General features: G+C 36.7%; 5 protein-coding genes across 9 annotated transcripts; 3 read left to right on the top strand and 2 right to left on the bottom strand.

Annotated features, from left to right (window-relative positions):
* Positions 1-621: 621 nt before the first annotated feature.
* Positions 622-7538, bottom strand: LOC109185015 (glycine dehydrogenase (decarboxylating), mitochondrial). Of its 2 annotated transcripts, none has more exons than XM_019335010.1 (15): positions 5909-7538; positions 4210-4478; positions 4010-4145; positions 3714-3814; positions 3408-3603; positions 3172-3297; positions 2846-3031; positions 2646-2759; positions 2312-2464; positions 1997-2185; positions 1733-1810; positions 1525-1650; positions 1303-1401; positions 1077-1194; positions 622-938 (listed from the first exon to the last, which is right to left on the bottom strand). In XM_019335010.1, the coding sequence occupies exons 1-15, from the start codon at positions 7136-7138 to the stop codon at positions 844-846; spliced, it is 3216 nt and encodes a 1071-aa protein (XP_019190555.1). In that variant the 5' UTR covers positions 7139-7538; the 3' UTR covers positions 622-843. The 2 variants fall into 2 exon arrangements, with proteins under 2 accessions (XP_019190555.1, XP_019190556.1); XM_019335011.1 differs by having other exon boundaries at positions 638-938; positions 4010-4087; positions 4233-4478; positions 5909-7138.
* Positions 7539-27760: 20222 nt separating this feature from the next.
* Positions 27761-30772, top strand: LOC109185023. Its single transcript, XM_019335022.1, has 3 exons — positions 27761-28033; positions 29801-29848; positions 30426-30772. The coding sequence occupies exons 1-3, from the start codon at positions 28013-28015 to the stop codon at positions 30693-30695; spliced, it is 339 nt and encodes a 112-aa protein (XP_019190567.1). The 5' UTR covers positions 27761-28012; the 3' UTR covers positions 30696-30772.
* Positions 30773-34203: 3431 nt separating this feature from the next.
* Positions 34204-37819, top strand: LOC109185022 (uncharacterized protein ycf36). Its single transcript, XM_019335021.1, has 4 exons — positions 34204-34806; positions 34914-34942; positions 36906-36962; positions 37263-37819. The coding sequence occupies exons 1-4, from the start codon at positions 34329-34331 to the stop codon at positions 37479-37481; spliced, it is 783 nt and encodes a 260-aa protein (XP_019190566.1). The 5' UTR covers positions 34204-34328; the 3' UTR covers positions 37482-37819.
* An 8089-nt stretch (positions 37820-45908) lies between these two features.
* On the top strand, positions 45909-48418 carry LOC109184982 (protein REVERSION-TO-ETHYLENE SENSITIVITY1-like). Of its 2 annotated transcripts, XM_019334976.1 has the most exons (3): positions 45909-46103; positions 46946-47312; positions 47757-48418. In XM_019334976.1, the coding sequence occupies exons 2-3, from the start codon at positions 47028-47030 to the stop codon at positions 48177-48179; spliced, it is 708 nt and encodes a 235-aa protein (XP_019190521.1). In that variant the 5' UTR covers positions 45909-46103; positions 46946-47027; the 3' UTR covers positions 48180-48418. The 2 variants fall into 2 exon arrangements, with proteins under 2 accessions (XP_019190521.1, XP_019190522.1); XM_019334977.1 differs by lacking the exon at positions 45909-46103 and having other exon boundaries at positions 46928-47312.
* An 11636-nt stretch (positions 48419-60054) lies between these two features.
* Positions 60055-65224, bottom strand: LOC109185016 (casein kinase 1-like protein HD16). 3 transcript variants are annotated; one of them, XM_019335013.1, is made up of 17 exons: positions 65174-65215; positions 64558-65049; positions 64025-64156; positions 63656-63729; positions 63497-63566; positions 63356-63411; positions 63180-63251; positions 62694-62788; positions 62522-62588; positions 62283-62412; positions 61991-62209; positions 61731-61873; positions 61455-61629; positions 61221-61311; positions 60986-61143; positions 60711-60899; positions 60055-60573 (listed from the first exon to the last, which is right to left on the bottom strand). In XM_019335013.1, the coding sequence occupies exons 2-17, from the start codon at positions 64642-64644 to the stop codon at positions 60514-60516; spliced, it is 1818 nt and encodes a 605-aa protein (XP_019190558.1). In that variant the 5' UTR covers positions 64645-65049; positions 65174-65215; the 3' UTR covers positions 60055-60513. The 3 variants fall into 3 exon arrangements, with proteins under 3 accessions (XP_019190558.1, XP_019190559.1, XP_019190557.1); XM_019335014.1 differs by having other exon boundaries at positions 60717-60899; positions 64558-65224; XM_019335012.1 differs by having other exon boundaries at positions 64558-65222.
* Positions 65225-72089: the final 6865 nt, after the last annotated feature.

The following is a 72089-nucleotide window of genomic DNA, read 5'->3' as shown; positions in this document are numbered from 1 at the left end:
TTTCGTACCTATTTTGGTTGGGATTAATATTTTTATAAATTTGAATCTCGTTGTTTATTTATATATAAATTTGTTATCAATTTATTCTCCCTTACACAATCATCTTGGTAACTACAAGATTTTAAGTTCAACTCATTGACTTTCTTGGTCCATCAACTATAGACAATCTAAACAAGTTTACTTCCTTGTGGTATACTTTACAAACTAAGGTTACAAAGCTAAATTTACCAAATGCACACGTAATAGTTGCAATTATATTGTATAATGTACATTTAATACAAAAATAATGTACATTTAGTTTATTAAAAATGTACATTTTATTATGGTCCACGTAACATTGTGTGGACCTTTGCCCCCCACGTAATAGTTGCAAGTATACTTATGATATGATTGACTTTAACACAAATTTATCTAATAAATCTACATCAACTTGTACAAAATGTCACTAAAAATTTGATACAGATATAGCATTACCCATTTCAAAGTGGCTTATCTGGTTGAAAAAATTTTGTTTGTGGACTCAAAAATGGTCTCCTTTGTTTACTTGATTGGGTAAGATGTGTAAATTATGTACCATGTAACCATATCCTTTCAGACAAAAAAAAAAAAAAAAAAAAAAAAAAAAAAAGTGTAGGGGTTATAAATACAACAACTGAAAGCTGCAATTATCAACAAATAGTTAACAGAGCAGCTGTTCATCAGGAATAGGAATATTGAAAACATCAGCCAAAGCTCACTAGGGAGTATTTCAGATGTAATTTGTATATACAAGAAAAGAAGTGACAAATTTTTTTTTTCTTTTTCTTTCTTTGAAGGAAAACCTTTGCTTCATCATGGAGGAGTTTAAGCAGAAGCTGCAGCCTCATCTTCCACCATCTGTGATACCGGAAGAAGGGTGCAAATAAGGTTTCGGTCTCCATACACGTTGTCCACACGCCCTGATACAACACTTATTTTTGTTAGTTATTCGCCTCATTCGAGAAAAATAGAATTGCAGAATGTAACCAACGGAACCACAGGATATGGTTTTAAGAAGGATATGACAACCAAATAGCCAAAGAACTCTGAAAATATACCTGTAGTTGGCCAGAATTTGGCAGTCTTGAGCCATTGAGCAGGGAAGGCAGCATACTCCCTAGAGTACGGTTTTGTCCATGCATCCGCCATAAGTAGCGAGGGAGGATGAGGGGCATTCTGCAACGTACAGCTCGTTAGTTTCTTCTATTTTCGTCTGACAAGGCTCGGGGAGAACGAAAACAAGCAAAGAAACATGCCCAGAATCCATAAGATCGAGATTTTTACCTTAAGAACATTGTTGTTAATATCGAACTTGCCTTTCTCGATCTGTGCAATTTCTTCTCTGATGGAGATAAGTGTGTCACAGAACCTATCTAACTCTGCCTGCAAAACATATACCCCCAGCATACACAAATACTTTAATAACTTCTAAATGAATATAATGAAGCACTTCACTACTGGTTAGTATGAATATGTATAGGGCTCCTCAGCTCAGCTCGTTCGTACCTTGCTCTCACTTTCGGTTGGCTCAATCATTAGCGTGCCAGGGACAGGCCACGACATGGTCGGTCCGTGAAATCCATAGTCCATAAGACGTTTAGCAACATCTTCGGCCTCTATTCCAGCAGTGTTCTGAAGCAGTAGTGGTGTCCCGGTTATGGTTATGGAGAGGCAGAAGAAGTAAAATATATATAGTTTATAGAAGTATAGCTACCTTAAAGCCCCTCAAGTCGATAATGAATTCATGAGCAACGGTTCCATTGACACCACGGAATAGAACGGGGTAGTGCTTCTGTTAGTTGAGCAAACCACAGAAAGAATATAAGAGAGAACATATGGATTTATAAGGTCATGAGTTAGACTAGCTAATTGATTAGATTGACTCAATCTTAGATTATAACACAGGCCAAATAATCTCGATCTTGAATGATACAGAACCAATCACGGAAACAAATAGTACAATAAGAAGAAAACGGACCTCTAAACGCTTAGCCATGTAGTTAGCATTCAATATAGCTATCTTTGATGCATCAGTAAGTCCCTGGGAGCCCATCATGGCAATGTAGGTATATGATATCGGCAAGATAAGAGCAGAACCCCAAGGTGCAGCTGAGATAGCACCAAGAGGCTGGCTCTTGTCTGGGGATGGGATGCCTCCAGTTGGTACCTTCACGAGAGGCGAGCATTAGAGATGTTGCAAGTCGAAAAAATAAGAGAGAATATATAGGTTTATAAGGCCATGAGTTAGACTAGCTAATTGATTGGATTCAGTCGTTTAAAGTTAAGGGCATACCACAGGATGTGAGGGTAAAAATGGTGCCAAATGCTTCTTCACACCAATAGGACCCATGCCAGGACCGCCTCCACCGTGAGGAATGCAGAATGTCTTGTGGAGATTTAGATGGCAAACATCGGCACCAATAAAACCCGGGCTTGTCAAACCAACCTATGAAGACAAATAAAAAGCCAAAGACAGAAAGAGGATCAAATTTTGCATCATATATGGTTATATACCAAACAACTAGGAAAAAAAATTCAGGATAAGGAATAGGCCTATTCCCGGGAATGCTACTCCATTCCAGGCCTACTCCGCGAACCAAACATGCTGCAAAAGAAATAATACCTACCTGAGCATTCATATTGGCTCCATCCATGTAAACTTGGCCACCGTTGTCATGAATTATCTTGCATATCTCATCGATGCCTTCCTCATAGACTCCATGCGTGGAAGGATACGTAACCTAGTATTCAAATTTCGAATTCTCAAATTCACAAAACACAGTTTATAAACCTCACTAAAACCATGAAGTATACTATATATACATACCATCAGAGCAGCCAGGTTATCCTTATTTTTCTCAGCAGCCTTCCTTAATTCCTCAATGTTAATGTTCCCTTTCGCATCAGTCCCAACAGCAACGATTTTCATCCCACACATGGCAGCACTCGCGGGATTTGTTCCATGTGCTGATACCGGTATGATGCATACATCGCGGTGATGGTCACCTCTTGCCTACCGTAAAAAGGATATATGAAGCTAAGTCAGAGGTTCAAAACTAGAAATGCTCATACTACAACTATCCAAAATGGATACGAGGTGAACACGGGAAGTAACAGTTTATAACAGGGGTGTTTGGTAAATTAACAATATACCTGATGATATGCACGAATAACCATCAGTCCAGCATACTCTCCAGAAGCACCAGCATTTGGTTGCAGGGAGAAGGAATCAAATCCTGTAATTGTACACAATAGGGCACCCAAATCGTCGAACATTTCCTGGATGAAAAAAAAGTCGGTCCAATTATTAGTTCAACACGAACAGATCAAAGTAAACCAAATACGTACTATATATGGGCCGGTTTTTCAGATTATTGCAGGTAACGAACCTGATATCCTTCGGCCTGTTCAACGGGAACAAACGGGTGAATATCTGTAAAGCCAGGCCATGTGACAGGCATCATCTCTGTGGTAGCATTCAACTTCATAGTACAGGATCCAAGAGGAATCATGCTATGGCACAGAGATAAGTCCTTTGCTTGCAGTCTATGAAGGTACCTAAGCAACTCGTGCTCGGTGTGGTACCTAAACAAAGGAAAGAATTATATACGCCAATACACACACACACACACACATATATATATATATATATATCAGAACAAAGATGAGTAACATCCAATAAGAAAAAGCCATACATGTTGAATATTGAGTGAGTTAAGAATGGACTCTCCCTTACTAGCCCAGTAGGGATCTTGTTTTGAACTTCTGCTGCAATGGATTCAGCACTGAATGGCACCTGCAAATTCACAATAACACAAGAGTTAACAAGGAAAACAAAATCAATACTACAATGGCACTGGGCTATAACGCACATGGGTCAAACCACACTAAAAGACTGAATCCAATCAATTAGATATAGTCTAACCATGACCTTATGAACCCATATGTTCTCTCTGGAACTCTTAACAAAAGCAAAAGGAGCAGTACTTACTGGCTTTCCACCAGCAAAAACTTTGAATAGTTTGTCTACATCTTCTAAGGTGGTTGTCTCATCAAACGATACGGTGATCTGAAAGGAAAATGCAGGTCTAATTACTTCACAATATAAGTAGCAGGAGGCACCTTTTCTGGTATAAAAGCTTATGCATGGAATCAATAAGATATTGAGTTTTTTTTCGTTAAATACTTTACAAAGTACACCTAACCAGACTTACAGTATTGCTGTCCACAACCCGCAAGTTAATCTCATGTTTGTATGCAGCTTCAGCAATTGCTTTTGCATCAGTGCACTTAACCTTCACAGTGTCAAAGAAGGGAAGTTCCTGTACTTGTACTGTCCCCAGCTTTTTCAGCCCAGATGCCAAAGTTCCAGCAAGACCATGAACACGTTGTGCAATTGTTTTAAGCCCTTCAGGTCCATGATAAACAGCATACATGGCAGCCATATTGGCAAGCAATGCCTGCAGTGCAGCAAAACAAAATTTATATTAAATAAGCAACTTGTTGGGCGGAGGCTGGTAAAGGGTCAAATCCATCAATTGGTGACTAAATTTATTGTTGGGTGGAGATAAGTAAAAGGCCAAGTCCAGCATCTTCTTGAAAATGTGATGACGGTCTATAAGAAAATAAAATTGAGCTTTCGCTATAAACATTTGATCTTAGCAAGTGGGATTGTTAGGCAAAGTCCATCAATTGGTGGCTAGAGAATTTTAACCACCAAGTCTGCCTAGGGGTATAATTCAGATTATCCGAACTAATACCCGAAACCCAAACCAAATCTTTAATTTCAGGTGAACTCGAATAAGTATTGGTTCTGATATATTTAATTATGGTATATCTGATTATAAATTCGATTCTGATATCAGGTGTTACAATTTTATATATTTATATACAACCTGAAATCCGAACTAACCAAAAATTTTATTATAGATATAAAAATATAAATCATATATTGACTACTAAATGTAATTTATAGTTAATATTATATTACACTTTTAATTTATTATTAGTATTTTGTCTTATTTTAAGGATGATAGTATACGGACAACTATAAATACACCAATACTCAAATTATTTTGAAACTCAAAATTGATAAAAATAAAATTTTAGGTATATCCAAACTAACCCAAATTAATTTCACCTGAACAAAACATATACAAATTAAATTTGGTTTGGATATCAATGTCAAAAATATCACCAGAAATTTTTCGGAAATTCACCCAAACCGACCGAACCGACACCTACCCAACCCTAACCCTTAAAAATGTGATGGCCGTTTATAAATTAATAAAGTTGTGCCTTCGCAAAGCATAATGGTAAGCGCTTGATTCTAAGAAAAGAATTAATGGGCGAAAGCCAGTAAAGGAAGGGCCAAATCCATGGCCACATAAATTGTTGGGCAAAGGCCGATAAGGGCCAAGCCCAGTACCTTAGAGTTAATAAAGTTGTGTATCCGGCCAAGTCTAGCACCTTAGAGTCTAAGGTTAATAAAGTTGTGCCCGGCCAAGTCCATCCATCACCTTAACTTATCTCCCAAAGAGTCTAAAGTTAATAAAGTTATGCCCGGCCAAGTCCAGCACCTTAGCTTATCTCCCAAACAGTCTAAAGTTAATAAAGTTGTGCCCGACCAAGTCCAGTACCTTAGCTTATCTCTCAAACAATCTAAAGTTAATAAAGTTATACATGACCAAGTCCAACACCTTAGCTTATCTCTCAAAGAGTCTAAAATTAATAAAGTTGCACCCTTCACTACAAACCACAGTTTTTGGGATAGTAAGTGCTTCATCCTAACCCAACTTCACTAACAAGCCATAATTTTCAAAATAGCATAACTAATAAGCAATGACAAGAATGTTTCATATGAATAGAAATATTAAGCATTGAATAATACCTGGGCAGTGCAAATGTTGCTGGTAGCTTTGTCCCTACGAATATGCTGCTCCCTAGTCTGCATTGCCATACGCAGAGCAGGCTTCCCAGAGGAATCAACACTAACCCCAATAATCCTTCCCGGCATCATTCTCTTATACTCTTGTGATGTAGCCAAGAAGGCAGCATGGGGTCCTCCATACCCCATGGGAACCCCAAACCTCTGAGCTGACCCAACCACAATATCCGCCCCCAATTCCCCCGGAGGCTTCAGCATTGTCAAAGCCAACAAATCAGACGCCATCACCACCTTCACCCCATGGGCATGCGCGTTCTTGATGAACTCCCCATAGTCCAAAACCTCGCCCTCCGTCCCGGGGTACTGAACCAGCACCCCGCAAACATCCCCACTCTTGTAATCAATGTCTTTCAGATCAGCCGTCACCACTTTCAGCTCGAACCCATCGGCCCGGGTTTTGCAGATATCAATGGTCTGGGGGTGACAGTTGCTGGCTATGATGAAAGTTTTCTTCTTCCCTTTGAATATATTGTTGCACATGGCCATTGCCTCAGCTGCGGCGGTGCCTTCGTCTAATAGAGAGGCGTTGGACATGGGGAGACCTGTGAGGTCTGTAATCATGGTCTGGAAATTTAGCAGGGATTCCAGGCGGCCCTGGGAGATCTCGGCCTGGTATGGGGTGTATTGGGTGTACCAGCCGGGGTTTTCCATGATGTTTCTTAGGATTACTGGGGGGACAAAGGTGTTGTAGTACCCCATTCCTATGTAGGACTTGAAAACCTTGTTTTTGGAAGCCAAGTTTTTCATGTGCTCAATCATCTGAGCCTCGGTGAGGCCATGGTCAAACTTGGGGAACTTCATGGAGTCGAGACGGATGGACTGAGGCACGGTGGCGTCGATCAGAGCGTCCAGGCTTGGAAAGCCGCAAAACTCCGCCATCTTCGACTGGTCCTCCGGGGTCGCCGAGTTGTGCCGCCGCGGGAAAGTGTCGCTCGGCTTCAAAGCCTCCACGGAAATGGACCGCCTCTGCTGATGGCTCGCCGGAAACCCAGCTCCGGCGCCGGAGTACCTCCGCTGGTTTTCGTACATTGCGGCGCACGGGGCTAACGAGGAAACGTACCTCGCCGGCCGGTGCAACGCCGCCGCCGGCGTCTCGTTCGCGCGAAGCTGTTTGGCCTCGTGAACCAGCCGCCTCAGAATCGCCCGGTTAGCAAGCTTGCGAGCACGCTCCATTGCCGGAAATTCAAGAAAACCCAAGACTTTTACAGAATTCACCCGGAAAGGATGAAAGGAAGAAGAGCTTTGCTCGGTTTACATAAAGGCCATACAGAGATATATAGTACTATACATGAAGCTTTTCACTGTACACTAGGGGAGTGGAAAATGACAGTGAAAAAATCTGGGTAATTTTTGAAATTTCGTGTATTTTTGTATGGAAGGGAACGAGTGGGAATGGATTGGGAATAAGTGGATGGAATGGAAATATTGGAGAAGAATGGAAAGAGAGCCGCAAAAAAAAAGATGGGATTATTAGGAAATGGAAGATTCTGTTCTTGGCCACTCGGGTGGCAAATTCTCTTTCACTGCTGGCTTATCGGAATCCCTCACCTCACAATTCTCTCACACACCCACATCGGTATCTATGGATATGTATGGTTTATCACCAAACTTTTAGGATCTGCGAGAAATAGTAGAATTGCGACTAGCAAGTAGGATCATATTTGTCCTCACCCCTTAGCTTGGTCCTTGCGGATACACACCAACCTTCACTACTGCTCAATATAAGTCATTCTATTAGTCAAGTACCTTGTGATTTGATGACATTAATGTGATCCTGCTAAATGGAAAGTTACAGATTCAAATCTCATCTCAATTAAGAATGTTGATTGATTTTACTTATCCCATTTAATTTTCTATATTTATTCATTAATCATTAGCTAATTAGGATGTTAGCTAAAGCTTTTGGTAAATTATTTGTTTATATTGATTTATTATGGTAAAGGAACCTAATAAACAAGCACAGTCTGAAAATTTATATGCTTGTTTGTTAAAAGCTCGTGATCGCATTCGTTAGTGTTCATTTAATAATGTTCATGAGCATGCTCTTCGTTTAAAATTGGTCAACGAATAAACTCATTTAAGTGTAGTTTTTTTATTTTAAAAAAAAAAAAAAAAAAAAAAGATACAACTTTAGTTACTAATGACCTTGTGATCTAGTGGCATGAATTGACTCTCCCAAATAAGAGGTTGAACAGATACTACATTATAACAGAGTTAGTAGTACTAAAAAAAAAAAATTACTACTTTAATTGAGCCTAATTTAAAAAAAAAAAAAAAAAAAAAAAAAAAAAAAAAAACTTTTAGTTATACTTTTCCTACCAATTATGAATTAACTTCTTCTCAGTTCTCATTCAATTTAGGTTTTAAACTTTTGATAAGTTATCATTCGATGCCCAGGGAAAAAGCACCCAAAACGAGGATCATGTACATGTGTTTGTTAGTTTAGCATTCACGAACGTGTTTGTTAACGTTAACGAACACTAATGAACGCTTAACAAATAAACAATAACAAAATTTTCAAAATTTTGAACAAATGAACACGATCATTCTAACAATCATTCTAATATATACGGATCAGTCGAGAATCACATGCCGAGCATAGGACTGAGAACCAATCATAGTCGTCCACGTGTTCAGATTTAACAGATTAGAAACACTGTTTTCTATAATAAAAAATATGGTGGAATTTTTGTAAATAATTAAACTTTAAAATTTAAGTAAATTATGTTAAAGGTGAAAGTAACACTTTTATATAGTGGACCAAAGTGCAAGTAAATGTATTAAAATTTAAAAGTGCAACTAAAAGGTATTAAAAGTGCAACAAATAATGTACACTGAGCATCAATATTAAGTGCACCTAACGTTATCATTAGTTGCACCAAACGTTACCATTAAGTGCACCAATGTTAAAGACGATATCATTAGGTGCACCAATGTTAAAAAGGTAAATTACTTACACTATTAAGTGAAAATATATGGTTGCACTTTTAAGTGATTTTACTATCACACGTGCACCAGTTACTTGCACTTTTAATACATGTTACTTGCACCAAACGTTACCATTAAGTGCACCAATGTTAAAGACGATATCATTAGGTGCACCGATATTAAAAAGATAAATTACTTGCACTATTAGGGTGTGTTTGGAAACCCGGAAAATGACTTCTGGAAGTCATTTTCCAGGTTTTTGGTGTTTGGGGAGGCTGAAAATGAAATAGTCAAAGGAAAATGACTTCTAGTCAATGGAAAATAAGGGCTAAAATCCGGAAAATGACTTCCCCTTTTTTTGGCGGAAGTCATTTTCCATCTTTCAATCAACATCCGTAGACACGCTTCTTCTCCCTTAACTGCTTCTTCTCCCTTCACTGCTTCTTCAACATTCAACAAAGAACAACAACACATCTCCTCCAACAATCCACAAAAGTTTCACCAACACTAGAAAAGCTACAAGGTATATTATTTTTATTTTTTTTAATTTTTTTTCCAAATATTATGGCTGGGGAAACCAGTGAGTATGGTTTTCCGCATCGGAAACCAGATCTGGTTTTCAATGCGGGAAACCAGTGCGTCACTGGTTTCCGATCGGAAACCAGTGTTCAGTGACGCACTGGTTTCCAATGATTGGAAACCAGTGAACACTGGTTTCTGATCGGAAACCAATTGGTTTCGAAACCAGTTGCAATTTTTTTGTTTTTATTTTTTTATGTCAAACCGTGAACTTGTTGCTGGTATTTTTTTTCATAGGCAACTCCCAAGTATGAAACATTGTTGAACAGGAAGATTGATTACTATGATGAGATGTCCATTGTTGTTGGCAGAGATTGTGCCATAGGACGGTTTGCAAAGTCTTTTGCAGATATTAATTTAGATGGTCCTCATGATGAGATATTGCCTGATAACATTGATAAAATCCTGCCTGATAACATTGATGAAGAAATTAGTAAGGGAAAAACATCTGCATCAACTGCGTCGTCTCAAAGATCCGGTCGGAAGCGAAAGACACTTGACTTGAAGGTGGATGAAATTGTTGAACAGCTCGGTAGCATTGCCACGGCAATTAAATCTTTGAATACCGGTATTGATGAAAATCAGTTGTTTGCGGATGTGATGAGCATAGGTGATGGCTTTCATGAGGATGACCTATGTAAGGTATTTGAATACTTGATGACAAATGAGGTTCAGGCGCGAATTTTCAATGCGAAGAATGCAAGTTTGAAGAGGAAATGGATTGAGAAATTTATTTCTTCTACGGATTAAATTATGTATGTTTTTTTTGTTGGTTAACATGCATGTTAAGACTTGGATTGGTTATGTTGGATCTTAGTACTTGTTATATTGGATCCTAACACTTTGTGGATTTTAATTTTCAAGACTTGATTATTTATGCGTTTATGCTGTTTCTAACATGTAATTGTGATTTCAAATTGTCATATTGTGAGAATAGTTTTAGTACTAGAAAGATAGAGAGCAATGGCATTAGAATTAAATACAATCAAAATTTATGTTGCATATAAAAATAAGTATGCCATTCTGTTCATTTTCTGGAAAATGAACCAAACACCAAAAGACAGTTTTCCATCATTTTCTGGAAAATGAACCAAACACCAAAAGACAGTTTTCCATTGTGCAGCCAAACACAGGAAAGGAATATGACTTCTGAAAAATGACTCATTTTCCAGAAGTCATTTTCCGGGTTTCCAAACAGACCCTTAAGTGAAAATATATGGTTGCACTTTTAAGTGATTTTACTATCACACTCGCACCGCACTTTTAACACATGTTACTTGCACCAAAGTTTGAGTTATTTACAAAAATATCACCGCGTCTTATTTTTTTTTAAAATTACATCTGATATAATAAATCTAGACACATGAACTGTTACGATTAATTCTCAGTTCTTTCCTGGACATTTGTTCTCACTTGAGCATGCCCATATATATATATATATATATATATATATATATATATATATATATATATATATATATATATATATATATATATATATATATATATATATATATATATGGAAGGGTTCAGGTGCGTGTATAGCTTCCCGTGCGGTTGTGCGGTTAGATCTGAGCCGTTCATCAAATTTAGATCAACGGCTCAAATCAATGAAAATTAATAAAAAAAAAAAAAAAAACACGTGTCTGGAAGAAAGAAGCATAAACTAAAAATGGCGCACCTTAAGTGATACAAACAATGACGCACCTTAAGTGATAGAAACACGCACCTTAAGTGTTAGATCTTAAGCACAACCTCATGCACATTAAGTACAAAACTCACACACATTAAGCACAACCTCACGCACATTAAGCACAAAACTCACGCACTTTAAATATTAACTCACAAACTTTAAGTTTCAACAACTATTGACATTAAGCACAAACTCACGCACATTAAGTACAAAACTCACGCACATTAAGCACAAATCCCACGCACTTTAAGTATTAACTCACAGACTTTAATTTTCAACAACTACTGACATTAATCACTAACCTCACACCCATTAAGCACAAACTCTACGCACATTAAGCACAAACTCCACTCACATTATGAACAAATCTCACGCACCTTAAGCACAAAAGTCCACACTTTAAGTTTTAACAACTACTCACGTTAAGCACAATCTCACGCACATTAAGCACAAAACTCACGCACCTTACGCACAAAACTCACGCATCTTATATACAAAACTCACGCACATTAATCACATATTCGCTCACCTTAATTTTGACTTAGATGCAAAAATTACAAAATTGCCACCGCGTTTTTTTTTAAAAAAATTTTTGATAATCCTAGACGTTGATTTAAGCGAGATGAATGGCCCACATTAAACCGCACAACCGCACATGGGCACCCTAACCGCACAAGAACCTAATTCTATATATATATAACGAATATATATGACGTAGGTTATTTGATATAACCGACGTCGTATGTATTTTTAAAAAAATAATAAAAAAATAATTTTAAATATTTAATGTCGGATTTTATAAAATCCGACGTTAAAATGGTGACGTTAAAACCGTTTTCTGTAGTAGTGGGTTTTATAATATGAGATTGTAAACACAATAAACAAGAATGGAGAAGAAGGAGAAATTCGAGTCATGTGTAACACACACTTTCTTTAAAATCGATTTGCTATTCATTTTGAAATTTGATTTGCATCCCTTTCACGCGAGAGAGAGCCTCTATGTTATATAATTCAACTTTCTTCTAAAAGGTTTGTAAGTGTACAAATGATATACGTTAAACCCCTTTTTATGTTGACTAATTCAATTGTCAAAAAGATTAGAATTTATTTTGAGATTAGCCTATGGACCGTCTCCTATCAAGGTGTTGTACAGCAAAAATCAAGTGCAAATATTTTAAGAGGAATTCGAAATTATGGATCTGATTATTAGTCAAAGCTCGACTTAAATAAATCACCATTTATTTATCCATCTACAAACTGTTGGATCAAAATGTAAGAGCGTTTGGAATGGACAATTCAGCCTTTCATCACAAGAATATAACTAGGGATGTCAATCGGGCCAGCTCATTCGGTTTCGGGCTAGTCCTGTCGAGTTGTCGGGCTAATCGGTTTATTAATATTTTATTCTCGGGTTCGGTTTGGTCCTAACTCTAAACTTCGGGTTGTCGGGCTAATCGGGCGGGTTGAATCATCTGAACTAAAATTAGAAACTGAAAGTGAGTACCCATATTTAAAGTAGGGATGACAACAGAGCGGGGCGGGACGGAATGGGGCGGGGCGGGAAGTATACTCCCCATCTCCGTCCTCAACGAAAAATTAAAAATAGTCTCTATCTACGTTCCCGCGGAGAATTTAGCGGGGACGAAAAATTCCGTCCTCATCAATTTTTAGTCAAAATATTAGATTAAAGTTGATTCAAATTTTATAAAACTAAAAATTTAAGTTTTAATTTAAATTATATATATATATATATATATATATATATATATATATATATATATATATATATATATATATATATATTTATTTATTTATTTATTTATTTATTTATTTATTTTAAAGTATAATAATTATTCCATATATGTTAGGTTTTACATCACTTCTATAATAAAGAATAATTTTCAATAGTTCGGGTTGTCGGGCTAGCCCTATCGGGTATCGGGTTATCGATTTTGGGCTCGTCGGGCTAATGTGTTTTATCGGGCTAGCCCGTTCGGGTCATAGCCCTGTCGGTTTCGATTTTTTTCGGGTTGGTCCATCGGGTTCGGGCTAAATTTACATCTCTAAATATAACGCGTTTTGCGCCAGATTCCAATATCAAAGTAAACAATAAAAATAAAAATAAAAAATACTGAAGGCCACAAAAATTGAAGATATACCACGCCCCGAGGTGGAGGGTAGGACAAATAATCTTCTAGGTTGAAAGTTAAAAGAGATTCATTGCATCACGTGTCATGAAGCCCCGCACGTGATTGCAATTTTCAATATCTTGAATTCTTGATATCAACCCAGGTTTAATCAGCATCTTCAATGGATTCCTCAAATTAGGACATCCACAATTGAGCTCACCAACATTGTTCATAAAGGGTGTTGCTATTTGCACCCCTTTGACTAAAATGGGGTAAAAAGTACATTGAAAATATAAAAAGTTAAAAACTTACAATAAATACATAGGTGGTGCAAATAGCCTAATGGGTGATCAAAATGCTATTTGCACCCACCTTATCAAACTTGCAATTAATATTTTGATAATTTAAAATTTAATTAATTAATACATTAAAAAAAAAAAAAAAAAAAAAACTCACCTTCTCCGGGTGAGAAGGCAACCCACTGTGAGTTGCCTTCTCCGGTGAGAAGGCGACCCAGTGGGCTGCCTTCTCCGGTGAGAAGGTGACGGGACTTCATTCTTTTTTATTCTTTCGTTCCTTTTTACTATTTTTAGACACAATTGTGGACCTACGGTGTTAGAACATAGAAAGCACGCTCCGGTGAGTCGCGTAGCGGGGTTATCACCCTCCACAATCTGTCATCTCTTCTGAGCTACACACAAATAATATCTGTCTACCTCCATAGTCCATATATTTCAACCTCTGAATTTGAGAGAGCACACTTGCGACAATTGCTGTGCATATGGTGGAGGGTTTGTTGATGGCGCACTGTTGATCGAGTTCTCTTTGAACGGCAACCACCGGACCGCTCTTCCGCCGCCGCTGCAGCAGCCGGAGGAGGAGCAGAATCTAAAGGACTGACATGGAGGACAACGTTTCCACCGTCAACAACCGTTCCCCGCGACAGGCCTTGACCACAACTGACTCCGTTACCACTACAAACACCGCCAACAAGCGCCGCCACCGCGGAGCATTCTCGGTTGCGGCGAGAGAGGAGGCGTTCGCTGGAGGAGAAACAAACGGCGGCGGAGAGGATCAGAACGACGATTGCTTCGAAGGAGGCGACTCATATGTCTGGAACGCGTTCACGAGCAACTTCCAGTCGGTGCAGTCGGTGCTGGATCGGAACAGAGTGCTGATTCGGCAGGTTAACTCCAACCATCAATCTAGAGTCCACGAGAATCTGGTCGAAAACGTTAACCTAATTCAGGAAATCAACGGCAACATCTCCAAAGTCGTTGCACTCTACTCTGATCTCTCCACCAATTTTTCCAGCGCGTTTAATCAGCGCAAGGCAACCACTCAAGACCAAAGCAACGCCGAGCTGCAATCTGTCAAAAAAAAAAAAAAAAAAAAATCCCGTCACCTTCTCCGGTGAGAAGGCAAACCCACTATGGGTTGCCTTCTCGCCGGAGAAGGCAACCCAGGTAGTTTCTACCCAACTACCTGGGTCGCCTTCTCCGGTGAGAAAGCGGCCCACTGGGCTGCCTTCTCACCGGAGAAGGCAGCCCAGTTGCCTTCTCCGATGAGAAGGCAGTTGCCTTCTCACCGAAGAAGGTGACGCTTAGTTTGGTTTTATTTTTTATTTTTTTAATTAATAATTTTATTGTAAAATAAAAAAATATATAAAATAAATATTAGTCTTTTGACCACATTAAATGATGGGGTGTAAATAGCATTTTTTTAGTTAGCACCAGCTATAAAGTGGTTTGACCTATTATATAGGTGGTGCAAATAGTAAAAAGGGGGGTGTGAATAGAATTTCCCTTCATAAATTACTTTATAAAAGTAATAAAACACCTCAGAATCATTTCTCTAATTTAAAAAATTAAATACATTTTTTTAAAAATAAATTTTTAAACAATTAAGGTTTATGCATATTTTTTTAAAAAAAATATTTATAAATAAACACTTAAATGTAGAAAGAGAAAATTTCAATTTTGGTCATATGACTATAGGGGCTTTATTAATTTCAACACCTAACTTTCATTAGTGTCAATTTAGTATCTTAACTGTGTAATTTTTATCAATTTTGGTCACTCCGGTCAAATTGTCGGCCAAATTTCGCCGAAAATTTTTAACAGTTAAAATAATAAGGGTATTTTAGTCATTTCACATCTCTTCCTTATTCTCCGGCAAATTCTTTTTTTTTTTTTTTTTTTTTTTGCGAATTTTGGTCACTCCAGTCGCACGCGATCCGATGGTACACCATTGCTCAGGTGCGCTCTCTGCGACGTCGTTTTCTCCGCTTCAAACCCTTCTAGAACCACTACAAACACAAAGATACATACCTATGGGGGCATGATTGAGGGTGATGCCGGTGTTATTGAGGGCCTGCTGAACCGATGGCGAGATCTTTGTAGTATCCCCGTAGGCGGAGATGGAAATGGACCAGCAGTAGTTCAATTTGACCAACGCCAAGCTAATATTCTGCACGATCGGATCGCGTGCGACTGGAGTGACCAAAATTTTCCCGAAAAAAAATCGTCGGAGAAGAAGGGAGAGATGTGAAATGACTAAAATACCCTTATTATTTCAACTGTTAAATTTTTCGGTGAAATTTGGCCGGCAATTTGACCGGAGTTACCAAAATTGATAAAAATTGCATAATCAAGGTACTAAATTGACACTTTTGAAAGTCAGGTGCTGAAATTAATAAAGTCCCTATAGTTATATGACCAAAATTGAAATTTTCTCAATGTAGAAATAATATTGACTCTATCCTCAATACAAACTCATAACCTTCATTATTCATTTTTAGGGATGACAATGGGTTGGAGAGGGTTACATCCATATATCACCAGACTCACTTTATATTTTCTCTACCACTTTCACCCTCAACTCGTATCGGGTGGACTTTTTCAAAACTCACCTCCAGGCCGTACCCAGGTGTGAGTGCCCACTATGAGTACTTACTACTTATCATCTTATTATTTTTTAAAAAATAATATTTAAATTACTTATACAATTATACATAATAAAACAATAAAATTCATTAATTATATTAAAATATAAAATAATAGAAATATTTAAATATAATAACTAAATTGTTAATTTTTTAAAAATAAACTTAGTAGTTCAGATATATAAATAGTAAAAAATTACACGAAATTATAAATTTTTTTATAAATAACTACATACTAGTACTTACTTTCAAAAAAAAAAAAAAAAACTACATACTAGTACTTATTTTACTATTATATATATAAAAAAAATTACACTTTTAGTCGGATGACTATTGAGGTCTTGTTAATTTCAGTCATCGACTTTAAAAACTAACTATTTAATTCTGTGATTATGCAATTTTTAAAACATTTGACTGACTAAATATCGCCGAAAAAAATATAAACTATTTTTAATTATTTAATCACAGAAGCAAATTTATCATTTCAAGCACTTTCTTCTTCATTCCCCTGCACTCAAACAAATTTCTCCGGAATCGGAGGAGCTGATACAGATTTCGCCTGCACTCAAACAAAACCCAAACCTCCATTTTCTTCATACATTCAATAATCTCAAAATCATTAACTAAAAAGAAAAAAAAATGGCACGGAAGAGAAGAATATCCAAAAGCCCAATTCCAAGCAGGAGCAAATGGGATTAAATGACAATGATGAAGAATATCCAAAAACCCAATTCTCTACTCTCTCCCTAGAAAAGTCCTACACGGCACCGCCCCCTCCGGTTAACGTCGGGACTCGGGCAATAAACCGGCAGTCCTGTTACATCCTCACTGCCGGTCGGCTCCGATGTCACTGACATTACATCGACCTCTTCGATCTCTGGTGAGCTACACTGGGAGCCGTGGCGGCTCCGGATTCGGACGACGGCAGCGTCATCTCACAAATAACTTTTCTCTTTTTTTTTTTTAAACGTCAATGGACTGTTTGCACTTTGCCCCATAAATAAATAATTAAAAATGTTTTATATTTTTCCGGTGATTTGGCTTGGTGAACTAAGAGGGGTATATTCAATGATGACTTTCATAGAATTTGGGTGTATTCAATCATGACTTTCATAGAATTTTAAAGACTTTTATAAACTTTAAAAGTTTGGAGGTATTCAATTCAAACTTTTAGAGAGTCTTTAAAAGTCAGACGGTACTTTTATAGAGTCTTTAAAAGTCAAGTGGTATTCAATCAAGATTTTTAAAGAGTCTTTAAATGTCGTGTGGTATTCGATTAAGACTTTGTCTTTAAGGGGGCGTTTGGTTCAGGTTATATAACATAACCAAGGGAATGTGACATTCCAAAGCTAACATTCCTCTGTTTGGTTCATATTATCTCAGGGAATCTAACATTCCCATGGAATGTCACATTCCCTCCACATAGGATTTTGAAGGGAATGTGATTCCCTTCAATTTCTAAGGTTATGTAAGATAACCTTGGTTATGTTAATTTATTATACACACACACACAGATATATATATATATATATATATATATATATATAATTATTTTTGTAATTATATATTTTTTATTTTTAATATGTTAGGTTAGCATATAAAATAATTTTGTTTCTCAAGTTCAAGATTTTAGTTAATATTTTAAAATCATGTAATTATATATGATACCGTTATCTTATTTATTTATATTAATTTTTAAATTTATTAAAATATATGAAAATATGTTAAGGATATTATAGTGTGTGGATAAAAGATAACCCTAAACCAAACATGATTATATTACATACCCCAATTTTAACCAAACACAGTAATGTAACATTCCCAGTAATCTAACATTCCCAGCAATCTAACATTCCCTAAGGTAATCTAACATTCCGTGAACCAAACGACCCCTAAAAGTCATGTGGTATTCAAAAAGTTATGAACTTTTGTAGACTTTTTAATTTTAAGACTTTTGTAGACTTTTCCTTCTCAAATATAAATAGTTGAAATCCAACCATCAACTCCAAGATTTCAAAATTTTCTTTCTTACAACTTTGAATGCTTTCTCTCTCTATTAAAACTCTATTTTTTTCTCCCTATTTAAACTTTATAAATCTATCTAAATTCAATAAAATTATTTTTTATTCATTATCCTATATTTTCCTCATAAATAAACTCTACTAATTTTTCTCTCTCTCCTAAACTTTACAATTTTCATCTAAAATTTTGAAATAATATTATTTTTATTTTTATTTTTTCTATGAATTTTTTATCCCTAACTTTCTCAAATTCCCTCTAAATACATGAACAAAGCAAATTTTTCATTGTCAAATTTTAGTATAAGTTTCATAATATCCATATAAATACTTATATATTTTGTTTTTTTATTCTTTTTATGCTTATATTCGTAATATATATTTTTCCTTTTTTAACAACAAGTTACTACGAATAGCGGACTACTGTTTGCCATAACAATTTGGGGTTACAAACAGTAGCTCATTGTTACTGTTCGCAGTCTCAAATTGCTATTGCAAATAATAGTACTTTGCGTGATAGATGCCTAGCAATATATCAGGTATAATTTATATATATATATATATATATATATATATATATATATATATATATATATATATATATATATATATATATATATATATATATATATATTAATATTAGATTTTTATTTCTTTATTTTATGGAACTTGTAATTATTTTAAATATTTTATTTGATCAATTCTTTTATTATAAATTGTATTGTTTAATATTGTTATGACTTTCTAATGAAATAGTTTTTTTTTTGGTTGATGTTTATTAATAATATATATATATAAGTAATTAGCATTTTTTTTGAAGAATAAATAATTAGCATATAAGTCTCAGCATACTAGGGATAAAAATAATAATCTTGAGAATGTTGATGTGGGTGAAGAACTATATAATAAGAAGAATTTTATGATATATTATAAATGTTTTGTAAGAAAATTATAAATGATAAGAATCAAAATCATTGAAAGTTTGTAAGGCTGTATTCAATTTAGAATTTCAATGACTTTTGTAGACTTTTTAAAATAAAAAGTTGATAAAAGTCTATGAATGTTTTTTATATAGACTTTTATAGAGTCTTACAAAGTTTTAAAAAGTTTTAAACGACTCTATGAAACTCAATCAAAGTTTATTAAAATCTATCATTTTAAAAGTCTTTAAAACTCTACAAAAGTCATGATTGAATACACCCCCCTAAATGTGTTAAAAATTACATAGTCACAAGACTAAATTGTTAACTTTTAAAATGAATGAATGAAATTAACAAGACTCCAATAGTCATAAGACAAAAAATGTAATTTTCTCATATATATATATATATATATATATATATATATATATATATATATATATATATATATATATATATAGTTAATTCCAGCAATGGTCCTCCGACTATTGTGATTTTCCAAAATTGGTCCTTGTCTTTTAATTTGGACGAAATGCGTTCCTGGGCGGGAACGTATTGTCGTATTCGACCTCGTCGGACGAGGATATCCCGCGACGGCATCGGAAGAAGCGGAAGTGGAAGGAGTTCTTCGAGAGGGTGATGGAAATGTGATCTTGAAGCAGGAGGAGATGCAGAGGAAGTTTCTTAGATGAGATTTCTTTATTCTTATTGTACACCTCGAGGACTCAAGAGATGGTGAGGATAAAGCTCAAGAGATCTCCTCTAAGAAAGAACAATGGTGGCTGCCAAGGATGCCACCACTCATCCCATCCCATGTAGTCGTATTAACATTAGCATTCAGGTCACTCACAAATCCCAGAAATATAATTATTATATCAAACCAACAGACATGAGTGACACAGCTTTCCACCGGAATTCCTTTTGCTTTCCTCGCCAAATCCACCGGACACAGCTAAAAAAATTAATGAAATCAACAGGAAGGAAAAGAAGACGGGAAGGGAAAGAAGAGGCATAATTAAGAAAATTACACTTATAACCCTCTACTTAACGGCTGTCAAACGCTATGTTAACGGAAGGACTAATAGTGGAACAGATTTGATAGTAAAGGGTTTATTTCGTTCAAATTAAAAGACGAGGACCAATTTTGGAAAATCAGAATAGTTGGAGGACCATTGTTGGAATTAACTCTCTCTCTCTCTCTCTCTCTCTCTATATATATATATATATATATATATATATATATATATATATATATATATATATATATATAATTATTAATATAATTATTAATATAATTTTATCATATTTTCTCAAAAAAATGTAATTTTCTCATATAATAATTAGAGTTGGGTCCGGAGTGGGTCTTAAAAAAGTAAATCTACGGTGTGTCAGGTTATATTCGGATTCTACGTACAAAACCTGCCTAATAGCCCACCCGACCCACCATGTGTATATATATTTTTGTTTTTTTACCCTATATAAAGATGATATTCGAGTAGATGTATATGTACGTATATATATGTTGTTTTAAATATTTATGGATATGTGTATCTCTATTATATTTTTAAAAAATTTGATGGGTAGAGGTTTTGTTCTTTTCTGCTCTTCAAATGCTGACCTTAAGGGAAAAATCCACAAAATTTGTTTATACTTGGAAAAATCTGGGGGAGGGCGAAATGGTGAATGGTGAAATGGGTTGGATGGTAATTATATTTATATAGGGGTCTATATAACCCGAGAAATCCGACCCACCCGCCCGACCCGAAACCCGACGGGCGAGTCCGTGGAGCGAATCGTATCCGAACCCCCCTACCCGATCCGATGCTACGCTACAAGACGGATGCAGGGGGTTCGGGTGGGAGGCAGTAAACGCCACCCGAACCCGTCCGAACATCCGATAAAACCCTAGGGTTTTTTTACCCTATGTAATACAACGTCGTTTGGTTTATATATATATATATATATATATATATATATATATATATATATATATATATATATATATATATATATATATATATATATTACCCATTTCATTAAGCGCAGCCGAGCTCCCATTTCACTCTTCTAGACTTCTCTCAATCTCTCATCTCTCATCTCTCGTTCTCTCTTTCGCTCTGGTCTTTGAGACTTTGAGTCTTACTCTCTAAGACTCTGACTCTCTGAGTTCTCTCACTCTCTCAGTCTAATTCTCTCAGTTTGTTAGACACTCACTGTTGTAGTCTGGTGGAAGCCCTATTCGGAGACTCAGAGTAGCGACTAGCGACTAGTCTGGCGGAGTGGTGGAAGCCCTAGACCCTAGTCCAGTCACCGGACTCTGGTGGAACTGTGGAACGGTGGAATAGTGGATTCGAAGCCCTTTGTTCTCGAGGGATTAATTTTGAGAAACGAAGTAATTACTAAACCCTATTTACATTTTCGTTATAGATTATTGTGTATTTGTCTTATTGATTAGGGTTTCTAATTTGTTATGATTATGTGGACTGTGATACTTGTAAATCTGTTGAGAAGTTCCGGATTGCATGTCACTAGTCCTTTGAGTGTGAATTTCTGAATTCTGTGGTTAGGGTTTCTAATTTGTTATGATTATGTGGACTGTGATACTTGTAAATCTGTTGAGAAGTTCCGGATTGCATGTCACTAGTCCTTTGACTCTTTGAGTGTGTATTTCTGAATTCTGTGATTAGGGTTTTTAATTTGTAACCTAATCTGTGGACTCACTGGACTATGATACTTGTAAATCTGTTGAGAAGTTCCGGATTGCATGTCACTAGTCCTTTGAGTGTGACTTTCTGAATTCTGTGATTAGGGTTTCTAATTTGTAACCTAATATGTGGTGGAAGCCATACTGCCCTAGCCCCTTGCCACTGTGGAAGTGTGGAACTGTGTGTGAAATACTGAAATCCATATAAATGTTAAGCATGTTGGTATTCTTGTGGAATCCATATAAATGTGGGAGTGTGTCATGTACTCATGTGTGACTGAAATCCATATAAATGATGAGCATATAAAGTAGCATACATCTACTTAGCTTGAATGCCTGATTATGGATTTCATTGTAAATTGTGATTTGTAAGTTGTAAGTTGTAACTGTGAAAATGTGAAATTGTAAGTTTATGGATATGTGACCCTTAGATCATTTATGTGCAATTCTGCATACACGATGAAATGTTCAATTAACTGAATTCTGCATGTTTAACACTTTAATTAATTGATACATGTGACAAAGCCCATTCTCTGTTGATGATTTTCAATGAGTGATTTCTCATTCTGTGTCACTGATACTTTCCCCTTTTTAGATGGAAAGTGTTAGTGGTGTTACTGGTGTATCTGGAACCCAACCTGAGTTGGAAGCACTAGCTGTAGAGACTGTTACTCCTCAGTCTCAGCAGCCTTTGCCTCCACCTGTTCCAAAGAAAAGGAAAGAGGTTGAAACCAGGTCTCCATGTTGGGATCACTTTGAAAAGATCAAAGACAGTGATGGCATTGTCATCAAAGGAAAATGTATATATTGTGCAAAAGTGTATTGCTGTGAGACCAAGAAACATGGGACTTCTTCTCTGAGGACTCACATTGTAAACTGCCTTTCCAACCTGCACCTTCTTCTGCTGGAACTCAAAGTAGTGAAGGAACTGAAGGGGTGTTGGGTACTTGGGTGTTTGATCAAGACTTGATAAGGAGAGCCTTAGCTGAGATGATTATTTTAGATGAACTTCCTTTTAGGATTGTTGAGGGGCAGGGTTTTAGAAAGTTTGTTTTAGTTTGCTGTCCTAGGTTTAAAATCCCTTCAAGATGGACTATCAGTAGGGACATTTTCAAGATATTTTCTGATGAGAGGGTGAATTTGAATAAGTTTTTTAGGACTAGTAGTCAGAGGGTAAGTATCACAACTGATACTTGGGCCTTAGTCCAGAGAATAAACTACATGTGCATAACTGCACATTTCATTGATAGTGAGTGGAAGCTGCAAAAGAAAATTATTTCATTTGTTCCTATATATTCCCACAAGGGGGAAAGTATTGCAAATGCTTTAGAGAGTTGCCTTTTGGACTGGGGTCTAAAATCAGTGTTTAGTGTGACAGTAGATAATACTTCCAGCAATGACACTGCTCTAGGATTCTTGAAGAAGAAGTTGGTCTCTTGGGGTTGTACTGCTGTTAGGTGTAAGTATTTGCACATGAGGTGCATTGCTCACATTCTTAACTTGGTGGTACAGAATGGGTTGAAAGAATGTGACAGTTTTGTTAAGAAAGTCAGGGATGCTGTTAGGTATGTGAGAAGCTCACCTGCTAGGTTGTAGAAGTTTAAATCACTAGCTGATCTAATTGGGGTGGAAGCTAAGAATTCTCTGTGTCTAGATGTCCCTACAAGGTGGAATTTCACATATATGATGCTTAATACTGCATTATTGTTTCAGAAGGTATTTGAAGCCTATGATGATCATGACAGTTCATTTAAATCTGATTTGGGTGGAAGTGTACCTGATTTCTTAGATTGGGAATCCATTCAATCTTTGGTTATGATTCTGAAATCTTTTTATGAAATGACTGTTAGGATTTCTGGATCATTGTATGCAGGGTTGCAAAAATCCCGCCTAGGCACCGAGTAATCGGCGCCTAGGCGCTAGGCGCCCCTAGGCCGTGGCGATTTCCCCACTAGGCTCCCGCCTAGGAGACCGGCCGCCTAGGCACCCGCCTAGCGCCTAATTCGGCCGCCTAGCGCCTAACTCAGCCGATTACGCCGAGTTAACTCGTCAATTTCTATCGAGTTAACAGAGTTAACCCGGCCGACTCGACCTTGCTAATTTTTTTCATTTATATGACACACACTCACACACACACACACACACACACACACACATGTATGTATGTATGTATGTATGTACCTACACACGTGCACTGTTTTCCATATTTTCAGTTAGCCGCCTAGGCGACCGCTTAGGCCCCGCCTAGGCCGTCTAGGTGCTAGGCGCTACTCTACCGCCCGACTAGCGCCTAGCGCCTATTGCAACCATGATTGTATGTGACTTCTAATACCTTCTTCTCTGAGATTTCTGATTTGTCTTGCTTGTTGAAAAATATGGAGGAAGCTACAGAAGATAGTGTTAAACTGATGTGTAAAAATATGAGGGCAAAATTTGATAAGTATTGGGGTGAGCCTGAAAAAATGAATTTTTTGATATTCTTTGCAAATATCTTAGACCCAGGGACAAAATTGAATATATGCCCATTCAGTTTAACTAGTTGTATGGTGAGGACAATGGTAAAACAATGTTTGATAAGGTTATTGTTGGCCTTAAGGAGTTGTTTGAAGATTATGTTGCATGCTTCCCTGTCCAGTCTGTTGAACATTCTGACAAATCATCTCCCTCAATAACAATATCTGATTCTGTTTCTGTTGGGAGACCTCAATCATTACTGAAATCTCAGATTAAGAAGCAAAAATTGGTGAGTGGAGATTTGTCTAGGAAAAAAACTGAGTTGGAAGTGTATCTCTCTGAGGTTATTGTGGATGGGGATGATTCTTTTGACCTTCTAAGATGGTGGAAGCAGCAATCTGAAAGGTTCCCTGTCTTATCTAAGATGGCAAGGGATATTCTAGCTATTCCAATATCAACTGTTGCTTCAGAATCAGCATTCAGTACAAGTGGAAGGGTACTTGATGCCTTTAGGAGTTCCCTAACTCCTAGAATTGTTGAGGCATTGGTGTGTGCACAGGATTGGCTAAGGTTAACCAATCAACCAATCTCTATTGAAGAAAATATTGATGATGTTGAAAGGATTGAAAAAGGTATATACTTCTAACTTCCATTTTGTATTTGTTTAATTGTTTATAAACTATATGTTTAAGTTTTAATTTCCATTTTGTATTTGTACTGCAGAGTTGTGCAGCACATCCAGCACTGGAGTTGGATTGCCTACAATTCTTGTATGTTTACAGTTTACATATTTATTTTCTTTTATGAATTCTTATTCTGAATTTGTGATTACTTATTTGATTTCATGATAAATTTATGCCTCTGTATCAGTGTATCATGTATGTGTATCAAATTATCAATGATTCAAATCAATGTCCCTCATGAGGCTGGGAAGTGGGAACTGGAACTGGAAAGTGCTCATGGCTAGGTAACATTTTAAATGTTGCTGCCATTGAGCTCAGGTATCAGTATAAGTATTGACTAAATGTGACTTGTGACTTCTGACTTCTGACTCACTATACTTATAACTGTATAAATATTCATTATTGTGCAATGATGATGCTTCCACCATGTTCTCTGAATATATAGAATTGGGTTTGGTATGTTGCCTGTGAAGTGTGGTGTTTATGCCATACTCATTGAGTAGTGTTCCCCCAATCCTAAATTGATATGGAAAAAAAGCTATCTGAGCACTCTTTGAGTCTTTGCTATTTAAATATAATCCATTAATTGTTCCAGTATAAGTATTATTGTGCAATGATGATGCTTCCACCTTCTATGAATATATAGAATTGGGTTTGGTATGTTGCCTATGAAGTGTGGTGTTTATGCCATACTCATTGAGTAGTGTGCCCCCAATCCTAACTTGATATGGAAAAAAAGCTATCTGAGCACTCTTTTAGTCTTTTACAGTTTCTGTCAATCCATTGTTCCACTTATTCTGTTTTTATGTCTTCACTTATCAGGAAGAAGAATAGACTAATAGAGATTAGAGACAGAGTACTCTATATTATATAAATCATATATTCATATATTACTTTTGGAGTTTTGGATTTCTGGTTTTCTTTTGCTCAATGGCTGAAATATGAAAGCTGAATGCTGATGTGCTGATTGGAGAATGATGCTGCTGCATGCTTGCCTGCTTGGAGATTGGAGAATGATGCTGATTGCTGAATTGTTGTCTTGTTGATTGTTATATTTTTGCTATGAAGAATTGAACTTCTCATTAACAGCACGTTTGGTTCACGGAATGAATTTTGAGGTAATAGGAATGCTATTCCATAAGGAATGGAATAGGCAAGGAATAGAATAGGAATTGTATTCTAATGTTTGGTTCGCGGAAGGAATAGACTTTAGGAATTATATTACAGTGTTTGGTTGATTTAAGGAATAGAAATAAAATATGTTTTAAAAGACATAAATACCCTTATAAAAATATGTGATGGTGGCAATGGTGGTGGTGGTGGTGGCAATGGTGGTGGTGGTGGTAGCGATGGTGGTGGCGGTGGTGGTGATGGTGGTGGTGGTGCTGGGGTGGTAGTGGTGGTGGTGGTGGCAGTGGTGGGGGCGACTGTGGTGGTGGTGACGGTGACGGTTGTGGCAATGGTGGTGGGGGCGGCGACGGTTGTGGCGGTGGTGGTGGTGGCGGTGGCGGTGGTGCTGCTGGGTGGTGGTTCTGGTGGCGGTGGTGGTGGTCGTGGCGACGACGACGATGGTGGTGGCAGTGGTGGTGATGGTGGTGGTGGCGGTGGTGGTGCTGAGGTGGTAGTGGGGGTGGTGGTGGGGGCGGTGGCGGCGGTGGTGGGGGCGGCGGCGGTGGTAGGGGCGGGGAAGGTTGTGGCGATAGTGGTGGTGGTGGCGGCGGCGGCGATGGTGGTGGTGGTGGTGGCGGCGGCAGTGATGGTGGTGGCAACGACGGTGGTGAAATAGGATAAATTTATGTATAGGATAAAAAAATTAGGTTAAAGAAAGGGGTAAAAAAATAGATTCTAAAATCTATTCCTGAGCGTTCAGTAATAGGCTAATACCAGGGGGCCCCCTAGTAATAGCTATTACCATATTTGAGGTAATAGGCTATTACCAGGAATAGTATTCCTGGTAATAGAAATGGTTACCAAACAAAGGAATAGGCCTATTACTGGGAATGCTATGCCATTCCCGGCCTATTCCGTGAACCAAACGGGCCATAAAAGTTTTAATGTTGTAAGCTAATATGTAAATTTGTATGTTTTGAAGTTTCAGTTCTAGCTTCTAAGTTCTAAGTTCTAACTTGTAATTTTGTTAATTTGATTATATGTTTAAAGTTTTATAAGTTTACTTATGTTATTTTTGTTGTTAAGTAGTTATTAATTACTAGTTAGGGGCTTATAGTACTTAAGTAGTTATTTAGTTAAGTGTTCCATGAAATGATTATTTGATTTGTACATTGTCATAAAACCGAAATACCAACCGGATATCCGACCGAACCGATCATACCCGAACATACAAATAACCGAACGGATAAGTCAACAAAATAAAACGGATAGGGTAGTCAACATTCAAATCCGAAATCCGATCGGAGGACTAGTTCCGCCATCCGACCCGTCCGATTGCACACCCCTATATTTATATATGAGGATATCATGCCAAATAAATTACTATTTCTCTCTCTTTTTTTTTTTTTTTTTAATGTATGCATTATTCAATTTATATTAGTAATTTTATTTTATTTTATAATAAATTTGATTTTATTAGTCTAATAACACAATACATATAAATAATAATATTATCTTAAACTTATATTACAACACAACATAACTAAAATGTTCATAAAATTGTGTCCCGTATCATACTAATTTACTAAGATTGAAAGTATATGTAACAGACTTGAATAGTGATAACTGAAAAGTCATATCGACTCCTGCAACAAGCATTTTCTTCACTTTTCTTCTTTACCGTATACCAGAGCCAGAGGGCAGAGGCGAGTGTACCAGCCATCCACTATCCTTCGGCTTCTTCTGCGAGTATACAAGAGACGAATATACCAAAGGCGACGCTCCGAGGAATGAAGTACTAGACTCGGCGAGTTCACTCTTGTCTACCGTCCGATCCTGTCTACTCGGCTCCAAAGACGGAGTCACCAAAATCATCTGTTGGCTCATGCCTATCTCCTCGTCCAAGGTAAACCATCTTCATCTCAAAGAATAGCATTTGAGTATATTTTATTTATGATGTGCATTTTTGAGCCCTAGTTGAACAGATATGAAGAATTAGAGTTGAACATATATGAGATTTTGCTTTGTAATTTGCTTGGTAACAGAGTAATGAGAGATGTGGTGATTTTTAACCTGCTTAATTTGGAGCCCCAGTTCGAGATTAAGATGAGTTTTGGTTTGTAATTGCCTGGTAATCTGCTTAATCTGCCTGGTTTAAGATGAGTTTTGGTGCATTTTAAACTGCCTGGTTATTATTATTAACTACTGTTTAATATGTTTTTTTTTTTACTTAATCTGTTATTATTAATCTGCTTATTCTATTTTTTTTTTTTTTTTTTGCTTAATCTGTTGTTATTAAACAGCTTCTATCTCTTATATCTCTTCTACATTGTGGATTTAGTGGTGCTAATTATCTTATCTTAGATAGCAGGAGGTTTGTTCTAAGTTATCAGAAACCCCCTTGAATCTGCTTCTATTATTAATTGGCTTCTATCTGTTCTATTATTAATATGCTTCTACCTCTTCTATCAGAAACCACATTGAATCTGAAAGCTATAGCCCCTCAGTTATGGGGTATAAGATGAGATGGCAAATGCTGTAAACAGTCCTTGTGTAGTCTGGCTGTTCGGCTGCCTCTTGCAATTGCTAATGCCTATTACTAAGGAAAAAAGAAAAGTAAAAGGAAAGATATATTGGATTGGTTAAAAAGCAAAATTTGTATTGTAGTTTGATTTATGCTATTAGTAATAGGTGTCCTGAAACTGTTGGTTTGGTTTGGTGCAAACTTCATGTATTGTAAGTTTGTAACAACTGCAATTGCATTTTTGTGTTGCTAAGTTGGGAGGACGTATCACGACAACTTTTGGTTCTTTTGATATTCGTAATTACTGTTAGAGAAAAGAACAATGATGTATTTTTATTGACTAGAAACTGAAATAAAGAAACAGGAAGTCCTAAGACTTTTCCCAACAAGAGTTTTAGGCTCTTTCCCCAACTACTAAAGCTTAAAGACTAAGGATAAAGTTTTGGATGCCCTCCTCTCTTGAGGAGGTTACAATTTATAATGCAATGCAGAAAGTAAATATAGTAGAGGGAGAGAATTGAGAAGCTGATTGATTTCTGTCAGGTTGCATGATTTAAGCTTGTCCCTTGATCAGTGTGTTGATTGTTTGATTTGCCTGATTTTCTGTCCAGATTTCTTGCTTTCCAATCTTGTGTTGATTCCCTTTTTTTGCGTGAGTAAACCACCCATTCCCTTGGGTGTGTATCAGTTACCTTCTCTATTTATTTATTTTTTTGCTTATTATTATTAACTGTTATTTTTATTATTTAAGCTGCAAATTCCAGCTACAAATAAAAAAATAATCTTAAGTTGCTAACCATGTTTGCCTTTTTGATTTCTCAGTTTTTAAGCTGCAATTTCTCAGTTTTTCTGCTTTTAGCAAGTATAATGTTAAGCTTTGACAGGCTCATAATTATTGCTGTTGATATAAATAGGCATAGTGATCTAGCTAGGTCGATATTAGGCCATATTGCTGCTCTTCTTCTTGTTTGCCTCCCTGTTTTTACACCTTTAATTTAGTAGGCTAAGAAGTAAAGGCATTGGTTATGTACTTATGTTGTTTGTGCAGTGGCCAAGTGATCTAGCTAGGTCGATATTAGGCCATAATTATTGCTGTGCATTTGCTGGTATGCAATATATTAATGACTGTGCATTACTGCATTTGCTTAGATGAATAACTTCGCAGAAACGAATGAGGTTGAAGCAAAATGGCCTGATATAGCCATTATAGAATTTTTGAGAATTCTAAATGAAGAGTGAAAAAAGTACGGCTGGACAGCTTTCATTAAAAGTTAAAACCCTCAGATTGGAATGAAATTGATCGTGAGATGATGGAGTTTATTGGTTTAAGTTATGGAATGACTAAACTTAAAGGAATATAATAGGCTGAAATTGATGTACACGTAGTTTTCTGAGTTGGTTTATCATATGAGGGTAACATATAATCCAGTTACAAACATTGTGGAGGCATGTGAGGATACATGGAAAAAATTCTACGCGGTATGAAACCAAAATTCTTGTTCTATTAGTTTAATAATGATATCCAATTATTTCATTCAATTGTATAATTTAATAATACATACATTTATGTTTGAAACAGAAGCATCTTAAATTCAAGTTTTTTAAGAAAAATGGTTGCAAACGCTACGAGCTAATGGCTGATGTATTTGCCCTATCTGTTGCTACTGGGAGGTCTTGCCAACTCGTCCATGCAAATGCCACCTAACTCTGATGATGAATGCCTTGATGAGGATGAGTTCTTCATTGTGCAAGACCATCATCAACTGCAACTGATACAGGTGGTACCAATTCCAAAGGGAATAGGAGTTTGGATGACATGATGGATATTGGTGGTAGCACGAGGAAGAACACTAACAAGAAGTGGAAGGATCAGATAACCGATGTATTGAAAAGTGTTAGTGCCACTATGAGCTCAAAAGAACAATGCCGAAAAGCCAGGGAAGAGGCTAGTACAATGAGTACGGCGGCTGCTACCCCATATACCATGAAAACTTGTATTGAGATTTTTGAAAAACATGAGTGTTATTCCCCCCTCTGCCATTAATGCTACCCCATATACCATGAAAACTTGTATTGAGATTTTGAAAAACATGAGTGGGATTCACCCTCCCCCCCCCCCCCCCCCCCCCCCCCTCTGCCATTAATGCAGTTTTTCAGCAATTGACAAATCCTGACATCCGTGAGGGCTTCATAGAAATGCCACCTGAATGACAACGTGATTGGGTGTTATCTTTAAAGTGAATGTGTTGAACTCGTGCCAGTTGACTGGCTTTGTTGTCATATGTTTGTTGAATTTGTTGAATTGTTGTTGTTACTGCTTAAGACTTTAAATAGACTTGTTGTATGTGACCCAACTTTATTAGCACATTGCTGAGTTTGTTTGTATTAATACTTATGCTAGTTTGAAATATCAAGACTAATTTTTTTTCCAAATGTCTATTACACTTCATATTGCGAGGATAATGTCACAATAGGTTTATACTAGTTCTAATAGCTCTACTAACAGTGATGATGATTATGTATCGATAATTTCAGTTGTAGCATGCTTATTGATGGAAGAGGTAGAGAGGATGAGAGAAGATATAATGTGTATTGCATTAACCGTAGGATAATACAAGAGTACAAATACAAGAGTACAAGTACAAGATATCTACACCTACACAATAGGGAACTAGTTGAGGTATAACTAACTACAACCACTCAAGACCTGATATCGCTAACACACCTCCTAAGCACAAGGTTGAAGGGAAATAACATTGAGATTGTCTCGAAGAACCTCAAAACGCGGTGCCGGTAGCGGCTTTGTGAAAATATTAGCCATTTGATCCTTCGTGGACACGAAATTAACCTGGAAGTCCCCGGAGGCCACCTTGTCCTGAATGATGTGGTAGTCAATCTCCACGTGCTTAGTCCTAGCATGAAACTCAGGATTAACACACAAGTACGTGGCGCCAAGGTTATCACACCACAAGGTGGCCGAGCGACCAGAATGCAGCCCAAGTTTACGTAACAAAGAGACAACCCACGTGACCTCAGCAGATACTGAGATACATCAGCAAGACCCTTGTATTCAGCCTCAGTCGAAGAACGAGCCATTGTCCATTGTTTGTGCGACACTCAGGAGACAAGGTTAGAGCCTAGGAATATCGTGAAGCCACTGGTTGATTTTCGATCCACTAGACAACCAGCCTAGTCGGAGTTTGAAAAAGCATGAATATCACAAGAAGATGAAACAGATAACCACAAACCATAGTCTTGCGTGCCCTTAACATAGCGAAGAACACGTTTGAGAAAGCCCCAATGCTCCTCAGTCGGAGCATGCATAAACTGGCACAACTGATTGACCGCATAGGAAAGGTCCGGACGCATAATGGTCAAGTACTAAAGGGCACCAGCCAAACGTCGGTACTAGGTGGGATTATCAAATAGCTCAATCGCGGAAACCACAACCCGAGTCACCGAGGCAGGAGTCGCAGCAGCTTGTAGTCAGTCATACCGGCTCGCTTCAAGAGATCACCCATATACCTGCTTTGTGAAAGAACCAGACCCCCGTCAACCGACAGAGTCTCAATGCCAAGAAAGAAACTAGGCGTGCCAAGGTCCCTTATCTTAAAAGTAGAGGAAAGACGCTGCAGAAGAGTGTTAATAAGCATAGGATCATTTCCCATCATAATGATATCATCTACGTAGACAAGAAGAAAAACTCGCGAGTTACCAGCCGAGTAATGGAATAGGGACACATTAGTTTTAGAAGAGGAGAACCCTATGGATAACAAGAAATCATGCAGGCATTTGAACCACGCCCGAGGCGCCTATTTCAGCCTATATAGGGACCGCTGAAGAAGACAGACGTGATCAAGATGCACAGAATCAGAATACCCGGGAGGCTGCCGCATATACACGGTTTCCAAATGCCCATTGAGGAAGGCATTATGGGCATCCAATTAACGAAGTGTCCAGCCCCGCGAGACCGCAAGGGACAATAGAATCTGCACCGTAGTCGGCTTGACCACCGGACTGAAGGTGTCACAAAAGTCTTCCCCAGCCACCTGGTTGAAACCCTTGACAACTAGGCGCGCCTTATAGCGCTCCACAGATCCGTCAGCCTTGCGTTTGGTGTGGTACAACCACTTGCAACCTATAATATTCATGCCAGGCTCAATCAGGACTAGCCGCCAGGTATGATTGTGCAGGAGCGCATTAAACTCCTGGTCTATGGCTTCGCGCCACTGAGGGTGACCCACAACTTGGGAATAGCAAGTGGGATCTACAGAGTCACTCAACACAGTCAGGGCATGAAACTGCTCACCAGTGCCTCGAGTCATATGACGCAAGCGCATAACATGAGATCGCTCCTTAGGTTCAGCACCCGAACCACGCCGCCAGGTCGAGGGGAACAACGGGCCTACATTAGGAGCAACACCACCAACAGCGGAGGGAGCCACAGTCGGAGGCACCGACTCCCCAGCAATAGGCACCACGAGACCAGAGCCCCAAGGTACAACAGATTCTGGAGACACAGATCGAGTCAAATCCTGCAAGGAAGAACCTGAGGCAAAGGGGAACACATTATCGAATCTAACATCGCGACAGATAAAGATCTTTCTAGTATTAAAGTTCATGCAATGATACCACCTAAACGACATAGGATACCCAAAAAGGACACACGGGGCAGACTGAAACTCTACATTGTGCCGATTATACGGTCGAAGGTACGGGAAACAGAGACACCTAAACACCCGAAGGAAATCATAAGAGGGAGGGATTTTATATAGACGATAGTAGGGGCTATAAAGCTGTAAGGCCGATGAAGGGAGACGATTTATCAAGTAGATGTTTCAAACGCAGAATCCCAATGTTTTAGGGGAACTGGCCCTCCAGCCAGGAGAGCCAAACTGGTCTCAACAATGTGCTGATGCCGGCGCTTAATCCGACTATTTTACTCGTGTGTATTGGTGTAACACCCCCAAATTCTAAATACAAGAAACCAAAGAAATGCCGAAGCGAATTCAAATAATAAATAACTAAACAATTTAAATTTAACTAATTAAAGCATATGTTCTCCCTAATTAGAGTTTCATTTTTTTTTTTTTTTTGGGAGCTAAGATGGTTGATCTCATTGGCTAAAATGAACATTCTAGCTATTTTGATATTTTTGGGACAATTTTTCTGGTTTGATAATTGAATATGAGAATGTTGTTATGTTGTATGTGTGAAATTTTACCATTGAACATGCAGTATTTATATATTATTTCTTATGAGAATTTAAATTTAAAATTTACTTTATAATCATTATTTTTTTCATACTCCCCTCTTATTTATAACTTGGAAAACTAAACAACATGAAAATCAGAATAACATTGAAAAATGTTATTAATTAATTAATTATCAAGCAAATAAACAAAATAAAAATGATAAATATAATTAAAAAATATCAATTCCTCTAATGCCAAAACTACGTCATTTTGCACCGAATATTTTTTTTTATTTTTTTTTATAAAAAAAATCTTCTGCTTTATTATTATAGAGTAGGATAGATTTTTTAAATTTTGTAAAAAAATTGGAACAAATTCTCGGGTTAGTCCATATCTCCACGCACACTCCACTCTCTGAGATATTTTTGTTCCAAGAAAATGAAAGCCAAAAACAATTACTACTATTATTAACACCAATTTTTATGCAAATAATTCTACTAAGCTCGGAAATGGCGATTTCGCTGTTCCTTTCTTCGCCTCCTGTCGTCTCGCCGCCCTTCTCCGCCAAACCCCACCGCCATTTCCACAACCGCAGAAGAATAATTATTCCCTCCGCATCCTTCCGGAACAACAACTCTCTGCCGGAGACGGAGTGCCCCGTCCCGTTGGAGCAGCAGCCCGTGAACGAATACAAGGCCCTGTCGGAATCCTTCCCTTTCGCCTGGGCCTCCGGCGACTTGGTCGAGTACTGCTCCCGCTTGTTCGTCACCGGAGCTTCGTTTGGGCTGTTCGTGGGGCTGCCCGTCCTGTGGTTCGGGTCGGTTGGGCCCGAGTCCGACCCTTTGAAGCCGGTATTGGGCGCCGCGTCTAGTGGGCTTTTCGTGGTCACTCTCGCCGTTGTGAGGATGTATCTTGGCTGGGCCTACATTGGCAACCGCTTGCTCAGTGCCACTGTTGAATGTAATTTCTAAAAGCAATATTTTGTGATTCTTAATTTTTGTTTTTTGAAAAAATATAATTTGAGAAATTAATTGCTTATTTCTTTGTTTGATTGATATTTGCTGAAGATGAAGAGACTGGCTGGTATGATGGACAGGTATTTCTATTTCCTTTTTTTTTTTTTTTTTTTAAATCTTAAATTCATGATTACTTGAGTTAATATCGAATTTAGTCCACGATTATAGTGTGTTTTTTGATTTAGTCCTAAATGACTTTTTGTACTTAATTAGATCATCGACTTTGATTGCTTTACCCAATTGAGTCATCTGTCATCTATTAAGATAGTTTGGTTCGCCTCAATTAATATCTAATTTAGTCTTGGACTATACTAGTTTTACCAACTTAGTCTTAAACTGAGGTGGCTTTACCAAATTTAGTCATTTGACTATAGTGGTGTTTCTTGATTTAGTTCTTGAATCTAAAAGCCGAAGACTCAATTGGGTAAAAATCGCTTAGGACTAAATCGAGAAAATTCACTATAGTTGAAGACTAAAATGTGTATTAACTCTGATTACTTCAGGAGGTTGGTGTGCAAGTACAAACTACAAACTTACAAATTCTAAAATTATTTTTGTACTTTGAGCAATTTTATCTCTCTTCCCCCTCACCCACCCACCTCCCTCTAATTTTTTCATTGTATTGCATTTACATATAAAGCAAAGGCTATGGTGCCAATTGACACTAGTGCTGACAATACCGAATACAACTAAGTTTACCATGTTTTTTTGGTTGCATTAGGTACTGTCGACCTGTCAGCACCCATGCCAATAGTATCTAGTTCTTGATTATTACTAGTGTTGTAAAAATCGGCTTAGACAACCGCCTAGGCTTTAGACACCCCTAGGCCAAGGCAAAAATTGCCTAGGCTTTAGACACCCCTAGGCCAAGGCAAAAATAGGTGTAGGCAGTTCTTAGTCGGCCAACTCGCCACCGAACTCGGTTGGAACTCTTTCTTTGAATTGGTTTTTCCGCTCAATACGATGTCGTTTTGAGCGGAATATTGTTTTTTAAAATTAGGCGGCCACCTAGGCGCCCTCCCTATCGCCCGAATAGCGCCCAAGGCCTTCTGCAACATTGATTATATAATAATGTTATTTGCACACTCTAATTTTTATGCACATTTACACAAAGTTGACTTAACTTTATCTAGACCCACAGTTGTTAAGTATTGGGTAGTGTATTGGTTTATTTTGAAGGTACTGATAAAGCCAAATCAGTTTTGCTTAGAAGTACGTAAAAATTAGAGTGTGCAAATAGTATTATGCTATTACTTATTTACCAAAAATAAAAGACAAATGAGAACCCGGGGCCGATTCTATTCCTGTCCTCTAGTATATTATTTTGGGACCAATCCAGACCATAACCATCAGCTCCCAGGTATGTCCAGACTGGACTAGCAACTATAAGTCTATAACTATGTTGCTATGCTGTTTATTAAATTTGAGAATTTAATAGTGAATTGTAGTTGGAAGATCTTATATAACATACTATAGAAATACTGTGCATGTTGCCAGAATATTCTTAACCCTGATTGTTCAGACATGTTCTGTTTTTGATTAATAAATCTGTTCCCTTTGTACTGCCTAGACTACCCTCTTGTTAAATTTCAATATAAAAATGTTTACTTTATCAGGAAACGAATCTATTCAAACTCTTCTTTGGTCACCCTGTCACTATTTTATTCAACTATATTAAGTTTCTTTTGAACAACACTAAAAAACTGAATCCAATCAATTAGCTAGAACTCATGACCTTATAAACCCATATGTTCTCTCTTATTTTTTCAATGTGAGGCTCTTAACAAGCTGCAAACAACTGAGTGAGAAATTTTAATTGTCTTCACTCGTCTTTGGATAGTATATTGATTAAGATATGCTGAAGGCAGAAAGTAAACCTTTGCTCAAAATGAAAATGGCCATTTACTTTTATTTTACACAGCTAAATGAGATTTCTTACGTCCCATATGTTCAATGTAAGATGGCCTTTTATGCATCTTTTTTTCCTCCATTTATTCTATCATTTCCACAATATGTGTGCATGAATAAGTTTTTTCTTGGCAGATGTGGGTGAAGACTCCTGAAATTTTGGCACGGGACCGTCTCTTGGGTTCATTTTCTGTAAGTAGTTTAGAACTGTGCAGATTGTGTAAATTATTTGTTGGATTTCAGGGCTGCATTAAGCTTACTTCCCAGTAAGTCAAGCACACATAACTACAGAGTTTTTTGACTATCTGGTTGTCATATCCTATTTAAAACCAATTCATGATAAGTAGGTGGACATTAACCATTTAACCAGATCCCTCCATGATAAGCCATGGCGGCCAACCCGGCCACCGCCCAACATTATTCATAAATTGCAAGTAATTAGTACTTCAGAGATCTTAAGTGCCCTTTACTTTTTCTGGCATCTGCCCACAGGTGAGGCCAGTCCTCGGCAGATTAAAGAACACCCTCGTGGTTCTTGGGACCTCGTTGCTTCTGTGCGCTGGCCTTCTTATATCTGTTGAGAGCAGCCAAAAGGTGGGCAATTTGCCATCACAAGAAGTTGGCGGTAGATCTGTTCCTGGAGTTTACAGCGATGAATCTGCAAGAACATTTGAGGGAGATGCATTTTGTGGTGAACCTGACCTTAGTTGATGGCAGCAGGAGCCCAACATTTGTTATATACTTGTTTGTATACGATCCCAATTCTGTACAGTACTAGTAGTAAATCCAGAATAGATGTATTCTGTCCGTACAGGTAGTTCAGTTGGTTCTTGGGTGGTAGATTGTGAGCAAGAATAAATGTATTAAGAAGAAAAGTGATGAAACATAGGAGTATATAGAACTACATAATAAGCTTGTATTTGATCATTTTCAATTTTTCACCTAGTTAGGTAAGCAAGTGATCAATATCCTTATTTTTGTTTGGAAAAATGCACAACCTGTCTCCTACTTGTATTCTTCCAAAGGAAACAATATTTTATGTTCATTAATTAACTCTATCACAAAATAAGTTAAAGTAATTTTATAGTATGCATTTACCACTTTGTTTTGTTGTGCTTTTTGTATTCTTCCGAAGGGCATCCACATCAATAGTTTTTGGTGTGGTTTTTGAGGATAACAAGTAAGTTTATGTGGAGAAGAGGGGAGACATGAAAAAGAAAAAAAAGAAAAAAAAAATCCTTCTTGTAAGGAGCTGAATTTTACTCAGAAAAGTGGGTACTACCATGGTAAATATGGCTTGCATTTGGTCACGTGCGGAGTAATCAATGCCCAGCGGGGTGCATGCACTGCACGCGCTTGTTGGGCACGTTAATCTGTTGTTTTTGTTTTTTTTTTTTTCTTTTTTCCTTTCCATCTCATCTTTTTTTTCCTAGTCATATATGCAAAAACTACAACTATTGGTGATGCTCTAATAGTAATATCAACTCCTTTTTTATTGAAAAATATTTAGTGCTCCTATATTTACTATTCATAAACTTGTCACTTTTTTTTTAGTACACTCTAACCTAGCTATCTATAGTATTTACTCAACAAATTATGCGGATATTTGATTAGGATGAGACTTGAACTTGAGACCTTCATTTTTTTTTTGTCACCTCCTTATGTAGCAAGTTTTAATTGGTTAAGATATAAAATAAAAAGAAAAAGAGAGGAAAAACAAACCAATTAAAATTTGCTACATTGAGTGACAAGTTTGTGAGTGATAAATGTAGGGGCATTAAGAATCTAATTTGGATGTCTCTTATGTTGAAAGTAATTATATCATTAAGTCCTGAACTATATTTTATGTGTTGGAAAAAAATTAGCTAAATTGATCATTTTGTGATATAATTTTTAGTGAGATTTATTTCTAATTTCGATCAGGTCACTCAATATAAATAATGAGTGAATGATAAATTGATCCTCAAATGTACCTATTTGATTTGGGAGGTTAAGTAGCATTTATTTTATATATTAAAAAAAAGATGTGAATTTGCACTAATATATATACAACTCATCTTTGTAAAGAGTTTGAATTGTATAATAACTCTTTCTTGTACACAAGTGTTAAGTGTTAACTGCTAACTGCTACAGTTTTACCAAAATTTTGAATTTTTCCCAACGAGGTGAGAACATTAGCTTAGGTTGAAAGCCTTGTTGCTCATTGGTTTGGTGATATTTTCAAACTTGGGTTGTATTTTTTTTGAAACCATGAGTTAATTTTTATCAACTTTTAGGAATTAATTATGAAACTTTGTAACGAGTTAAACATTTATTTTTAAATTCAAATTTTGAATGTAATAAATGCTAATGAATTTCATTCTCCTATATGCAGAATGTAAATATGATTTTGGAGACTTCAAAATTCTTATTTCCTCTTCCTCAAAATTCTCTCTATTTCTCTAGTTTATGCTAACACTTCTATTAAAAATTACGAAGTGTTCACTTTGGTTTAAGTTCACTAAAATGTTTATATTTGAGTGCTCAAATATTTACGTGTAATTCATTGCATCATGAGAAATTAACGCTTCAACGCTTATAACACCCTTAAGAGGAAACGAATCAATTTTAAGAAAAGTGTATGTATCACATGTCTTGAATTTTAATTTGTTGAATATTTGGACTAGTTTTGTAGAATTTTATTTCAAATTTTGTAGAAATTGTCTACATTATGAATACTATCAACACAAGTTAAAAAAATAAAATAAAAAAAATCAACACAAGTTAAGTTGTGAACTATAAAATAGAAATATAGAAACCCCATTCTTTTAAATTCACCCACACATTAGTGATTTTTCCTACTTGAGAGGTTGAGGTGGATCATATGTATTCTATGTATTGGTATAGCTAGGAATGTGATCTGATTTTGAGATTTCCTCACCTAGCAGCATCTGAATGCCTTGTGGTCCTCGGGATGATATTTTGATTGTTGCAAACTCACCCCTCATTTTCACAACTTTTTCTAGCTACATTAAATGGAGGATGAAATAAGAGATTCAAAGTTTCACATTCCTTTTTTTTTTTTTTTTTTTTTTTTAAATCTAAAAAGAGTGTAATTTATTACTATTAAGAGCAAGCCCACAAAGTGAACTCAATTAGTATAGTTTTTTCACAAGTTTTTAAGAGTCAACTAAGAGAAAATGATGAAGGGAAAAAAATAAGAAAAAAAAAAAGAAAAAAGAAAAAGAAAACAAAAAAACAATAAATGAGGGTGGTCACCAGTTGGTGATGCTGGTGCGCTTAACGTGCATGAACTTTTGTTTTTGTTTTTGTTTTTGTTTGTTTTTTTTTTTTTTTAAATATGTTTGGTGGGGGCCCACATTAGGAGACAAAAAAGTAATTATCCTGCCAGACACTTTTTCTTTCTCTCTCCTATTTCTCTATCTTCCACCTCACATTTGGCCTCACAAAAAAACCACCTAAAAACTACTAATAAGGGATGCTCTAAATGATTTTACATGGTTTTTGCTGGTTTTGAAATTGAGTTGGAGGAGAGAGATGAGAGGAGAGAAAAAAAAATGAATTACTACAATTAAGGTTTTTTTGTGGGACACATTGCTTAGAAAAGATAAAATAAAAAATATTCACTGTAGTTGTGCATTGGGCACACCTGCCGCGCCAGCTAGGTGTGTAAAAAGCAAATAAACTTTTGTTTTGTTTTGTTTTGTTTTTGTTTTTTTTTTTTTTAAATCTTTTTCCCTTTTTACTCTTTTTCTTACTTGGCTCTGAAAAAATTATCCTAAAAATTGAAATCTTAAAAATGCTCTAAGTTATACCAAATTTTAAGAGGTAGTCTAATCCTATATATGGATATTGTTAAACTCTTATTAGTGGGAACAAGGATTAATTATACAAATTTGGCAAGGTGATCTAATCTCACAAGTACTAGCTAGTGCCACTCTTATTAATAGGCCTATCAAAGTTTCTTTGATGTATGAAAGCCACATCTTAATATAGAGAATGCAATTCATATTAATGGATTCTTAATAGGTAAACACTATACGGACATCACACACATTAAGACTAAATATATATAAACATGACCTGTTAAGTTATGATTCTTATTACTCATACAAACATATAATATTTAAACAAGTTAACACAATAAACACATTTAGTTAATAAGTTTTTAAATAAATACAATAATAATCTACTTGAATTTGCTAACCCATTAATACAGTTAAAATTTATTATTAAAATTTTAAAAGAATATATATATATATATATATATATATATATATAACAAATGCGCTCCACAATTCAATCTACATAAAATATATTATATTATTATCTATATACCTTAGTTAAAAGTTAAAACAAATAAATTGCTTAATTAACATCTTTTAACAAATAATTAATATTACCCTTAGCACGTCGTAAACAAGTTTGTGTGAACATGGTGACAGTGTAAATTAGACAGGGGGTAGGGATACAGAGTAACACTACAAAAATAAGAAATTATGCAATGAGAAAGTATTGTTGAGCTCATTTAGTCAGAAGAAGCCAGAGCTATGTGATCATTGAGGTTGTATAAGAGCAATTACAAAGAGTAGTAGGAAGTAGAAGATGAGAGCATCTACATCAGAGGAAAAATAGAGGAGAATTTATTACTTTTGAGGCCAAAATGCCATGGTGACAGAGAGAGAATCAAGAGAGAGAAAGGGTGGGGAGCATCTGCAAAGGTTGGGATATTACTCTGTTCAAGAAAAAGAATTAATGATGGAGGAGAAAGAACTAATAGAGAAATGACATGTTTTTTTTTTTTTTTTTTTTTTTTTTTTTTTTTTTTTTTAAATCAGTTTTGATTTTTTTCCCTCTCCTCCCACATTATTATCTTTCCTACTCACTCTTACATTCTCCCCCTAATATCCCCAACTGATAAGGATGCTCTGACCTTAAACATGCTAGAGAAGCGTTATTTATAATGACTCTTGGTAACTGGGCTTGACGTCAGGCCCTATTTGGTAAATGACCATTAGCTGATAGCTGTTTGGTATAATTTCTTGTCAAAAAGTTAATTGAAAAAGTTACTTTGAGTAGCTTTTTGAATTTTAATATTTTGGAGTTAAAAAAAGCTAATTAAACAAACACTTATATTGATTTTTTAATCAAGTCAAATAGTTAATAGTGGTCAAATAAGTCAAAATTGGTCTCCAATGTATTCTAGTTAGTAGCGGCTAATGACCGGTCAACATGTTCAATGTATGGCCAGTCGACATGACGTGCCTAAAGATAACGCTAACATTATCCTCGCAAATCTCTCCCACTTTCAAAATTGGGTCTCACTTTTACATCATCCCATTTGCAAATCGTATACTATTCACACTACATCCCTACAAATCTCTTTTAACTCTAAAAAATGGATCTACGTTCATTTTATATTATATATATAATAATAAAATAATAAAATAATAACAAAGAAATAAAAAAAATAAAGAAAAGGACAAATTTGGGCTGCCTTGCAATACAAAAGTACAATAAGGTTGCCATTCGGCAGCCTTTTTTGTACTTTACAAACTTGCTAGAATTGCAAGTTTGCAATACACATAAAAAAAAAAAAAAATTCATGTGACATGTCAAATCATATTGCAAATGGGTACACTTGCAGGGATAAGTTCAGCCTAAGCTACTCTAATAACTAGGCAGGTATAAGGTTAGCTTTTTAGACTAGTCCCACGAAAATGACCCCCTGCTGGGATCTCTTAATCATATGTTTTTCATTTGATCGATCTACATTGTTAAAAAAATAATCTTTAAGGCCTTTTTTTGAAACATATTGCGTAGGTTATTGAGTTTGCACTATAATCTAATCACGAGTGTTTGTGAGATTCTTAATCCCAAAATCCCAAATACATTACTCTCTTTGTTGTAATCATTCCGATCCTGAAATGATAAATATGTTACCATCTCTTCCTTCCAATGTACCAAGAAAAAACAGGAAAAAAGAAGAAAAACTTGTGATTATGTTTAGGCGCACCGCCAAAAAAAAAAAAAACACGTGACTCTGTATATGTACAGAATCCCACACGGACATAACAAATAGATGGCGTAATGTTTTTACACCTTTTTCTTTGTGTCTATGTTCCTTGAATGTTTTGAATGCAACGAATACTTTAATTTGCAGTGCACTTTGGGTGGTTGCAATGTACTGCTCATTGGCTGCATTCATTGTTTTAATGTGTCATGTGATCTTTCTTAGGTAGATCCAACCCATCCATCAATAAACAAAAATACCAAAAATTCGCAATCCTCAAAATACACCCAACACTAAATTCATAATTTTTTAGTCAAATTTCCATTCAACTAAAGTGTCCTTGAACATATATATATATATATATATATATATATATATATATATATATATATATATATATAGACAAGGGATTAAGTGCAAAAGATCTCCCAGGTAAAACATGCGGATTAATCATAGCCATTGATCTTGTCAAACTTAACAATCCAGAATAAAGATAAATTTTAAAAAAAATACGGTCGCATTATGGTAATTTTGCGTATTGTTGAAAGCTTAAGGTGCGTCATTTTAATACTTAAGGTGCGTCATTTTAACACTTAAGGTGCGTCAGTACTATACTTGAAAACTTAATGTGCGTAATTGTAAAGCTTAAGGTGCGTTATTTTTAACACTGAAGGTGCACCATTTTAACACTTACGGTGTGTCATTTTAACACTTATGGTGCATCATTTTTAACACTGAAGGTTGTGTCACTTCAACACTTAGGGGGCGTTTGGTACACAGAATGTTAGATTGCCTTAGGGAATGTTAGATTGCTGGAAATGTTAGATTATTGGGAATGTTAGATTATTGTGTTTGGCTTAAAACTAAGATATGTAAATAAGACAACATTAAAAAGATAAATTGATTAAAACGTCCAAGCCCAACATTAGTAATAAGACAAGGGAATGTGAGATAAGTTGGAGGGTATCTCACATTCCCTTCCAATAGCTAAAAACTTAATGCGAAGGCTATATGACATTCCCTGGGAAAGTTACATAACTTGAACCAAACATGGGAATCTTATATTACCAAGCAAATATAACCTTGGTTATCTTATATAACCTGAACCAAACGCCGCCTTATAAGGTGCACCATTTTAACACTTAAGGTGCGCCAATTCATCACTTATGCGTTAAAGTGCATTAGTTCAACAATGGTATGATGGAACTCCGAACATTTGTTGAAGTACTTTTAATAACTTTTGTAAGGTGGTCCATCCCCTTTACTAATACCTTAATAAAGAAGTAAAAATTTGCCATGGTACTCATTTTCACTAGGTAGGGGGGATCCCTTTGGGGGGGGGGGGGGGGGGGCATCCGACCTCTCCAACCATACCCTAAGGCTAATACAGGGTCTGCCCCTGCATATTGCCTGATGGAAGAGTCTAATAGCTATTGCCCTAAGACCAATACGAGGTCTGCCCTCGCCTATTGCTTTACGGAAGAGTCTAATAGCTCGGGGTCGAATGACCCAGGTCGGATGGCTATTGCCCTAAGACCAATATAGGGTACGCCCTCACCTATTGCCTGACGGAAGAGTCTAATGACCCGAGTTGGAAGACTATTACCCTAAGGCCACTACGGGGTCCGCCCTCGCCTATTGTATGACGGAAGAGTCTAATGGCTCGGAGTCGGATGACTATCACTCTAAGGACGGTACGAGGTCCGCCCTCACCTATCGCCCGATGGAAGAGATCTTTGGCCCAAGGTAAACCCTTGACCAAAGAACTAGCCTTCTACGAAAAAAAAAAATAAAATTAGACCATGGTAGGAGGTCCGACCTCAAAATAGAGCACAAGCCTCGGGCTTAGGCTGAGAAGTAATATTCTACGAGGCAAACCGAGTCGGGGTTCAACAAGAAGGGCCGAGCTGAGGCTCAATCGGGGGGTCGGCTGTGGCTCATCCCCCCCCCCCCCCCCCCCCCTTTCTCGTCGAGTAGGGGCTCCGCCAAGGATGCGGGAGGTTCGTTGAGATAGCGAAGCAAAAGCTAAGGATAGACACAAGTTCAAGCAATGATGAGAAAAACTAAGTTCTTCATCCAATATCAAATAGTGGCAAGTACATAGGCAAGCTACAATGTAACTCATTGAGGTTTGGGTGGCCTCGGAGAGCTATGCCACACAGGGAGTGGGGATTCGAACTCGACCCCCACAGGGTTAAGCCATACCGAGTTCGAGCTCGGCCACTTTGAAGCGTGGGGTTGGGGCTCGGCCACGGAGAGCGCAAGCCAAGGCGAGGTCCCAACTCGTAGAGGTGTTGCATTGAAAGCATAACAAGGAAGCTAAATGGGATGAAAAATTTTGAGAGACTGGGTAAGAACGCGACTTGGATCTACTCTATCTCACTAATGACTTCTCGTAGCTCGAAAAGTGGGGGACTAATGATGGGCATATTGGAAGTTGACCTAGAACAAACCGATCCAGAGGAGTGGAGTAAGAAGAGTTAGGATGGACCTAGAGCCTCGTGTGCTCAACCCGGGCCACCTAAGCCGAGCCTAGCCTTGGCCCTGGGCCATTACTTGGCCTAGGCCTCGTGCCGTGCTCGGCTAGGGTCTTGGCTGGGGGCCTCGGTTTTGGCCCCGATAGGGTTCCGTGCGCGGTCAAGGTTGTTGCAACCAATTCCTCCTCCTTTTTAGGGCATCTGAGTATAAATAGCTATCCAATTGTGTTGATTAGGACATCTTCATCTACTTTGTCTAAACACAAATCTTTTGTAATAGCTTCACACTACGAACTAATACAATATTCTGTCTCCGAGACCTATATTACTTGTTTTCCTGTTACACATATTTTTTTAATTAAATATTTATCATTTTCCTTTATTTATCGAGTTTAATAACTTGGACTACCCGTGTTAATTAAATCCATCACTTTAGTATTACTATAATAAAACAGTAAGTATAAAAAATAAAACTAAAAAACATAGCAATTCAATAAAATTGAAATGTAATTCAAATAATACATATTGCTACATAGACCATGCTCCATAGTAACATTTGCCTAGAACGGGCTCCCACAGAGAGTGGTGGGCCAGTTGACCAGTCCGGCTGAGCTAGCTAGGTTCATGCACCTTTATCCTCTCTTTTCCTAAAGTAGAAGGAAAATGATAGCCCCAGTAAGAACACACACAAATAAATACTTCCAGAAGGATCCTCCCCTATTGACATTAACATCCTCGAAAACGTTGTTTGGAGCTGTTTCTTTCTCAGCTGTTCCAGCTTCTTTTGCTTCATCTCCTTAGACCAAACCGATCACCATTTCTCTCCACACTGGCACACTCCAGGTCTTGTTAATTTACCATCTTGCCGCTTTCTTTTTCTTTATTCGATTCTTGGTATTCAGGTCTGTAATGCGTTTGAATCTTTACAAGATTGATTTTTGCATCTGGGATTTTAATCTTTTGTGTTTGTATTTACTGAATTGTTCAAGTTGATGTTTTGGGTCCCTGACTTCTTTGCTGAAAATTTTACTTGAAAGAAAAACAAAAAAGAAATTCTAATTTTTACTGAGTTTTGGGTAAGCTGAGCTTCGGTTTTCTCTGCTAAGCTCCCAAAATTTTAGCTCTTGAAGGATTGAATTCAGAGGGTGAAAGCAAAAGTTTTTGAGTTTAATACTAAATTTCAGATTTGAATGTTAGATGTAAGGTTTATGAAAAGCATTATTGAATTTTGTTTTTATGTAAATCAAGAGGGCTTTTTGGTTCTTGCTGCTTTAACTTAAGTGATTTTTGTGAAGTTTAGCTGATTGGTTTGGAGTTTTCAACCAATTTTTGAAATTTACTCTAGTTATCAGCATTGCTGAATCCAAACATCTTTTCATTTTTTCCTATTGATCTTCTGACCTCAGTTACAATGTACCCTTTGTGATGCTTAACAAAACATTCAGTTTGTTAAGAGTCTCACACTGAAAATATAAGAGAGAAAAGGGTTTATAAGCCTACAAGTTAAACTAGCTAAGTGATTGAATTCAGTTTTGTAGTGTGATTTGACCATGTGCATTATAGCCCAGCCTATTCGGTTTGGGTTTTGAAATTTTGTATTTGTATCATCTTTGAGATATTTTTCACTCATTGTTTCAGTGGGGTCCTTTTTTCTTATAATGAAAACTCTTCCATTCTGGTAATAGATTGGGAACTTTGAGTGAATGCAAGTTCTAAGGCCTGCCCGCCTGCCATATACCTCTACTCCTCTAGGGAAGACTCTCTGTGATGGATCTAAAACCTGCCAATAGTGTGGAGAATAAAGGTATCGAGCAAGGGATCAAGGATGAGCTGTGGCCGCTTGATGAAATAGATCCAAAGAACGCAAAGTTCCCGTGTTGTTTGGTTTGGACACCCCTCCCGGTGGTCTCGTGGTTGGCTCCTTTCATTGGTCATGTTGGATTGTGCAGGGAGGATGGCGCTGTAATAAACTTTTCGGGATCCAGCTTTGTCAATGTTAATGATTTTCCATATGGTGCTGTGGCTAAATACCTTCAACTAGACAGAGAGCAGGTACTTTACTTCTGGTACTGCCCCTACTCATATAGTGTCTTTAGTCTCTTTGCACACCGCAAAATTTACCACGAAGCCCGGTTTGTCAAGTGTGGCAAGCATCGGGGCAAATCATTCATTAGTTTAAAGTACATTGCCTCATATGTGAATGCTCATTGAGGTTCCTAGTATGCAGCATATAAATATATAAACATAAATGTGCAATCCAACTATCAGTTTATGTTTTTAGTTGAGATAGAGCACATGCTTTAATTTGGTATCAATCTCTGCGTCACCTGCCCGTCAAAAAGTAACCGGCTCGCACACCTGAAGGGGCGTGTTGAGCATATAGTATATAAACATAAATGTGCAATCCAGCTATCGGCTTAGTCTTTTAGTTGAGATGGAGCACATTCTTCCAATTGCATTGAGAATCATGACTAACGAAATTGAATGTTTGAGCAGTGCTGTTTTCCTCCAAACCTCGCTGGGCATTCGTGCACACAACGCTATAAACATGCCGAGTTTGGAACTGCGATTAGTTGGGATGATGCCATCCACTCCAGTATCCGCCACTTTGAGCATAGATCGTTCAATCTATTCACGTGCAACAGCCACTCGTTTGCTGCAAACTGCTTGAACAGGATGAGCTACGGTGGGTCAATGGATTGGAACATGATTAACATTGCAGCTCTTATATTGCTCAAGGGGCACTGGGTCGACGGCCTTTCCATCTTGAGGTCATTTTTCCCTTTCGTGTTTGTACTATCCCTGGGTATTTTAATGGTGGGATGGCCCTTTTTCATCGCCCTGTTTTCATTTTCGCTGCTCATTCTTGGATGGTTTCTTGTGGGTACATACTTTGTCAAAAACCTTTTGGAATGCTAAAATCTTGTGTCTTCTAACAATTATGTCAAGATTATACTGAGGAAAACCCCAACTTGTAATCCCCTTGCTGAAACAACAAAAATTACTCTCAAGTGGTACCATACAAATGCTGAACTCAGAAATCTCTTATCATCATCAGCACTTAGGAAAATTTGCATTTTTTTAATCCCTGGTTATTAACTTTGTATATGTAGTTTTTAGATGTGTTATAATATTGTGTTTTGAGTTCTTAGATGTTACTTTTTTAGTCCTTTATCTTAATGTCTCACAATAACTTAATAGCATTTGTCAATCGTTCCTTGATGTCTTATGCTTACCTTTGGGTTAACATGTGTGAAATTTTAGTAACATCAAACTGGTTTTGAGAATGGTTGATGAAAGTGTGCAGAGATCTTAGTAGGGATGGAAATAGGTCTGACTGAGCCGAGCTTTAAAAAATTAGGCTTAGGTTTGTTAGGGATGGAAATCGGTCGGACTAAGCTGAGCTTTAAAAAATTAGGCTTAGGTTTGTTACAAAAAACATGTTTAATATGTAGGCCAAAATACTTCAAAGTAAATCTTGCTTTGAGTCTTTTTAAAGCCTACATGTTAAGTATTTTTTTTAAAAAAAAATTTTAATAAGTATTTCTAAATAATAGCATGTTTAGTATTAGTCACGCACATACCAAAACGAATTTGGTAAGAAAACAAGTACGCCATGGTGAACAGCTCATGGTCCAAAAAAAGGCACAGGCCATTTTACACTCACGCACACACCACCGTCAAATTCCCCACAAATAAAAATAAAAAAATCGACAAGCACAATACTAAAACTACTATGCATTGATTATCTACTTAAAATTCTAACGTCGAAACCCAAATTATATTCATAAAATTGTTTTCTTTTTGATACGTTGCGCAAACGCCCGTAACAAGTAACACACACCAAAACGCATAATATTGGAGAAATAACCAGCACGCCATGGTGAACAGCTCCTGGTCCAGAAAAATCCACACGCCATTCAACACCCACGCACACACCACCGTAAAATTTCTCACATTTAAAAAAAAAAAAACAACAAGCATAATATTATAGCTACTATGCACTAATTTTTACTTGAAATTCAAACGCCGAAACCAAAATTATATTCGTATAGTTGTTTTCTTTTGGATACGTTACGACACGCCCATAACAAGAAACGCGCACATCAAAATGCATAATTTTTGAAAAAATCAGCACGTCATGATAAACAACTCCTGGTCCAGTAAAACGCACACACCATTCCACACCCACGCACACACCACCGTAAAATTTCCCATAATTTAAAATTACAGATATACAAAATATAATTAATTATTACAATTAATAGGGTCCCTAAATACAATTACTCTTTCATCATTGTCTTTCAAATCTATCTTTATTTAATTGTTATTTGACTTTCAATCCTATCTATCCATTGAAACTTTATCAATAGATGAGATGGGATCTCATGATCTCACCTGATTTTATATATATATATATATATATATATATATATATATATATATATATATATATATATATATATATATATATATATATATATATATATATATATATATATATATATATATATATATATATGGTTGCATTCAAATACAAAATCCCTTCAAATACAAACTTAAGCTCGTCACACATTAACATACTTACATGCACACAGGGCGCACTGCCAACAATTTCTGGGATTAGTTTGTGCACACATTAATATACTTACATTCACACCGCAGGTAGGAGGAAAAATCACAAGCATCCATCAAAGTTCATGCACATATTATAGTTATATGCACACAACACATAGGAGAAAAAATCACAACCATCCATCAAAGCCCCTGCACACATTAACATACTTACATGCACACTAAGCACACTGTCAACAATATCTGGGATTAGCTCGTTCACACACTAACATCCTTACATGCACACAATTTGTATTTTAAGGGGCGTTTGTATTTGAATATATATATATATATATATATATATATATATATATATATATATATATTTATTAATGTATGTATGTTGATATATAAATAGACCAGGCCTGTAGGCTTGAACGCCGAACCTAGTACATATAGGCCTGGCCCGTTTAATTTAGTAGGCTTTGAAATGGGCCAAAGCCTAGTCTTTTTACTAAACAAGACAGACCGAACTAACCCTTAATTAGATCAGGCTATAGATCCCTGGGGCTTGACCTATTTTCTTCCTTAGATCTTAGGACAAATGACTAAAAATATCATGACATAATTAAGGGCTATATTTTTTTTTTTTGAAAGGAAAAAGAAGCTTTCATTAAATCAAACTTTGAATACAACTCGAAATAGAAGATTACTAAACAGAAGGACCAATTTGAGAACGAGTTGTCCTAAGATAACATAATTAAGGGCTATATTTAAAATATGAATAATTAAATACCAGAGAAACTTATTGATTTTAGGGGAAGAAATTGAACATTTAGTTGCATGTTATGTAATTTAGTCTCCAATTATCAATTTAAAGAAATTGAATCCTTCAATTTGTTTTAAAGCTTGCCAATTTAGTCCTTTTGTAACTTTAGTCTTAAACAAGTGATTGACTAAATTGGTATTACAGAAAAATTGAATTGGCAACCTTTAAAATTTTAAAAATTGACAATTTGAGACAAAATTTCATAACATACAACAATTGAAAGAATAAAAGTGTGATTTCTCTTTATTTTTTTATTTGTCTCAAACTGATACTCAATTTTCAATTACACAAATACGTCTAGGTAAGTGCACCTATCGTTGGGTTCTATGCAATTCCCTATGGTGTAAAGAGGTAATTTTCTCAGATATTTCACAAATTGAACTGGCTGAAGCATCATTAAACACATTCCCAAAATAATATAACCAATGATATAAAAGGAAGCCAAGAAATCCCGAATCAATTCCCATCTCTTTCATTTCTAACTCAAATGACATCTCCTAGTGTGATCTATAGTGGTAGTGTTACTGCCTTGTATTAATGCCGAATTTGATTTAGACTCTGAAATGCGTAGTTCTTAACAACCTACATCTCCTCCTATCATAGAAAATGAACAACCTAATTCTGAAAACCTGAGCATAAAAGAACTAAATTCACTACTTTTAATGTTTGGAAGTCATTTACTAAAGTTGGAATAAGGAATGGTAATGTAATGACTAAGTGTAATGGTTGTGGAAAGGAATATTTGTTGGTGGCATTAAGTATGAAACACCTTCTTTGTTACATCATATTCCTAAATCGGTTGCTCTTCCTAAGTGTCATATTGTTGAGACAATGATGTTAGATGCACAAGGAAAGTTGAGATCGAGGCAACTTGATCACAAACGTTTGCAGGAGAATTATTTATTGTGTGATGATGAGTACTTTCATATTCCGTGTTGTGCACAGATATTGAATTTAATTGTTCAAGAAGGGTTGAAAGCTGCAAGTTCTAGAAATAAAAAGATTAGGAAAAGTATCAAATATATGACATAGTCTGAAACAAGAAAAATAGTTTCCAAAATTTGTGGAGCAAGTAGGAGGCATTGGTCGTAATCTGGGCTTGCGATTAGATGTCCCCACTAGATGGTATTCAACTTAAGTAATGTTAGATAGTGCTTTGAAATACCAACATGCATTTGGGAGTTTAGTATTACACTACAAGAACTTTGTCACATGTCATTTTGAATAAGGAATGGAAGAGAGGGGAATTGATTTGGGATTTCTTGCCTCACCTTTATATCATCACAAATTTATTTTCATACATCTCCAAATATAACTGAAGGAGAAATACTGGGATATCGTCTTTGGAAGTCTTTATGATTTTCCCAATTCCCTTATCGCCACCTTTGCTGCAACCGAATGGCCAGCTTTAAAGGCAAGGAAAAGATGACAAAAACTTCTAAGGACGATATCCCAGTAGTTCTACCATAATAAGATTTGCAGACGTATGAAAATAAATTAGTGGTGATATAAAAGAGAGCCAAGAAATTCCAAATCAATTCCCCTCTCTTCCATTCCTCACACAAAGGACAATTAACAAAATTTTTGTCATGTAATACTAAACTTCCAAAACAACGTTGGCATTTCAAATCACTGCGTAGCATGACATAAGTTGAATTCCATCTAATGAGGACATCTAAACACAAGTCCAAATTACAATCAATGCCTCTAACTTGCGACACACACTTAACAAACAACATTTTCTTGCTTCAGACTATTTCACATATTTGATAATTTCCCTTATCTTTTGTATACTAGAACTTGCAGCTTTCAACCCTTCCTGAACAATTAAATTCAATATATGTGTACAACACTGAATATGAAAGAACTTACCATCACACAACAAACTATTCTCCCGCAAACGTTTGTGATCAAGTTTCCTAGATATCAACTTTTCTTGTGCATCTAACATCATTGTCCCGACATTATCGTACTTATTAAGACCAACACATTTAGGAATATGACATAACAAAGTAGATGTTCCATACTTAATGCCACCAATAACATATTCCTTCCCGCAACCATTACATTTAGCCTTTACTTTACTATCAAAATTTCAAACTTTAGGAAATGACTTCCAAACATCAGATGTAGTAGATTTAGCTCTTTCAGGCATAAGTTCTTTAGAAATAGGTTGTTCCATTTCTTCGTTAGGAGGAGATGTAGGTTGTTGAGAACTAGGCATTTGTTAGTCTAAATCAAATTCGGCATTAATACTAGTAGCACTACCACTATAGATCACACTAGGAGATGTCCTTTGAGTGAGGAATAGAAGATAGGCGAATTGGTTCGGGGATTCATGGCTCTCTTTTATATCATCACAGATTTATTTTATGATGAAATGAATGATGATTTAATAGGAAGCCAATAAATCCCGAATCAATTCCCATATCTTCCATTTCTAACTCAAATGACATCTCCTAGTGTGATCTATAGTGGTAGTGTTACTGCCTTGTATTAATGTCGAATTTGATTTAGACTCCGAAATACCTAGTTCTCAACAACCTACATCTCCTCATATCGAATAAATTTGACAACCTAATTTTGAAGAATCTGAGCATAAAATAGCAAAATCCACTACTTTTAATGTTTGGAAGTCATTTACTAAAGTTGGAATCACTGATGGTAATTTAAAGACTAAGTGTAAGGGTTGTGGGAAGGAATAGTGGCATGAAGTATGAAACACCTTCTTTGTTAGGTCATATTCCTAAATGTGTTACTCTTCCTAAGTATCATAATGTTGAGACAATGATGTTAGATTCACAAGGAAAGTCGAGATCGAGAGGCATCTTGATCACAAACGTTTATGGGAAAATAGTTTGGTGTGTGATGGTGAGTACTTTCATATTCGGTGTTGTGCAGATATATTGAATTTAATTGTTCAAGAAGGGTTGAAAGCTGTAAGTTATAGTAATAAAAGATTACGGAAATTATCAAATATGTGCAATAGTTTGAAACAAGAAAAATATTGTTTGCAAAATGTGTAGAGCAAGTAGGAGGCATTGGTTGTAATCTGGGCTTGCGATTAGATGTCCCTACAAGATGGAATTCAACTTATGTTATGTTAGACAGTGCTTTGAAGTATCAACGTGCTTTTGGGAGTTTAGTATTACATTACAATAATTTTGTCACTTGTACTTTTAAATAAAGGATGGAAGAGAGGGGAATTGATTTGAGATTTCTTGTCTAACTTTTATATCATCACTAATTTATTTTCATATGGCTGTAAGTTTAACTGGGGAAGAACTACTGGGATATCGTCTTTGGAAGTCTTTATCATTTTCTCCATTCCTTTATCGACGCGTTTGCTGTAACCGAATGACCAGCAAAGCTGGCTATAAAGGCAAGTGAAAGATGACAAAAACTTCTAAGGACGATATCCTAGTAGTTCTACCATAGTTAGATTTGCAAACGTATGAAAATAAATTAGTGGTGACTGGTGATAAAAAAAAGAGCCAAAAAATCCTGAATCAATTCCCCTCTCTTCCATACCTCACACAAAGGACAAGTAACCAAATTCTTTACATGTAATACTAAACTGCCAAAAGCACGTTGGGATTTCAAATCACTACGTAATATGACATAAGTTGAATTCCATCTAATGGGGTCATCAAACCGCAAGCCTAAATTACATTCAATGCCTCGAACTTGCTCCACAGTTAGCAAACAATATTTTTATTGCTTCAGACTATTTCACATAGTTGATACTTTCCCTTATCTTTTGAGTACTAGAACTTGCAACCTTCAACCCTTCTTGAACAATTAAATTCAATATATGTGCAACACCGAATATGTAAGAACTCACCATCACTGGACCGGGTGTCTGTCGTTGCTACTTGGGGTTCCTCTTCCATACGTTCCTTTTGACCTTTCCCTTGTCTCATTCATCCTTCTTTACGAAATGTTCCAACTCTCCATTTGAATGAGTTGTTCAATGACCATGTGTAAAGCTATACACTCCGTCGCATCATGCCCTTTAATTTTGTGAAAGGCACAATACTTATTCTTGTTCGCTCCCTCAGGTATCGGTTCCGACGGTTCGGGCAGGAAGACCAGGTTGCATTGCTTGACAAATTCCAAGACTTTCACTAGGGATTTGTTAGCGGTGTGAAATGCGGTCCACCTTTCGATTGGTCACGCTTCCTGAACTGTGGTTGATCCTTCCTTTGGTCATGGCCTCCATCCCGACCAACCGACTGTTCCGTGGATCGTTACCCGATCTTCCATTGGTTCAACCTGGTCAACCTCACGTCCCATCTAAGTTGGTAAAGGGACAAGGATTCCCCCGCTTCTTGCTTTACTATACTTAGATGGGTATAGGACTTCTTTTTTAATTTGCTAGCTGCAAACCGCCTTATGAACTTATCCACTAGTTGGCTGAAGTTTTCAATCGACCGAAGCTCTAAGTTTCTGAACTACTCCGCCGCTCTGCCTACCAAGGCGGCAAAGAAGGCTCTACAAATGACTGCATTTACCCCAACATCAACATGTTGCCATAATACATGTCAACATGCTCCCGTGGATCGGACCGTCCGTTGTTCAATCAAACCTTGTGGATAGTGAGCGCTCATGATGTTGTTGGTGAAAGGGGTGATGATTAGTGGATAGGCGGCTCTCTACCTACGTTGTTTTTCTCGTGAAACTATGGTTGTAAACGATCCATTCGGCTAGCTGACAGTAGTGACTATCTTCACTGGTTGAGTGAATCTCCTTTCTGACTAGCTAGTTATCTACCTGACCAGCCAGCCAGGCTACCTTACCTTCTTCACTAGATCGCGATGCGCTTCTAGTGCTACTTCCCTCTGTCTTCGCAGTCCTTCGGGATTTTGGTCTTGAGCGGTCCAAGTTTTCTTAGTGTCACAACTGAAACCTAGTACCCTTCCTAATATGATCAAAAGCACTTCTGCGTTGTGTGGTATCGAGTCAACGGTGATCATGATGTTCCTCTCGGTAAGATCTTCGTGACTGGTCTGCCGATTGAATCTCCTCTAGGTCATAACCCTAGGATCGTCGGTGCAACTAATGTCCCTGGGAAGGTTGCGGTACTTGTTGTTATTGCTCTACCATTGAGATTTGGGTAGTTGCAATCATTTGAGGGGTAGGTGCCATATGTAGTACCCAGGAGTTCCAGACCATGGTTGGTATAACTGGGTAAATCCTTGTTGTGGCATCCCTTGCACTAGGTTTACTCCAAGTGTACTTGGCGTTGGGGTCAACATCTAGCCCGTTAGGGGTAACATGGCGTATGCCATCCGTATCTGAAGGTTGGGGTTGGTCGCGCCATTCCACGGTACCGAAATGGTTGGGTGAATATTTGTTTGTCTGGCATGTTGTACAATATTCTGACCAACCGATTGGGTAGGTTGCGTATTCTGCCATGTCTGGTTAGAGGTGAGCTCATTCCTCAAGACCCCCAACTGGTCCAACTGTCGATGTATGTCAATTTCTGGGAGCGATTCAACCACATTATCCGGGTGATATCCAACCTGACGGGTTGAGCCTTCACTTTGCACACATCTCTGGCTCCAACTTCTCCTACTGTTCGGCATTTCGCATTTCGATCAAGCAAGGTGGATTTTGATGTGAAGAAAGAAAGGTAGTGGGACAGACATAGTGGCTCGTTCAGGTCTGCACAGACGGCACCAATGATAGAATAAATTGGACCGGGGTCACGACTACGCTACAAATACCAATGATAGAATAAATTGGACTAGGGTCACGACTACGCTACGAATACGTATATGGTGAACAAGTAGAAAGCCGCTTAGTCAGTCGATCGATCGGACTGATCAGTCGGTCTACCAAGTGACGATCGAGTGGACTAAGGCTATGTTGTATTATAGAGAAGAAGACAATTACAAGTGAAGTAGGTTACAATGTAGTGAATATCACAAGTGATGTGATATTGCGAAGTGATGACTCTGACACGTGACTTTGTGTAACAATACATTGGATATGACAAGTGAGGGGAGGACCCTCCTATTTATACTAAGCAAGTCGGTTGAGCATTGCTTAGGTAACAGAGTCATAATTCTTGCACGCTGCTAACCGCCTTCCTTGCGGACACAAGTGGTTCTTCTTATTGCGTAAGCTAAGCCCTCCAACTTGAAAAGTGGGCCATGTAGCAAACCGACTGGGTGGGATCCTACCGGTGTGATCCCACGAGTAACCTTTGAGTGTTTTCAACCGTCATTAGGCTTCCCAATCTTCGCAACGAGCAATGCAATTGGTCACGAGCTATTGGAATCCGACCGACTGGTGGTTCTAGTGGACCAACTGGGTGGTTCTTAACAGACCGATCAGGTGATCCCACGAGTAGTCTTTATGTGAATTTACCCATCATTATCCATCTCCTCTATATACAGGAACCTAATTCTTTAAAAATGTTTTGATTTATAATACTTGAAATCTGTTAATTTCATCAAAGTTCCCTATGCATCACTTACTTTGTTTGGGCATCAGTTCACTCAAAAAAAAAAAAAACAAAAAAAAAAAACAAAAAGAAACAAAAAAAAAAACAAAACAAAACAAAACTACAAAAAAAAAGGATGAAAAAAAAACAAAAACAAAAACAAGAACAAAACAAAAACAAAAACAAAACATAACAAAAAAAAAAAAAAAAAAACTTGTTTCAACACATCTTATACCCTTAATTAAATATATTAGAATTGCAATTCTAAACTGTTACTTTCTTATATACAATTTTGTTGAAAATGAACCTTTAATATATTAAAAATGAATATGACGTAATGACTTAATATAATTGTATGTTAATTTAAAGCATTAAAATTAAAATATCAATATGGATGTTATTTGAAAAATCTTAGTTGAAGCTTTTTAATGATATAAAAATAAACATTAAAGTTTTTTTTTTTTTTTTTAAATCTAACTTGGTCCATAAATGTCCATAATCCGTAGTATAACAATCCCATTTATACCATAAGCAAAATCAATTTAGCAGACCTTATAAAGGAGTTAAGGATCACGGGCTATCTTTATTAGGTCCAATTTACACAAACCTACGAGATTTGAGCTATCAATAGTTTTTAGGTAGGGATGAGTCCTTCCCATTGTTATACCATGGACCAAGATCCATCTTGCAAGGTAGATCTTAATCTTAAATTGTGTATTTTTAATATTGAAATTTTGAACATCTAAAATATGAATTATATTTCTAAATTTTAAGAATTTGTGAATATAATATAAGATCATCACAAATTGTGAACATTTAACATATAAATTGTGTATTTTTAAACCCAAATTCACCTTGAAAGGTAAACCCGAGTCCACATAACAATTTGTCCAAGTCCTTCCATGGGTTCGTCACATATTTGATTAACCACGCTTTCAAATTTCAATTAAAAAAAATATATATGCTATCAAAATTTAGATCACATGCTTCAAGCTACCAATTTACTAAATGACTCGAAGGGTTTGTATTTATTAATGGTGAAATTTAAATGGAAGATTAATTGTGGAAAGTGAATGAAAATTATGTAATGATGCCACAATTAATCTTCCATTCAAATTTCACCATTAATAAAGAGCAACATACAATTCATCAGTTAATTATAAGAGTTCACCTGTTGGAGCAAGACACTTGAATGACGAAATTACATTTAACCCCTCGTACTAAAAGACTAAAGCCCTGTTTGGTAAAAAAAAATTAGCCTATAGGCTAATTTTGGCTTATTTAACCACTATTAATTGTTTGATTTAGTTAAAATATCAATATAAATGTTTAGTTAATTAGTTTTTTGCAACTTCAAAAGGCTAAAATTCAAAAAGCTACTCCAAACAACTTTTTCAATTAGCTTTTTGAGAAAAGAAATTATACCAAACAGCTATCAGCTAACGGCTAATTTACCAAACACATTTTTACAATCAGCTAATGTTATCAACTATTTATACCTTCTAATTAACACAATCAGCTAATAGCTAACAGCTAATAACTATCAGCTAACAACTAACAGCTAACAGGGCCTAAATGACAAATTTAAATGCAGAACTAATTGTGGCACGTTAATAAATTTAAGAATATAATTAACCAACAAAAAAAAAATAGACACAGACTAGAGAATGCCACAATAGTATGACTAAAATCAAAATTTGCTCATGTCAATAGTATCCCATACAATCATTGTATAGTATGTCTAGTTGTATCGAGTACTATTGACACAAATACTAAAAGTTCAACTAAATATACCATAAATGATAGTACCAACCATGTACTATCAACACCATAAAAAGAAACCATTACATATTTGCCCACCCCTACTTACACAGTACACCAAAAAACACATGCATAATAAAACCTGAAAATCTTGATTCTATACAAAATATGGCAATCTGCCAATTTCAAGCAGCCACAAGGAGCCACCAATCAATAATACTAAGCAACCACCCAGTTTGAGCACATTCACCAGACAAATAGATAAAAAATGCAAGAATGCAATCACAGTGTGGGAGATTTTGATCAAGAGGTGGAAAAACATGTACACAAGGGCAGTAATGGAAGTCTGAAAGAAGCATATGCCTCCTTGAATCATGGAAATAGCTATGCTATGCATCAACACAAAACAGTCAGTGAACTACAAAACTTTAAGACAATGGAGCAGGAAAACTCACAGATATCGGCAATATTCACAGAAGTTGCCCATCTCACCTGGAATGTAAGATGGAATAAAGGCAAACTCAGGTTGAACATCAACATCAGAGATAGAATTTGCAAGTTAGCTCACCTTGAATATGAGCGGTTTCACGGTTTGTAACTATCAACAGGGTAAGGACAAGATTCAGCACATGAAAAGGCGGATTAAGCAAGGTACTGACTACTGAGAGAGCAAAATTGAACTGCAGCTCAACTGAAAATGCTTAAGATAAACAACAAACCAAATCAGGAGCAAAAAGAAAGCAGATCTCATTTATCCCATACATCCACCGTTTTATAGCCTGGCAAGGCAGTACTTTGATCTATTTTCACAAGCCAAAGTCCAAGGAGTCAGAATTTCCCATTCGGTGTACCAAACATTCGAATTCTATGAAACAAACTATAGCAAATAAACAAGAATCTGGATATAGTAGAATTCCAGACTATTGGCCACTATATCTCATTTGCAAAACAATTTGAGATGAATTATTAAAAAATAATTAAGAAAACCAAGTAAAATTGACAATGAAGGAGGAGATATGATGGGCAACACATTGTTTGTGCAATATACCCATTAAGACAACACCAAAGTACTTGTTAGAACACCAGGGACCTCAACCTTGACCTCAGTGGCAACAAAAACAAGCAATGGGCAATGGCACAATATGGAAATAAAGTATATAGCAGAAGAAAACAAATAAATTGTAATATACAGATATATATAGGTTGATATTGTCCACTTAATCCACAATAGTAGAGCTTGAAATCCAAACCCAGAGAAGACTACAGGGGAAGAAGAATATTAGCTAATAATATCCAGACTTAATTGCTAAATCTTAAATTGCATGGTTCATAAAACCATCAACCATCGCCCATTCTGCTTGCATTTGAAATTTAATTATTGTTCAAACTATACAGACATTGACGAATAAGTAAATTACCCCCCATCTAGTATCACTTACTGCATAAAGAGCTTGATACAACCAGACAGCTGCAGTAATCACATTTGTCAATAAGAAAATTGTTGTACATCTCAAAAGATTGATGAGTTAGCCCAACCAGGTTAAAATGTGAGCATTTTCTCTGATAGAGGATTATATATTAGCTAATACATGTGAATGGCCCGTACAACTATAGCTTATGTCTGTCCATGAAATTACTTGTTGCAAAATTATGTTGTCTCAGGAAACAGTTCTCCCATAACAGACAGATGCAATGTAAAGATTCTTCGCCCATTTCTCCTGCAAAGAGTGGCAGGTATAAATGCATGATTAGAACAGAGCATGAAAAATATGCTGATTGAGGTCAGGTAGTTGTTAAGATAGGAAAATGTGTCTTCTGTATGTCTACACGTGTGTGTGTGTATAAAACAAGTAACCTTAACATGTGTGCTAGGGAATGCAGATGTTCGAAGTGTCTCTTGTGTTTCATCAGAAGGTTTCCGTCTTGGAACACTAAGAACAAAAGCAGCTTGATCCCATGTTGCTGCAGTTGATGTTATGCGATAACCAGCATCCCACCTCCTATGAATTCCTTCACTGGGATAAAGGAAATCCAATTCTACAACCTGCAAATGGTAAAATCATGTAAACACCAAAATTTGACTAGGGTGCATAAGGTTCAAAATTATGAGATCCAAGTCTTCCATCAAACCTGATCAGAGAACCCAGCCCCACGAGACATTACAATTGCCCATCTACTTCCTGCTGTGGCCATGGCAGTAACATAAAACCCCTCCCTCCATTTTTTGTTTATCCATTTAAATGGAAATGATTCGCTAACTTTATATGACTGCTGCAAATACTGGGTACCTAATTTTTGATAAATAAAAACATTAGTTTACACCATCCTAGCACATGAAAAAAGTTTATAAGACAGTTCCACTAACCTTTAGACATGACTACTACAGAGCTCCCATTGTTAGCTCCTGCTATTGCACTAATGTAAAAATTCTTCTCCCACTGTTCCATAATCCATTCCTGCTTCAGAGATGGGGATTAGCCTCAACTTCAAAAACCAAATAAATTGTGGGATGTATTCTCGGTTATGTAACAGGAAATATCCAATTGAATTGACTTATATAAGCTGTAAGAATGCTTTCAATTAAACAAAAGATAAAGACCTTGTGAAGGAAATTCTGTGATAATTCATAAACTTGAGCAACGAATCCTGTTCCAGCATCCATAATTAGGGCCCACAGGTTTGAACAAGATGCAACACTGCTGATATACAGTCCATCCTCATTTCCTTTCTCTATGTGTTGAGACAGCCGTGAATCTGCAACATTATAGTGATACCTACAATACCAAATGGTTTTCAAAACATTTTTCGTTTATGGATAAGACCATTTTTAACAAGTTCAAAATCACACAAGTTATATACTACTTATAGAAAGTACCTTTGCTTCATAGGCCGACGAGCATTGTAAACACTGATCCATTGGGTAGCAGGCATGCCCATGCGGACCTTCTTTTTTGGTTGTTCATCGTCATCTTCTCCCATCGTCAATCTTCCTCTCTTCTGTCCAACTTGGTAAATAAGCTTCATATATATTTTAAAGAAGACAGTTGTCAGAAGCATTCCAAATGAACATTGTCACATGTCCACAAAAAAGTTAAGTACTAAGGAAACATCTGAAAATCAGTGTACATATCATACCTTTTGGGCACCATCTGTGTTAATTGGTCTGATGTCTGGATTTGGACCAACTATTCCATCAAAAAGAGAAATGTACTTGGCATAGTTTGGTTCCTCATCAAACTTCAAATTCACAACATATTCAACAAACTGCCTAAAAGGAGCAGGGCAGAAGCAACAGAGCGTTTCTGGAGAAGTAGCCATCTTTCTCTTGCAGACAAGGAATCCTTTGTTCTCACCCTAATGCAACCATGTTGTGTTACGAAACGAGTATTGTAAGCAAATAACTCCTTCAAAGTACATGAATGCAAACCTGGTATCCCTGCCAAGGCAGCCGTCCACGGAGAAGGAAGACGAGTGTGTAAGCAAGGGACTCTAAATCATCTCTTCGGCTTCCAGTCCTTCCAAGATGAGCATGCACACTTGCATAACGTACTGTCCCTCTGAAGCAATGATAGTATCATTTCTCATTAAGTTGGTCAAATAAATTAATCATTGCAAAACCAAGAGCACAAAATACAATTAAAGGTGAATAATGATTCATTTGTCTACCTGAAAACATCAGGACGTTGATCATATTCAACATGTACGCCTGTTGAAGTATCACGCCACCTTGTAGCTGAAGTGAAAAGAAAATGGAGGATAGTTCAGAAGATCAGCATTAACATAAGAAACCCAAAAATAAATGCAGATTTGTGGACTGCACGATAGATTTAGAACTTACCCAAACCAAGATCAACAAGGAACAACTTTTTCTCATCAGGAGTTCCGGGAGGTCCAAGAAGAAAGTTCTCTGGTTTTACATCCCCATGCACATATCTGCAGACAATTAGGCAGTCAGTTGTTCATCATAACCTATATTATTCCAAAGTCAAAAATGCAATAAAATTTATTGAAATGTAGTGTCTGGCCAAGCAAATGAATTATTCAAACAGAAGATTTCATGAAAAGCATTAAGTCGGGGCTCTTTGAAAAATGGAGCATTTTTCCATTTATCTGGCCAGAAAAGCATTTTTACTGATTGGCCTTAGTGTCTGCCTTTTGGGCCAGATAAGCTGCAAAATAAGCTGGGCCAAGCAACATTATATTATGCCAAGGAATGCAGAGACCCATGCATGTGCTTCAAATACATTGACCACTGTTTAAGTAACAAACATAGCTTCCCAAATGTGCTAGAAGAACAAAGCAATTTTAGGTATTAAAAACTTACCCTCGAGAATGCAACTTCTCTAGTATTGAGATTGCTTCAATGGCAATGCAGGCTACCATTTCAATTGACATCCTGATTTTAGGAAACAAATATGTGATACATGAGTAATTTAGTGGGTAGAAGAGACAATATGATTGCCTAAGCATCGTCATGATTTTCCTTGAGGGAACACTTACGTGTGGGAATTGTTATTCCAAACATCCCATAAACTAGGACCAAGCATATCCATAACCTGAAAATATTTTCGCAATGCTGGTGATGTTCAGACACTTAAATACTAAGATAATGGTCTCTGCATATTAAAAGATCTTACATACCATAATATAGTAATCGCCTTGGCGACCTTTATAATGTACGCGTGGTATGCCATGACTACCTCCAAGGGCACTGAAAAACAGCCATGGATGTCAATTTAGGTATACAGTAGCACTAGCAACCAGATATAACTATAATACTATATAAGTAGTCATACTTACTTGTAGACTTGCCACTCATAAGGTGGTCCATAGTTACAACCTTTGCTGCTTCTATGCTCAAATTTCAAGGCGACCTAAATAAAATTTATTTAAAAATAAAAAATAAAAAATTTAAGTCATTACAAACATGAAGAAAAAAAAATTCCATAGCCCCTAATGTCAACGTTGAAAAAATCGTTAGGCGCCCTCTAGGCGCCTGGGGACCGCCTAGGGCGCCTGGGGACCGCCTAGGGCGCCTAGAGCGATTAATCGGCGCCTAGAGCGCCTAGGTAGCCAACCGCCTAGCGCCTAGGCGCCGATTAATCGGTGCCTAGGCCCGATTTTTGCAACACTGCTAATGTATTAATTAGGGAAGGCATAGAATATCACCTCTATAGCTCCTGGACCATTTCTTTCAGTCGGATTTGGAGGATTACTGCGACGGCCAACATACACTTGACCGAATCCTCCTTTCCCAAGCTTCCTCTCAATCTTATACGCAGGAGATCCACCAACCTGGACCTGTTTCATACAAAAACAAATGAATTCATCAGGAGGTAAAACTTCTTAACTAATTTCTATCCAAAATCTACAAGCAAAAGAGAACACATTTACTCAAAGTGAAAGAAAGAATTTCCTTGAAAACAATCTTTTATATGTAAAACAAACAATGGTGTTCTTCGGTTCCTACTAGCAGGCATATCAAAGAAGTAAATTGTCCGAGCACAAATCACTAAAAAGATTAAGTTTTTACAACATAGAAAACTTTGATTTTTCAATTACCCATAAAACGCTTAGCGAAACCCTTGTCCTAACTTAGAAAAAACAGTTAATTCCAATATAAATCAGACGAGGAATTTATATAAAAACCAACTGTTTAGAAATGTTAAAACGAATACAGAAATGAGAAGAGGAAGTTATACCCTTTCTGGAAGGGGAGCGGCGCTCCCGTCGTCCTCAGCGCCCAACCCCTTATCCCCACTTCGCCCACCACTATCGTGCTCGTCCATCAGCTTATCCCCAACAAGATTCCTTCAAAACACTATCTTGTCCTATTCTCTTCCTCTACCGACGTCGTTCTGTTCACAGCATTCCCTTCACGCTCCTCATCTTCATCGCCATCCACCACTAGCACTAATCTCCTCCTAGTATAGTATTACTACCGTCGTTCTTCCTCCCGGCAGCTACCTTCCTCAGCCTAATCGTCCGGCAGGTCGTCTTCCTGTCGGTATTCGGGTCTTGTGGGCTGAGTTCGATCGCAGCTCCCCCTGATTTTCCTCCTCCCTTTTCCGCTTCTAGATTCCTCTCCTTTCAACCAAAATCAGTCACCGACTAACGATCGAAGCCATATGTGAAGTCTCTATCTCCGTGTGTATCTGACTATCTGACTATATAAGTATATTTTTACAAAAAACCTAGAAATTACAGAGTAAACAAAAATATAGATTAGGGTTAGAATCTGTGGAGATCTGTGGAGAGAAATAGTGAAGTAATGGTAAAACGAGAGGGATAGCCGATAGGGGGAAGAGAGAGACAGACAGACAGAGAGAGAGAAAATGATATGCTTTTCTGAATTTCTGTAGCTGCCAATTTTTGTCCAAACAACTTTATTTATATTTATATTTATATTTATGGAGTTTTGAATTTACTTTTACCATTTTTACTGTTTAAAAAATAGAAATATTTACGGAGTATGTTTTATAAGGAAGAGGAAGAATATTTTTTTGTAAGGAAGGATATTTAGGAAATGATTATAGGATTAAGGGTTTGTTTAGAAATTTAAAAAATAATTCTTAATGTTACTTGTGAAAAATAAAAAATAAAAAATTTTCTCACTCAATGAAAAAAAGTTTCTACACACATTGTATTTATCAATCAGTTTTTTCATATCAATCGCTAATAAAGAGACTACTGAATGTTATTTTCAATGTGTCTTTTAAGCTCTACAGAATATTGTTTGTATGTTATTTTCACATCTACTTTTATCTTTTACTTCAGTATAAATATCAACAAATGCACCTGAAAATTCAACTACGAAATATTTAGATGACGCCGGCGATAGTGACAGTGAAAGCGACCGCGGCAGTGAAAAAAATGACGGTGAAAGATCAAATGTCGAAGACGGAAACAGTTCAGGTTCCTCAGAACACAACAACGATGAAGGTGAAGAAGACGAAGAAGATCATACAGAACCCTCGAGAAATAACGACAATGCCAATTATTCTTCCGATGAAGACTGCGAGAAGCTGAGTTTTTGTCACAGCGTAAATATGAGATCCAACAGCATTTCGGAATCAAATGATGATGGAAGTCCCAGATCCAATTTACGGCAAGAAAGTTGTTTAAAGTCAGAGAATGATCCTTTGCATTCAGCAAGCCGTGATGAAGAGACATCTTAGCATCGAAAATATTCATTTCTTCTTTAATTTTTGGTGGCCATCAAGGCAATACATACATCCATTTTGATTCAATTCCTTAAACCTTTTTAGCAAGCAATAATGAAGAGATATCTTAGCATCCAGGATTTGACTCTCTAAAGTTGTGTATGGTGTTTGTGTATTTTTGTTAGAATGTTCTTTATTTCATTCCTACTGCTAATCTCTATAAGCAAATATTTTTATCTATTTATTTGAATATTTGTGATTTATGGTATTTTTAGATATTAATTCTATTAATAGTAGATTTAAAAAAAAAAAAAATCAAGGCACAAGTGTCAAATAGGTTCATCTACTACTGCGAAATGCTCAATTCCCACCACAAACTAAATTAAGTGTCAAATAGGTCCATCTACCAGCTAAATTTGTTCAATTAGCATTTTTTACAGGTTACCAACAGGTGACCTATTTATTAATTATTAAAAAAATAAATAAAATAAAATAATTAAAAAAAATTAAAAAAAAAAAAGAAGATAATATCAGCCACCGGCTGTCCGGCGAGGACAGTCGGTGGCTACCCATCACAGACAGTCGTGGCTGTCACGACTGTCCAACTGAGGTCCAGATCTGGACCTCAAAGGGCCTGGAACGAGGGCGGGGCCGTCGCCCTCGTTCCAAATGGCCATAGCCGTCCCCAGACAGCCATGACTGTCTAAAAAAAATTTGACGGTCATGGCTGTCTGTGGACGGCCATGGCCGTTTGGAACGAGGGCGGCATGGCCGCCGCCCTCGTTCCATCTAAAAAAAAAAAAATCGACGGCCATGGCTGTCTGTGGACGGCCATGGCCGTTTGGAACGAGGGCGGCATGGCCGCCGCCCTCGTTCCAGGCCCTTTGAGGTCCAGATCTGGACCTCAGTTGGACAGCCGTATGGTGGCTGATATTATCTTCTTTTTTTTTCTTTAATTTTTTTAATTTTTTAATTTTATTTATTTTTTTAATAATTAATAAATAGATAACCTGTTGGTAACCTGTAAAAAAAACTAATTGAACAAATTTAGCGGGTAGATTGGCCTATTTGACATTTAATTTAGTTTGTGGTGGAGATTGAGCACTTCGTAATAGTAGATGGACCTATTTGACATTTGTGCCAAAAAAAAAAAAATTAATCACAGATGTTGTTTCATTACAAAGCAAAAATTGATCCTAGTTGCTATCTATGTTTTATTTTATTATTCTGTGGCATCCTTCATCTGCACCTACATGTTTCTTCTTCATAATTTTAGTTTTAGGCATTGCTCCTGTAAAAAGCTCCCTCAAAATCATTAACTCACAATTTGTGTTTTAGTCAAAAAAAAAAAAAAATGCAAGTCAGCAATAATTGCTAAGAAAAATATACTTCATGAATGTTAGTAGATTAATTAGTCTCTTATGCCAGTAAAAAAATATAATCTAAATCTAATATATAAATATAAAAATATAATAAGTGTAAATGAAGGTTGGTATCCTTCATTTATGTCAATTCTTTCTGTTACTTCTTCTATACATTAAGCTATAAAAGTTGTACTATATAATTTGTTGGACAGCAATGGCCCTACCAATATATCTTCTGTTATCTATTTTACCATGCACTTGCATCCACCATATATTTTCTTATATTCTTTAATTGCAATAATATATGTAGATATTATATTAAAAATATGTAATAAAAAAATTTGATTTCATTTAATTTTAGTTAGTTATTTCTTAAAATATAAATATTTTCAAACTTGTAAAAATGGTTTACATTATTATTATTATTATTATTATTATTATTATTATTATAAAAATATCTAAAATCTATCTATAAATAAAAAACTTATAAGAGTGAATCAAGAGTAGTAGTGTCCGTATTTCTATACTTATTGAGTTGTACATATATTTTTGGTCAGGCCATGAAGTGTCATGAGCAAACCTTAACTACAGGAGACATTTTTAAGTCCGTATCGTACTCACACTAATCCACATTCGCGTTGTACATATATTTTTTGTCAGGCCATGAGGTGTCATGAGCAGGCCCTAACTATAAGAGACATCATATATTTTTGGTCAGGGCATGAGGTGTCATGAGTAGACCCTAACCATAGGAGACACCTTTAAGCATGTACCATACTAAGACTAATCACATTCGCATTGCACATATATAATTTTTTGTCAGGCCATGAGGTGTCATGAACAGACCCTAACTTTAAGAGACACCTTTAAGCCTGTATTATACTCAGACTAATCCTCATTCGCGTTGTACATATATTTTTTGTCAGGCCATGAGGTGTCATGAGCAAGCCCTAATTATAGTAGATACCTTTAAGTCCGTACCATACTCAGACTAATCCCCATTAGCCTTGTACATATATTTTTTGTTAGGCCATGAGGTGTCATGAGTAGGCCCTAACTATATGAGACACATTTAAGGCTAAACCATACTCAGACCAATCAATTTCGTGCGACGCACGTGTGAAAATACTAAAATTTTAAGAATATTTGAATTGATATACAATTATATAAATTATAACAACAAATATTATATTGTGCAATCTATTTAATATTAAAAATACAACAATATTAAAATTCTTATTTCCTATTTTTTCTGTAACTACTCAATATTGAATCAATGATATTTAGTTTACTCCAATCTATTTATTCGACTTTGTTATTTGCTTTTCATTATTTATAAATAATCTAATTTGTTTTTTTTTTTCACTTTTAAGAGTTGATGTTATCGGATTCATATAAAAAAAAAAACAGTTTGTTCTGGTGGAGTTGAAGAAGTTGTTATCTTTGTGAGGGAAGAGCCTGAAGGACCTTCCAGAAATGCCAATTCCAGCAAAACTAGCATGTGTTTGAATGAAAACATGTTGATAGCTGAAGAGTTGGCATATAACAAGGAATCGTTGAAGACAGAGCATGAAACATTAGTAACACAATTGACCGACGAGCAAAAGAATGTTTATGACTTTGTGATGAATGAACGGAGCAGGAATAGTTAACGGGACACATGAACGAACCAAAGTTCTTATCCCTCAAATGTCTCTCACTCCTTCTGATACGAGATTGCCCATCAAGTTCCAGTGTAAACAATTCCCGTTGATGGTTGCATATGCCATTACTATCAACAAAAGTCAAGGTCAAACACTAACTCACGTTGGGTTATTGCTAATAAAATCAGTCTTTAATCACGGACAATTGTACGTGCCTTTCTCCCGAGTCACCATCCTGACGGCCTAAAGGTGTTAGCTCTAGACGAAGATGGATAAGATTGTGTTGCGACTACCACTATCGTTTACAAAGAGGTTTTCAATAATGTGCAAATACAATCAATGATATTATTATTATTATTTTTAAAATGACAAAATTTGTAACACCCCCGATTTTTACCACATTTTTAAAACTTAAATGCACAGGAAAACATCTGATCATCAAGACATAAGGCAAACAAAAGCTATATAAAATCGGGACATGTTATGCCACACCTATCTCAGACATAGGTGCACAGGCGGGAAAAACTATCAAATCAACAAAACATAAAGTATCTAGGCACACAGGCCGCTAAACTAGGCTCACAGGCCAACAAAAGATAACGTCTGCACAGGACAGACAAACTATCTAGCGATCCACGTCTAGCGCTCTCAATCATATACTCAAAACCTGTAAAACAAGGGAATAAACATGGGGATAACACCCGGTCAGCGAATACTGTTGGTAACTCATCAATACGCGTTAAATAACATATATAGATAAGTATAATCAAAACCATTTTGAAATGGAATACAGTATATATCATTTCAAAACCATGGAGAGAAGTCAACTTCAAAGACTCATTAAACACTCTTAAAGAAATGGGAATTACCATCCTCCCAACAATGACAAGACAACAACATGAAAGACAAACAACTCAGGATGCATTCTAATGATCACAAAGTAAAATACACCAAGACATGCTCATAAGCAAAGAGTTCATATTCACACAGTGACAACTACATGCCACAGTGACAACTACATGTCACAAGTATCATAGTTCCAACCTTATGCCCTGTTCCAACCTTATGGGTCTCTCGGTCTTATTTCAGTTCCAACCATTACCTCCAAGTAACCCCTGTGCTTCTGAGTCCAACCTTTTGCCTCCGGGGACCGTCGTCCCCCCACCTACAACCACCCACATTACCGCCGAGCTCTCAGTACACAAGGGTACCATTAATTTCACAATCACAAAACCGCCAAACTCGTGAGCCAAACTCAAATAACAACCACAAATCTCAATCATAACCACACACAAGGTCATCATCATTACCAAGAAGACTAAGACTCAACAATAATCTTAATCAAGTATCAACAAAGTTACAACGACTTACACACGACTATATCATAGGAATCAATCAAGAGATCACAATAAAGACATGAGCCCATACTCAATCAACAAAGGATTCCAATCCAACACAAAATGATTGTCAACAAAAATTGGCAATCTCGATACGAAGGTACAAACCACACATATTAGCATATCAACATCAAACGGGTAAACCAAAATTAGTTCCAAATAATGTTCAAGACTCACATTAGCCCACGAATCACAAAGTTGGACCCTTAGCATGATTCAAGACACCAAATCCTACATGGATTCCTTACATACCGTTCTAGACATACGAAACATCAAGAAGACTCACAAATAGCCCAATAAAACAACATCGGGAGGTCAAAACATCAATACTGAGACAAAAGAATCACGGGGAACAAATCCCCGCCAACAACCAATAACGTTCCCCGCGGGTAGGGCCACGGGTGGACCTCTACTCGTGGTTCCGCCCGCGGGTACATACACCCGAGCGACCATGTTCGCCGCGGGTGGGGCGGCGGGTAAGCCTCTGCCCGTCGTTCCGCCCGCGGGTACCGCCTCCTGTACACAATAATCCCTTCGGGGATTTTCAACAAGTCCAAATCCAAGTCCAAAACACCCAAAATCTCACACACAACAACAATATGACTTGAACCCAAGAAATATCCAAGCAATGACATTCAAGAACCCTAAGAACAAGCTCTAAACATGCATCACCACAAGACAATGCATCAAATCTCACAAATCAACACAAGAATCACAAGTAGAAGCCAAGAAATCATCATTTAAGTAAGAAAATAGGTTTTGTAAAGCATGGGTTACCTTTGTAGCCTAACAACTTCCTCTTTTCACCCTTAAAAGCCCTTCCTAGTGCTCCTCTTCCACACCAACTTCTTACACATAACAAAACACAACAAAGATCCTAACTTTAGAAAAAAACACCTAAAAGGAGGTCAGAAACACCAAAAGACCAAGGATCTTATCCTCCCCTATGCTCAAGATGAAGAAAGTAGGAATCTTGGGAGACAATCTTGCAAGACTTGGATGCTCAAATTCTAGCTTGGAGAAGAAGCTAAACCATTTTAGAGAGAGGCTAGAGGTTTTTGTGTTTTAGATTGAAGGGTGAATGAAATGAAAGAATATTGCTAGGTTAGCTTGAATCACAAACCTTAGGTAGAAAGACATTCTTATCCTTACTAATGTTGGAAAGACAAGGGAACAATGACACAACTCAAGAAGCACAAGGTACAACCCTTTGACTTAAGTGACTAGTCAAAATCTAGTCCTTCGACTATTAAAATTCAGGATTTTTAGGAATAGATTAGCAAAGAGACTTGGATTAATTCTTTAATTAATCCTTGATTAGTGTTTGGATTTATGGGGTGTCACAAAATTGCTATATATCTAAACAAAAATATATCCTCTATACAAATGAATTAGGATAACAATTGATTACTATAACTAACTTGCTAGATAACGAGCACATTTGCCCAATTTATAAAAATCCTAAACAATGATATATAAAATCTCTAAAGTTACAGCATCACATGCGTACATCTACAAATTAGCTATTAATTTGACCAATTATTTGCTCGAATTCAAGCAATGCTAACATCAACAAACATAAACGATCCAAATCACATATTAAATTGCACTATATAATATTTGATGTTATAATTTAAATAATTGTATATCAATCTAAATATTCTTAA

Source organism: Ipomoea nil, unplaced genomic scaffold (assembly GCF_001879475.1).
Source record: "Ipomoea nil cultivar Tokyo-kokei standard unplaced genomic scaffold, Asagao_1.1 scaffold1303, whole genome shotgun sequence".
In the NCBI taxonomy this organism is placed as follows: Eukaryota; Viridiplantae; Streptophyta; class Magnoliopsida; order Solanales; family Convolvulaceae; genus Ipomoea; species Ipomoea nil.
Note: the sequence above shows the minus strand (reverse complement) of the source record. Positions and strands in the feature narration are given on the sequence as shown.

Coding starts and splice junctions, on each gene's coding strand:
- LOC109185015 (XM_019335010.1), bottom strand. CDS start 7,138: ATGGAGCGTGCTCGCAAGCTTGCTAACCGGGCGATTCTGAGGCGGCTG. Junction 4,146..4,209: donor AGTCTGGTTAGGTGTACTTT/GTAAAGTATTTA, acceptor CTTTTATACCAG/AAAAGGTGCCTCCTGCTACT. Junction 3,604..3,713: donor ACTCACTCAATATTCAACAT/GTATGGCTTTTT, acceptor TCCTTTGTTTAG/GTACCACACCGAGCACGAGT.
- LOC109185023 (XM_019335022.1), top strand. CDS start 28,013: ATGCCTATCTCCTCGTCCAAG. Junction 28,034..29,800: donor TGCCTATCTCCTCGTCCAAG/GTAAACCATCTT, acceptor GCATTTGCTTAG/ATGAATAACTTCGCAGAAAC. Junction 29,849..30,425: donor TTGAAGCAAAATGGCCTGAT/ATAGCCATTATA, acceptor ACTGCAACTGAT/ACAGGTGGTACCAATTCCAA.
- LOC109185022 (XM_019335021.1), top strand. CDS start 34,329: ATGCAAATAATTCTACTAAGCTCGGAAATGGCGATTTCGCTGTTCCTT. Junction 34,943..36,905: donor CTGGCTGGTATGATGGACAG/GTATTTCTATTT, acceptor TTTTCTTGGCAG/ATGTGGGTGAAGACTCCTGA. Junction 36,963..37,262: donor GTCTCTTGGGTTCATTTTCT/GTAAGTAGTTTA, acceptor ATCTGCCCACAG/GTGAGGCCAGTCCTCGGCAG.
- LOC109184982 (XM_019334976.1), top strand. CDS start 47,028: ATGGATCTAAAACCTGCCAATAGTGTGGAGAATAAAGGTATCGAGCAA. Junction 47,313..47,756: donor TTCAACTAGACAGAGAGCAG/GTACTTTACTTC, acceptor ATGTTTGAGCAG/TGCTGTTTTCCTCCAAACCT.
- LOC109185016 (XM_019335012.1), bottom strand. CDS start 64,644: ATGGACGAGCACGATAGTGGTGGGCGAAGTGGGGATAAGGGGTTGGGC. Junction 64,157..64,557: donor CCGCTCCCCTTCCAGAAAGG/GTATAACTTCCT, acceptor TGTATGAAACAG/GTCCAGGTTGGTGGATCTCC. Junction 61,312..61,454: donor CACAGAATTTCCTTCACAAG/GTCTTTATCTTT, acceptor TCTCTGAAGCAG/GAATGGATTATGGAACAGTG.